Source organism: Haematobia irritans, chromosome 1 (assembly GCF_050003625.1).
Source record: "Haematobia irritans isolate KBUSLIRL chromosome 1, ASM5000362v1, whole genome shotgun sequence".
Taxonomy (NCBI): Eukaryota; Metazoa; Arthropoda; class Insecta; order Diptera; family Muscidae; genus Haematobia; species Haematobia irritans.
The window spans coordinates 218,152,811-218,213,758 of record NC_134397.1 but is presented as its reverse complement, the minus strand read 5'-3'; the positions used below and the strand labels follow the sequence as shown (position 1 = coordinate 218,213,758).

At 32.9% G+C, this 60,948-nt stretch overlaps 6 protein-coding genes across 7 annotated transcripts; 4 read left to right on the top strand and 2 right to left on the bottom strand.

The window, feature by feature from the left end:
* The first annotated feature begins 1,251 nt into the window (after positions 1-1,251).
* Positions 1,252-1,965, top strand: mRpL12 (mitochondrial ribosomal protein L12). Its single transcript, XM_075292805.1, has one exon. It carries the CDS (start codon positions 1,394-1,396, stop codon positions 1,940-1,942), a length of 549 nt encoding a protein of 182 aa, XP_075148920.1. The 5' UTR covers positions 1,252-1,393; the 3' UTR covers positions 1,943-1,965.
* Positions 1,966-5,442: 3,477 nt separating this feature from the next.
* LOC142222590 (putative nuclear transport factor 2) lies at positions 5,443-6,217 on the bottom strand. The gene has a single exon (XM_075292804.1). It carries the CDS (start codon positions 6,056-6,058, stop codon positions 5,666-5,668), a length of 393 nt encoding a protein of 130 aa, XP_075148919.1. The 5' UTR covers positions 6,059-6,217; the 3' UTR covers positions 5,443-5,665.
* A 529-nt stretch (positions 6,218-6,746) lies between these two features.
* Positions 6,747-12,130, top strand: Vha55 (V-type proton ATPase subunit Vha55). The gene is made up of 5 exons (XM_075292803.1): positions 6,747-6,898; positions 7,001-7,188; positions 9,117-9,622; positions 9,685-10,440; positions 11,110-12,130. Exons 2-5 carry the CDS (start codon positions 7,110-7,112, stop codon positions 11,245-11,247), a joined length of 1,479 nt encoding a protein of 492 aa, XP_075148918.1. The 5' UTR covers positions 6,747-6,898; positions 7,001-7,109; the 3' UTR covers positions 11,248-12,130.
* A 5,200-nt stretch (positions 12,131-17,330) lies between these two features.
* LOC142222588 (uncharacterized) lies at positions 17,331-19,801 on the top strand. Its single transcript, XM_075292802.1, has 3 exons — positions 17,331-17,528; positions 17,605-18,083; positions 19,290-19,801. The coding sequence occupies exons 1-3, from the start codon at positions 17,453-17,455 to the stop codon at positions 19,704-19,706; spliced, it is 972 nt and encodes a 323-aa protein (XP_075148917.1). The 5' UTR covers positions 17,331-17,452; the 3' UTR covers positions 19,707-19,801.
* A 3,113-nt stretch (positions 19,802-22,914) lies between these two features.
* On the bottom strand, positions 22,915-42,643 carry LOC142222587 (uncharacterized). Of its 2 annotated transcripts, none has more exons than XM_075292799.1 (5): positions 42,497-42,643; positions 34,203-34,336; positions 33,981-34,116; positions 29,206-29,349; positions 22,915-23,617 (listed from the first exon to the last, which is right to left on the bottom strand). In XM_075292799.1, the coding sequence occupies exons 1-5, from the start codon at positions 42,567-42,569 to the stop codon at positions 23,076-23,078; spliced, it is 1,029 nt and encodes a 342-aa protein (XP_075148914.1). In that variant the 5' UTR covers positions 42,570-42,643; the 3' UTR covers positions 22,915-23,075. The 2 variants fall into 2 exon arrangements, with proteins under 2 accessions (XP_075148914.1, XP_075148916.1); XM_075292801.1 differs by lacking the exon at positions 42,497-42,643 and adding an exon at positions 34,426-34,571.
* On the top strand, positions 35,661-39,028 carry LOC142222586 (uncharacterized). The gene is made up of 3 exons (XM_075292798.1): positions 35,661-35,950; positions 37,813-38,067; positions 38,132-39,028. The coding sequence occupies exons 1-3, from the start codon at positions 35,719-35,721 to the stop codon at positions 38,839-38,841; spliced, it is 1,197 nt and encodes a 398-aa protein (XP_075148913.1). The 5' UTR covers positions 35,661-35,718; the 3' UTR covers positions 38,842-39,028.
* Positions 42,644-60,948: the final 18,305 nt, after the last annotated feature.

The window sequence follows — 60,948 nt, the reverse complement described above, 5'->3', positions numbered from 1 at the left end:
TTGGCAGCAAACATTTCATTTATTACAATCATTGCGTGCGTAAAAGTTTTAAAAGGTCTGTAAATAATAAACAATTTATTTGAGGAATATTTGGAACATATATAAACAATTTTTAAAAGCGATTAGCTGGTTTAAATTTTGTGTACACAGCCCTGTTTTTTTGTTGTAGACTTAAATAAATTTTTGCTACCGAAAATTTCTCTAGAGGTGCATACCGGCCTTTTGGCATGGCTGAACAAGAAGGTTAAATCATGGGCCCATATGATTACAATTTATTTATTTCGACAAAATTTTAAGATGTCAAATCATATCTTTATGGTGATTGCAGCTCTCCAAATGACACTGCTTATGCGCTTTACAGACTATCAGTTATTCCGGACGACAGTGCTCGTGTCGAACATATCCCATATATTGTGCACATTATAAGTTAAGTCCGAAGGCATAATCGATACTGCTGCATGTTTATGGGATCGATAACACATTTACCGATTATTTAGTCATCGCCGACAAGTCGTATCGATCCGACACATTGAAAGATTCTTTATAAACACCGACATTCCGTCCGGAATAACTGATAGTCTGTAAAGCGCATTAGCAAATGCATCTCAAACAATTGTTCAAAGATGACCTGAGTATTTTGATAACATATTCCAGACCCAAAATACCACGTACATCAGTTTTTAAACTGCATCATAAACTGTTTTTGTTAATAGATGGCGAAGATCCATTTGACTGACTTCCATTCTTAACTTTGGTGGGTCTTATTTGTCTCATATCGGCGTTCCTCGGATGAATTATCCACTTCACAATCACTCATAGGTGACGCAATTAAATTTGAACCTTTATTTTTCTCTGGATTTGACTTATTTTTTCAGGACAATTGAAAGAATAAATAATTGCCACTTTTATAAAAGTGGCAATTATTTATTATATTGGTATACCAATGCCATACGATTCTTTTATCAGCTGATTTTGACTTCTTAAAATTGTAAACAACACATTGAAATTTGTTGTTTTTGTTATCGTGATTCAACCTCCTTATTCAGCCATGAACTTTTGCTAAAGTAGATTTGTTCCGCGGTTGATTCAAATCTAATGAAATTAATCGAGATTTCAAATCTTTTGTATACTTCTGTTCACCCTGTTAACCGACACTGTCTTTTCGTTACAGCGTCACGATACGTAGCTCATTAAATCCCTTTGTCTTGTCTTCTTCTTATTTTCCGAAACATGTTTTCTAATTGGAGCAGTCGAACAACCGTTGTTCTTCTATTTTGGAGGGGTACTGTTGACAGAACTGTCATCTGTTAAAGGAAACTTTGTTGATAATTTTTACATAACCGCAACCAGTACACGAGATTTTCTTGAATTAAAACTCCATAATACCATCAAAATGTTATCCTCCCGCTTGTTACTGAGACAATTATCTTCTGGCTATGCTCGCCGCATGTTTGCTGCAGAAGCAGCAGCTGCCGCTACCGAAGGAGCAAAGAATCTTACTCCACCACCTCCAGAAGGTGTAGCTAAACCGGTTAACCCAAAAATTGAGAATATTGCCAATAGTATAGCTGCCTTAAATCTCTTAGAAGTTTCCGAGTTGAGTTCCTTGTTGAAAAGTAAACTGAATTTACCGGAAACAGCATTTGTTCCACAAATGGCAGCTGGTCCAACTCGCCCAGTCGCTGGTACCGAAGAGGAGGAAGAGGCTGCACCCAAAAAAGTACAAACCTCTTTCAAAGTCAAATTGGTGAAATTCGATGAGAAACAAAAGGTGGCGTTGATTAAAGAAGTAAAAAATTTATTAGAGGGCATGAATTTGGTACAGGCCAAGAAATTCGTCGAAAGTGCTCCCACTGTTGTTAAGGATGATATTCCCAAAGATGAAGCCGAAAAGCTGAAGGAAGCTTTAACGAAAGCTGGCGCTGTTATTGAAATCGAATAAAGAAATTGTTTAATCGTTTCAAATTTTTAGATTGTCTTTATTTTATGAATTATGTACGACAAAGTTTCGCGATGGAAAAGATCAACCGGGGTATTTCTTTAACTCAGGATTTTTATTGGAATGGCTATGAAAAACATGTTCTACAGAATATATTACTTCATCAAGATAAAATTTTATACATTTTAATCTAAGGACTTGGTTCAAATTGAACTCATCCTTATCCTAGTCACACACTGTGGTATAGTGGATTCAAGAGATCTTTCCCGAAAAGCGGTAAATATCATTATACTTTAGCTGTGGTTCAGCTTCTCAGTATAGTAGGCGACATATCTGAATATTTAAATTTAGAAGTAACGCTATATAAGTATTCTAGCGTTTTTTGCTTATTATAATTAAGCTATCTCATAAAAACTTGATTTTACTTATAAATGTTCAATTATAAGGAATCTATATATTGTGGCAGAGTGCCTTTTAGGCTATACCCAAACAGCTCCTCAGTTTCATCTCTGTATTCCAAATGAATATACGCTCAAGCCGATATCTTTATTATTAATGCTTAAAAGTGATGAGCAGACAGACGTTACTAGACAATGTCGGATTTTGTGCAAATGAATTATTTGAATTTCAAAGCTATGTTAAAATGTCTACACTTTCCTCAAGAGGAATGCTGTATAAGTTCCATTTCAACGTAATACATCGAAAACTTATTTTCCGATAGTATCGCTGCCTAAATCTGTACAAAGCTGAATTACAAGTAACCTCCGTTTAATAGACGAGTGCTAACGGGAGTTATAATATGTATAGACCTATTTATAGAAGCTTTAAAAATTCATAAATGTTACCAGCATTTCTGAAAAGAAATAACCCACTGCTGAAAAACTTTTGTGTTCGTCCGAAACTGGACTTGAAATCATTATCCTTTGTTGCATACAAGGGCGGACAAGCTAAACATCTATATTACAGTACCACAGTGACACTTTAATCTAGATGAATGTTTTTGTATATAGAGGATCTCAACATATGTTAATCAATCTTACACCTATTGTCGTTGTTGTAACAATTTTTATGTGATTTCATCTATTTTTGTTTTACGCTTTGGTACATCAGATCGTATCCAGATCAAGGACCTCTGCGAAAACGATGGGATGTGCCCAAAGTGATCTGATTGTGAGTCGGGTAGAGCTGGGCAAGCGAAAAGGTGACAAGTGTCATGTGGCTCTTGGTTATGGATGTCAATTAAGCTCTTAGTAGTATCCTGCCCTGCATGTTATGTTGCCTGATTTAGAGGCTATATTTTGTAACACTGGACTGACCTGATGGTTCACATCACACATTGGCCAGCAGCTGCCATATCAGTAAACATGTTATTTCGTCCTATTGTCATCTTTGCCACTAATTTGGTATTCCTATGCAAAGACGTCTTCAGAAATAAAGGTGGGTATTAAGTTCAAGTTTTTTCACTAAAGTGAAAACTAAATCAGTAAAAACAGGCATAAAATTATACATATTTGTTGCATATTTTATTATAACTTGATGGGGAATAGCCCAAAGCAAGTTTTCACAAAGTTTGTATTCCTTAAAAAGTATTATTAAAGAAAAGTAATCGTGAAAAAATGGCGATTTTAGCGGCTAAACTCGAACTTAATACCCACCTTTATCCGCTAAAATCGCTAAAGTGAAAACTAAATCAGTAAGAAAAATGCATGAAATTATACATATTTGTTGCAAATTTTATTATAACTTGATGGGGAAAAGCCCAAAGCAAATTTTCACAAAGTTTGTATTCCTTAAAATGGATTATTAAAGAAAAGTAATCGTGAAAAAATGACGTTTTTAGCGGCTAAAGGTGAGTATTAAGTTCGAGTTTAGCCGCTAAAATCGTCATTTTTTCACGATTACTTTTCTTTAATAATACTTTTTAAGGAATACAAACTTTGTGAAAACTTGCTTTGGGCTATTCCCCATCAAGTTATAGTAAAATCTGCAACAAATATGTATAATTTTATTCCTTTTTGTATTGATTTAGTTTTCACTTTAGTGAAAAAACTCGAACTTAATACCCACCTTAAAGGTGGGTATTAAGTTCGAGTTTAGCCGCTGAAAACGTAATTTTTTCACGATTACTTTTCTTTAATAATCCATTTTAAGGAATACCAACTTTGTGAAAATTTGCTTTGGGCTTTTCCCCATCAAGTTATAATAAAATTTGCAACAGATATGTATAATTTCATGCATTTTTCTTACTGATTTAGTTTTCACTTTAGCGATTTTAGCGGCTAAACTCGAACTTAGTACCCACCTTTAGTGTGAATATTTTCATTTAAGCCGATCACCCGATTTAAATACTTATATATCTACAAACCAAGATATCATGAAATACACTCAAAATAAAGTTTATACATAACAACTAAAAAGTTAGTCGTTTAATTTTTGTTTGCTGGAAAGCTACTTCTGTTCTTTCAGCTAAATAATATTTTATTTGCAAAATTCAAAATATGCCTCAATTAAGTGGAAGTAAATCTGTGGAGTTCGATTCCTTTTTATAATATGTTCAATGATATGGCTACTTTGAGATGGTGATAAACATTTTTTTAATATTTTCCCAAAAAGAAGATAAGATTGAATAATATCCGAAGTAATTCAATACAACTTGAAGCAAATTTTGCTGACACTCATACCCAATTGTTATTAAGTAGTTAAATACATTAAATAACCTTTTAATGATTTTATTAAAATAAAATGAAATGTCCACACTATCAGCAATTTTACAAACTTTTCAACAGCAAGTCTGCTTACGCACATTTCCGATGTGTTTCTGTTACAGTAATTCGTCTGTTGATAACCCGCATGCTATGTTGTTGTTAGCATTTTCCAGCAGCTTTTCCTAGAAACTTTACTACTATTATATTTTTTAATTCTCAGTCCAGCAAATAATAATTCGTAGGATTTTTTGATTTTATAAAATAATTTCTAATAACAATTACTTGAAATTTTAAAACTAATTCTATCTCAATATTAGTCAATTTGCTTAAATCTGATATTCACATGGAAGAGAAAAAACAGAGCATATTGCTCCAAAATGCAATATGACTACACTAAATGTTGATCAACGTTTTATTTTCCATGATTTTAAAAATAAGTTCAGTTAAGTAAAATTTATCATAAATATTGAAAATAGTTGTGAACTTGTGTTGAAAATTCCGCATAAATATATTATTTTGTATCACTTTATGATCTAACTACCATTTTTAATCTATTTCTGAATTTTTTCTGGTTGACATGATATTTTTCTCTCTGTGTACAATTGAAAATGCCTCTCACCAACGATTTAGGTTAGAATTACAATAAGGGACTCATTAGGAACTTGTTGCGAAAACACTTCTAGGCCGTATTTTCTCCAGACCTTAATCGAAATTGGCATCCCTATTTCAAAGCTATATCTCTTCTGATGCGTCATACTATTGCCCAGTGCCAAAAAGTAATATAAATAGACAAAAAGATGCATGAAAACAAATCATTTATTTATTCAGACTTACAATACAAGTGTGTTAGTTTATAATTTCGTATTTATAGGTCTACGGGATAAGCCGGGTGATAATACAAAATGTTAGGCTAGCTACCGCCACAACACAGCACTTCCTCTTCACAAGCGAGTTTCAAACTCACGACCCCACCCACCGAGATAGGTAAAACAGGATAGTAAAATTACGATTTTTAGTAGAATTATGCAGTGTTGTGAATATTCAAGCGGAAAATGTCATGAGCACAGAAGAACGTGCCTCCCAAGGGTTTCAAAACGAACGTCTGGCAGAATGCATGTGGGGGATCTTCGTCACACTGTAAGCGGCCAAGGACATTGATGAGTACACCGCCATCGAACATAGGCTGCGAGTCTACTGTAGTGATGACACGGGAAATTTTCTGAAACGTGAGGCTAGTTATTTTTTCCATAATTTTTGGGGCCCCCTGCATTTGCAATCCTTCGAATGACATAAACGAATCGGTGGCGCTGTAGAAGTTAACCACATTTGGTCGTTGTGCCGGGTCATCGAACATGGCGTAGTATTGCTGGACAAATCCTTTGCCAATATCATCGTATAGTGGATTGAGGGCCATGGTATATAATTACACTTGGGCGACAAACACAATTGGTTTTTAAATAAATAAATAAATGTTAACAATCGTTTGATGAGTGATGCTGGGGTATGCAAAAAAACTAAAAAATTCCGACAGACACGTTTTGCGAGATTCTTTCTCTGTTGCAATTTTTTGTTGACATATGTGCAAATACAACTCTGTGATGGGGTACAGTTTAATCGAATTTAGAGACAGCTATTGTGGATCTTAAAGGTATTTTTAAAATTTCCAAATCTCTTATGAAAAGTTAAAGGGAAAAATGGATGCAACGGGAAGAGAAAATTATATTGGGGATATTTCACAAAGTGCTACATAAAGTTTTTTGAGTACTTTCAGTATTAAGGTGATAGTAAAGCGTAAAAATATATGCCGCTTAAAATTTCAGCTCTGTGGAATGACGTTTCAGATAGGCCTAAATAGTTGTTTATAGTGACGGCGTTTATTAAACAAACAATTTATAGAAGATAATCAAACACAAATATTTATAAATCTTTTACAAAATTATTAAAAACTAGTCTAGAAGACTACATTGTTTGTTATTGAAAGCATTTTGATTTTATTATTGCATTTTATTATTATCTTTGACAATACATGCAGTCTAAAGACTTCATTTAGGGTGACTATATGCTTTTGTCAGTTGACAGCTGTCACAAATGGCTTCCACAAAGTATATGGATTTTATTGATCACATGACAGCACGTGAGATGTCATTGTGAATTTGCTAGTTCAGAGTGAATTTTTCTTCGTACTCCATCAACGTCGCAACGCAGCTGACTGGACTCTCCTTGGATTTTTTTCGAAAAAAAACATTGAAAAATTGTGTGTATATAACTATTGAGTTTAAAAATTAGATAGAAAATAATTGTGTTTTTATTTCTGTTTTCCTTTATTGTGCTTTGGGTAACGTTAATTATTCTGTAGATATAATTTTTCTAACTGGGCCGAGAAGTGTGTGAAGAAGAAATTCATTCCAATTGGAGGAATCTTGAGAAAAACAAGTGAAAGCAAATTTCTATAAACCCCTGCAAAAATGGCCATGTCTGCAGCTCAAGCTCATAAGGAGCATGTCCTAGCTGTTTCTAGAGATTTCATCTCACAGCCCCGTTTGAGTAAGTATTAAATTTTGGCTTAAAAATGTCATAAAATTTCAACAAATTCAAGGAATTTTATAGTGAAAAAGTGCAATTTAGAAAGAATACAAGTCAGTGGTCGCCATATTAGATTTTTTATCGTATACAAAGAGAACAAAATCGTTACGTCTTATGAATACAGTGTGAAATGGAAGAGAGGACAAAATAAGAAAAATCTATAGAAATCAGTTTTTTTTGCCAATAAATTGTTGTTTTTCTTCCTCATATTCCCTAGGTTTTTGCTAAGTGGGTGAATGGTAGAAAATGCATTTGCACCCAACCATTTTCCAAGGAGTTTTCGTTTATACATACTTTTTTCCTATTGAATTGTGGGGAGTTTTTCTTCTCATTTCTACTGTCATTTTACGCGTAGTAACTTTACTGTACGTCATGTGACTTGTTTTTGCTTATGAACAGTAGGGCTGCCGTAGCTATGCAAATTGCTAATCTTGAGTGTAGATTTTGGGTTGTTTTTCAATATTTGATGTAGATGTAGCTTTTAAAAAAATATCAATTATTTGGTATATAAATATCGAATTTAAGCTCAGCTTATTTCTTTCTGTTCAATTCGTGTTATTTACTTAGCGCTTTTATTATATATATAGCTTTAAAAAAAGCTATAGTGATTACCAAATTTCGGCTTTCAGTGATATTTTTTACTGTCATTTGCTGTATTTTTAAAGGAAAATCATAGTTCAACCTTCACAATATTACCTTTCTGAAAATCACAACCAGTTGCATTGACAAAATTAATATTCCAGGATGTTTATTTATAATGATAGTTGGACTAATGAGAGTTGCCCGATTCTATATTAAGCTCAATGAGTCCGCACGGTGTGTCACACTAAGTGGGGCACCACGCTGAGAGCAGTTTTATAGTTGATAATTTCAAAAAAGTGGCACAAAAAGTGTTATTTGCAATAAAATGTGTCATAGGAATAATGAATACAATTTTAATGGTTTCCTTTGGAATTGCGTTTTTGATTCCTTTCAAAATATATTTAAATCAGACTAATGATTTTTTGATCTTGTTTTCATGGAAAATCTGTTTTGAATATTGTCATTTCAAGGGAATAAAACGGTTTATCTACTACATATTTACACATTTAATGTTTCCACCTGAAAATTTATTTCTAAAAAATATATCCCAGTTTGCAGAAAACTTAACATTTCTTGATTGGTTATTACATTTGTCTGTGCAATAAATAGTATCCCTAAAAATGTATGTTGCTATTATCAGGATCCTACTTTTACATAGTTTCTATGCTATTTTTATCGTATCTGTAGTTTATAGAATGTCTTTAAATAACAATTAGCATATTATATTTACATCGTGTTTTTCATTAGTTAGCTTTTCCGGGAGTTATTAAAAATAAAATTTTACACGGAAACTAATAACTTCAATAGTATTGAAAAAAGAGAAACATTTTATTTCATTACAGTTTTATTGTTTTTACAATAACGGTTTCCCAAACTGGTTTAAATAAATAAATTTGGCTTGGCAACACTATTTGCTTGTATGAGGATATTTAACCCCATTTCCTCCCACAATCCCCTTTGTTAACTACTCTTCTACCATTCTCTCTATCAAAACTCAGTCTCATCTCTACCCTCATTGAAGCTCTCTGAAATGACCATATTCCCCCAATATTAAGTCAGCTGACTTACACTCTTCTTCGCCATTATTGAAGTGTGTGAAGTTATTCGTCTCTGGTCACACAAACCAACAATTTATCATCGTCACTTAATTACGTTAATTTCTTATCTAAATCTAAAAAGACATAAACCAATGCAATGGCAAAAACAATAACAACATAACACAATTTTTTTGTGGCTGATTTGTATTCTTTTGTTTACTTTACTTGTGTGTTGTACTCCATCCTAATATATATATTTTTTACTTTTAGCCTACAAAACTGTATCCGGTGTAAATGGTCCATTGGTCATTTTGGATGAAGTGAAATTCCCTAAATTTGCTGAAATTGTCCAATTGCGTTTGGCTGATGGTACTGTACGCTCTGGTCAGGTTTTGGAAGTCAGCGGCTCCAAAGCTGTCGTCCAAGTGTTCGAAGGCACATCAGGCATTGATGCTAAGAACACTTTGTGTGAATTTACTGGTGATATTTTGCGTACCCCCGTATCAGAAGATATGTTGGGTCGTGTCTTCAACGGTTCCGGCAAACCCATCGACAAAGGTCCCCCAATTTTGGCTGAAGATTTCTTAGATATCCAAGGTCAACCTATTAATCCCTGGTCTCGTATCTATCCCGAAGAAATGATCCAAACTGGTATCTCTGCCATTGATGTAATGAATTCCATTGCTCGTGGTCAAAAGATTCCTATTTTCTCAGCTGCCGGTTTACCTCACAATGAAATTGCTGCTCAAATTTGTCGTCAAGCTGGTTTGGTTAAGGTATTTAGGATTGGAAAGCAACAAAAAAATATTGCAAACTAATTATATACTTTATTTTCTAGGCTCCAGGCAAATCTGTTTTGGACGATCATGAGGACAACTTTGCCATCGTATTCGCTGCTATGGGTGTTAACATGGAAACTGCCCGTTTCTTCAAACAAGATTTCGAAGAAAATGGCTCTATGGAAAATGTGTGCTTGTTCTTGAATTTGGCCAACGATCCCACCATTGAACGTATTATTACACCACGTTTGGCTCTGACAGCCGCTGAATTCTTGGCCTACCAATGCGAGAAACACGTATTGGTCATCTTAACCGATATGTCCTCTTATGCTGAAGCTTTGCGTGAGGTCTCTGCCGCTCGTGAAGAAGTACCCGGTCGTCGTGGTTTCCCCGGTTATATGTACACCGATTTGGCTACCATCTATGAACGTGCTGGTCGTGTTGAAGGTCGTAATGGTTCCATCACACAAATTCCTATTCTTACTATGCCTAACGATGATATTACCCATCCAATTCCTGATTTGACTGGTTATATTACTGAAGGACAAATTTACGTTGATCGTCAACTGCACAACAGACAAATTTATCCTCCAGTTAACGTATTGCCCTCATTGTCACGTTTGATGAAATCTGCCATTGGTGAAGGTATGACACGTAAGGATCACTCCGATGTCTCCAATCAGTTGTATGCTTGTTATGCCATCGGTAAGGATGTACAAGCCATGAAGGCTGTCGTCGGTGAAGAAGCTTTGACACCCGATGATTTGTTGTATTTGGAATTCTTGACCAAATTCGAAAAGAACTTCATTTCACAGGTGAGTACAATTATTTTTTTCGACCTATTACACTATCGGAAAAATAGCAGATACTTTCGACTCGTCTATAAGACGTAGTTTTTTTTTATCAGTAAATAAAAATATATCGGACAGCATTCGTGGATAAGTGTGTTTATAGCAGCAGACAGCAAACTTACCAACAACATTTTTGGTTCTACTTTGTTAGTGTGTAGAATTATAATTTTTTTCCTGACTTAAGACTTACAAGTTTAGCAAAAGTCTCAAATAGTATTAATCAGAGACATTAGGTTAGGTTAAAATAGACTTCTTAGGTTGTAATAAACTTCAGGCTCACTTAGATCTCGATTTTATCCCTTACCCAATGGTAAGGGATATATCTTTTTTTGCTCATTATCCATAAGAAAATATGTAGTAGGGGTAGAGTAAAAATCACCATTAATTTCGTATACTTATTTTTGTAAATTCATTTCTAAATTTTTGTATTGGTATAAAAATTCAAATTCTTCTTTCCCACTTTCCCATTTTATTTCTGAACAGAATGGGTTGCAATTGAATTCTGTTTTAAATTATACCCCTGAATGAATCTAAAAACCAAATACCTCACTACCTATTTTACAACCATTTTTCTCTTTTACTAAACCATTTTACGTCTTTACTAATAATTTGTAATTCTTCGTCTCATTCTAGGGTAACTACGAAAATCGTACCGTCTTCGAATCATTGGACATTGGCTGGCAATTGTTGCGTATCTTCCCCAAGGAAATGTTGAAACGTATTCCAGCTTCCATCTTGGCTGAATTCTATCCCAGAGATTCGCGTCATTAAATTTTTGTTTTTGTCGTCGTCGTCGTCATGGTCGTTTAAATTGTTTATTTTTATGTTGTTTTATTAAATTTTTTAGTCTAAACAAAAGCAGAAAGAAGCTTTGAAAGCTTTACTACTTGATTGTTGTTTCAAGAACGTGAAAAATAATGCAATAATTACAAAATAGAGAAGTTAGCACCAAGTATATATATTATTCTGCCACCTTTTAAACACAAAAGTATGTTAAATATGTATTATTAAAATTTTATTATCAGTGGTGTGTCAACGAAAAATGTTAATGGGCCATTCTTTAAATGACCCCAAACCCCTCCAGCAAATACACAAAAATTCAACAGCAACAACAAAAATCATTACTTAATTGTAAATAAGTGCGAAAAATGTAAAAAAAAACACAAATTCTGTTTTAAAACAATACAAATACCAACACAAGTCGCCGCCCGCCATAAATTGTTTTAAAATAAGAATAGTACGTTTTTTTCTCTATTGAAGAATCGAGAAAAGTCCATCACACATACTTTTCTTTAGGATTTAGTAGTCAATACTATTATTGCAATAGCAAATTGTTTTTATTTATAAAAAAAATCGTTTGCGATAACACAATAAACTATTATTTGTTTCTTTGTTAGTTTTTAAGTTGAACAAACAAACTGGAAAAAAGAAGATAATGTATTAAATGTTTTATCTAGTTTCTTTTCTTTAAATTTATCAAATACAATCCTTGTGTCGTTGATTAAAATCTAGCATAGACATTGGGTATAAATAACAATAATAATAATAGGAAAGCAAATTACAAAACACCTCTCTCTTGTTTAAGAAGACAAAAGTTAGAAACTATCGTTCATATATACAGCATTCCAAAATAAAACCTAAAATTCTTACATCATCTTTTGTTTTCTTTATTTTGCTTGGATGTATTTCTATTTTCATGTTTTTTTATTTTCATATTTTCCCATATGAAGACAAGAAAAAAAGTATTATCCATAATCCCATCCATACCCATTTGGAAGATACTTAAATGTAAACAAAAATTAACGATTCATTAACACTCAAAATATTTTGCATGTTTTATTTTTTTTTTTGTTTCCCAAAACTTTAAATCATTTTTGGCTCATAGTTGTTCCTGTATCGAAGTTTTTTTTTTTTGTCTTAATTCGATATTATATAATGTTGTAAATTTCAAATACTTTATACATACATATTAGTCAGAATTCATAATTGAACAATAATAACTAACTATACCTACCATAAAGATATATGCATATTGTATAAATATAACTAAAACGTTCTAACAAATTCTATCAATGATAATAAACTAAAAGACAAAGTGTTAATGGTCATTACGAAACAATTTTTGAGCAAATATCATTTGGGATGTGGGATTGTTTTTTTGCGTTTTTTTTATTTTCTAAAATCTTGTAAACTCCAAGAACTTGCGGTCGAAATCAGGACGGTTCTTGTAGGCAAACAGTAAAAATAAAAAAAATGATGATAAGGATGGGGGCTACAAAAGTCGATTTTGTGACCAATCGACTTTTTATCAATTTTTATCAAAATTTCTTTGCTGTAGGAAATTTTATACAAATTTCGTTGCTTTTGGAAATTTTATAAAAATTTCTTCGTTTTAGAAAATTTTATCAAAATTTCTTTGCTGTAGGAAATTTTCTCAAAATTTCATTTCTATCAGAAATTTTGTCAAAAATTTTTTGCTATAGGAAATGTTCTCAAAATTTCTTTGCTATAGGAAATTTTCTCAAAATTTCATTTCTATATGAAATTTTGTCAAATTTTATTTCTATAGGAAATTTTCTCGAAATTTCATTTCTATAGGAACTTTTCTCAAAATTTCATTTCTATAGGAAATTTTCTCAGAATTTCCTATTCTATAGGAAATTTTCTCAGAATTTCCTATTCTATAGGAAATTTTCTCAGAATTTCCTATTCTATAGGAAATTTTGTCAAAATTTCATTTCTATAGGATTTTTGTCAAAATCTAATTTTGCCAAAAAGTTTTTCAGCGGTGGATTATCCCACCTCAGTAATGTTGGTGACATTTCTGAGGGTTTCAAAGCTTCTCTTAGTGGTCTCACTGCAATGTGGAACACCGTTCGGACTCGGCTATAATAGGACTGAATAGTCTAAGTGAGCCTGATACATCGGGCTGTCATCTAACCTAACCTAACCTATTCCTATAAGAAATTTTCTGAAAATTTCATTTTTATAGGAAATTTTCTCAAAATTTCTTTGTTGTAGGAAATTTACTCAATATTTCATTTCTAAAGGAAATTTTCTCAAAATTTCATTGCTATAGGAATTTTTCTCAAAATGTCATTTCTATAGGAAACTTTGTCAAAAATTTTTTGCTATAGGAATTTTCTCAGAATTTCCTATTCTATAGGAAATTTTGTCAAAATTACATTTCTATAGGAAATTTTGTCAAAATTTCATTTCTATAGGAAATTTTCTCGAAATTTCTTTGCTGTAGGAAATTTTGTCAAAATTTCTTTGCTATAGGAAATTTTTATTATACAATTATTTTTCGAGCTTTTTTTTCGAAATTTCTTTGCTGTAGGAACTTTTGTCAAAATTTCTTTGGTGTAGGAACTTTTGTCAAAATTTCTTTGGTGTAAGAAATTTTCTCAAAATTGCATTTCTATAACAAATTTTGTCAAAATTTCATTTCTATCGGAAATTTAGTCAAACTTTCATTTCTATAGGAAATTTTGTCAAATTTTATTTCTATAGAAAATTTTGTCAAAATTTCATATCGATGGGAAATTTTGTCAAAATTTCATATCGATGGGAAATTTTCTCAAAATTTCATTTCTAAAGGAAATTTTCTCAGAATTTCCTATTCTATAGGAAATTTTGTCAAAATTGCATTTCTATAACAAATTTTGTCAAAATTTCATTTCTATAGGAAATTTTGTCAAATTTTCTCGAAATTTCTTTGCTGTAGGAAATTTTGTCAAAATTTCTTTGCTATAGGAAATTTTCTCAAAATTTAATTTCTATAGGAAATTTTCTAGAAATTTCTTTGCTGTAGGAAATTTTCTCAAAATTTAATTTCTATAGGAAATTTTCTAGAAATTTCTTTCTGTAGGAACTTTTGTCAAAATTTCTTTGCTGTAAGAAATTTTCTCAAAATTTCATTTCCAAAGGAAATTTTGTCAAAATTGCATTTCTATAACAAATTTTGTCAAAATTTCATTTCTATAGGAAATTTTGTCAAATTTTATTTTTATAGGAAATTTTTTCAAAATTTCATATCGATGGGATATTTTCTCAAAATTTCATTTCAATAGGAAATTTTCTCAAAATTTCATTTCTAAAGGAAATTTTCTCAGAATTTCCTATTCTATAGGAAATTTTGTCGAAATTGCATTTCTATAACAAATTTTGTCAAAATTTCATTTCTATAGGAAATTTTGTCAAAATTTCATATCGATGGGAAATTTTCTCAAAATTGCATTTCTATAAGAAATTCTGTCAAATTTTATTTCTATAGGAAATTTTGTCAAAATTTCATTTCTATGGGAAATTTTCTCGAAATTTCTTTGCTGTAGGAAATTTTGTCAAAATTTCTTTGCTGTAGGAAATTTTGTCAAAATTTAATTTCTATAGGAAATTTTATAGAAATTTCTTTGCTGTAGGAACTTTTGTCAAAATTTCTTTGCTGTAAGAAATTTTCTCAAAATTTCATTTCTATAGGAAATTTTCTCAAAATTTCTTTGCTGTAAGAAATTTTCTCAATATTTCATTTCTATAGGAAATTTTCTCAAAATTTCATTTCTAGAGGAAATTTAGTCAAAATTACATTTCTATAACAAATTATGTCAAAATTTTAATTTCTATCGGAAATTTTATCAAAATTTCATTTCTATAGGAAATTTTGTCAAAATTTCATATCGATGGGAAATTTTGTCAAAATTGCATTTCTATAACAAATTTTGTCAAAATTTCATTTCTATAGGAAATTTTGTCAAATTTTATTTCTATAGGAAATTTTGTCAAATTTTATTTCTATAGGAAATTTTGTAAAATTTCATATCGATGAGAAATTTTCTCAAAATTTCATTTCTATAGGAAATTTTCTCAAAATTTCATTTCTAAAGGAAATTTTCTCAGAATTTCCTATTCTATACGAAATTTTGTCAAAATTGCATTTCTATAACAAATTTTGTCAAAATTTCATTTCTATAGGAAATTTTGTCAAATTTTCTCGAAATTTCTTTGCTGTAGGCAATTTTGTCAAAATTTCTTTGCTATAGGAAATTTTTTCAAAATTTAATTTCTAAGGAAATTTTCTAGAAATTTCTTTGCTGTAGGAACTTTTGTCAAAATTTCTTTGCTGTAGGAACTTTTGTCAAAATTTCTTTGCTGTAAGAAATTTTCTCAAAATTTCATTTCTAAAGGACATTTTGTCAAAATTGCATTTCTATAACAAATTTTGTTAAAATTTAATTTCTATAGGAAATTTTGTCAAAATTTCATTTCTATAGGAAATTTTGTCAAATTTTATTTCTATAGGAAATTTTGTCAAAATTTCATATCGATGGGAAATTTTCTCAAAATTTTATTTCTATAGGAAATTTTGTCAAATTTTATTTTTATAGGAAATTTTGTCAAAATTTCATATCGATGGGAAATTTTCTCAAAATGTCATTTCTATAGGAAATTTTGTCAAATTTTATTTCTATAGGAAATTTTGTCAAAATTTCATATCGATGGGAAATTTTCTCAAAATTTCATTTCAATAGGAAATTTTCTCAAAATTTCATTTCTAAAGGAAATTTTGTCAAAATTTCATATCTATAGGAAATTTTGTCAAATTTTCATATCGATGGGAAATTTTCTCAAAATTTCATTTCTAAAGGAAATTTTCTCAGAATTTCCTATTCTATAGGAAATTTTGTCAAAATTGAATTTCTATAACAAATTTTGTCAAAATTTCATTTCTAAAGGAAATTTTGTTAAATTTTATTGCTATAGGAAATTTTCTCGAAATTTCTTTGCTGTAGGAAATTTTGTCAAAATTTCTTTGCTATAGGAAATTTTGTCAAAATTTCATATCGATGGGAAAATTTCTCAAAATTTAATTTCTATAGGAAATTTTCTCAAAATTTCATTTCTAAAGAAAATTATCTGAGAATTTCCTATTCTATAGGAAATTTTGTCAAAATTGCATTTCTATAGGATATTTTGTCAAATTTTATTTCTATCGGAAATTTTGTCAAAATTTCATTTCTATGGAAAATTTTCTCGAAATTTCTTTGCTGTAGGAAATTTTGCCAAAATTTCTTTGCTTTGGAAATTTTCTCAAAATTTCATTTCTATGGGAAATTTTCTCGAAATTTCTTTAAGAACTTTTGTTAAAATTTCTTTGCTGTAAGAAATTTTCTCAAAATTTCATTTCTATAGGAAATTTTCTCAAAATTTCCTTTTCTATAGGAAATTTTATCAAAATTGCATTTCAATAACAAATTTTGTCAAAATTTCATTTCTATAGGAAATTTTCTCAAAATTTCCTATTCTATAGGAAATTTTGTCAAAATTGTATTTCTATAACAAATTTTGTCAAAATTTCATTTCTTTCGGAAATTTTGTCAATTTTTATTTCTATAGGAAATTTTGTCAAAATTTCATTTCTAAGGGAAATTTTCTCGAAATGTCTTTGCTGTAGGAAATTTTGTCAAAATTTCTTTGCTATAGGAAATTTTCTCAAAATTTCATTTCTAAAAGAAATTTTCTCGAAATTTCTTTCTTGTAGGAAATTTTCTCGAAATTTCTTTGCTGTAGGAAATTTTATCAAAATGTCATTTTTGTACGAAATTTTGTCAACCATACATTATCTTATGGTTTTGACTTAATTTTTCTTGGTGTATTTCATTTATTTAACTCTCATCTTAGTGAAATATACCTTAGTGAAATACATATGTGATTGAAGAGAGATAGTGAGTGTGAGAGAGAGAGAGAGAGTTCTATTTTATGTAATGTTGGCCATTACCCCTTTAACAAAACATATAATTTTGTACTATTATTCCGTTATTTCGAAATTTGGTTTCTTCATGTTACATACTTTGGATATTCAAGTTTAGTTGGCTTGTGATCGTTTGGTGATTGTACTCGTGCGATTAATTATTTGTTAAACCATATTTTGTTTTAATTTATTTATTTTTGTTTTTACTTTGTACTGTTGTTCTAAAACATGAGATTAATAAATGAGCGTTATGATGCCGTAAGTGAAGATGAGGAGGAAATGGACGACGAACTGGAACCTGAAGGTATATTTGCCAATAATTAATGGGACTATTCCACGTGAACGATGACTTCTTGTTAAACTCCTACTGTTGTATCTAGATGGTGCAGAGGATTCTCAAGATAACGAAGAGGAGGATGAGGAGGAAGATGAGTTGGACGATGATGAAGATGAACCACCAGAGTCATCTGCTGCTAATAAATCTTTAGGTGGTGGAAATAAAAAGATAACATTAACAAAACCAGCTTCTACGGTTGCCGGTGGCAATGGTGCGGTTAAAAAAACAAAACCTAAAATTTCAAATCTCGTTGAAGCAGCGATCAAACATCTTAAGGAACGATCCGGTTCCTCGGTGGTAGCTATAGCTCGTGTAATTCTTTCCGATCATCCGGACATGGAACCGAAGCGTTTAAGAATTCACATCAAACGCTACGTGAAACATTGTCTAGAGAATGGAACTATGGAGCAAATAAAGAGATCATTTAAGTACACTAAGAAACACGAACAACACAAAAAGAATTTAGAGAAAGAACGTTTGAAAGCACGCCAAGAAAAGCTTAAAGAAAAGGAGAAGGAAAAGGTATAAATGCGATATCCTATAGAATTTTTTATATAATTTTTTTCAAATTTTTATTTTCTATATACTATAGAAAATTCTATAGGAAATTTTTTCATTTCATTTTTTTAGGAAATATTTTCAAAATTTAATTTTGTAAAAAAATATTTTCGATAGGAAATTGTCTAAACTTCCCATTTCATTAAGAAATTTTATCAAAATGTAACTTCTTAAAATTTGGTCAAAGTTCAAAGGAATTTTGACAAAATTTAATTTCTTTAAAGAATTTTGTTAAAATTTATTTTTTTTTTAAATTTTGTCGAAATTTATTTTTTTTAATTTTGTTAAATTTAAGTTTTTTAAATTTTTTGTAAATATTCAAAATTCAATTTCTATTGAAAAAAATATTTCAAAATTTATTTTCTTTAAGAAAATTTGATCAAATTTCATAAAGAATTTTCTCAAAATTTGATTTCTTTGCGAAAATGTCTATAGGAAATATTCTCATTTCTATATAAACTTTTCTCAAAATATCATTTCTATGGTATAAGAATTTTTCTCTAAATTTCTTTTCTACAGTAGATGTTCTAAAAATTTCGTTTCTAGAGGAAATTTTCTCACAATTTCATTTCTATAAGAAATTTTCACAAAATTTCATTTCTATAGGGAATTTTGGTTAAGCTATTATTTCTATAAATTTTTTTTAAAAATTTCATTTATGTTGGAAATTTTGGCAAAATTAAATTCCTTTAATGAACTTTGTTAAAATTAAATTGTATTGATAAATTTTGTGAAAATTTCTTTAAGAAATTTGGCCAAAATTTAATTTCTTTAAAAAATTTGGTAAAAATTTAATTTCTTTGATAATTTGTTAAAATTAATAAAAAATTGTCTGTAATTTTTTTGTTTCATTTCTATACGAAATAATCTCAAAGTTTCATTCCTATATAAAATATTCTTAAAATTTTACTTCTATAAAGAAATTTCATTTCTATAGGAAATTTTCTAAAACTTTGATTTCTATATGAAATTTTGTCAAAATTTGAATTTTCTCAAATTCGTTTTTTTAACTAAATTTTCTTTTGATTTTTTTTTTTTATAAACTTCACAATTACAAAATTTTCTGTCCTATTTTTTGTTTAAATTTCACATATATATGATTTTTATTTAAAATTTTCATTTCATAACATTTTTACAAATTTTAATTTATTTTTCACTTTTTTTGTCCAGAAAAAAGCAATGAAAGAAGCCAAAAAAGAAAAAACTAAGGCGAAAAAACTTAAAGAGACAAAATCGTCAGAATCGAAGAAAAAACGTCCCAATAGTAAAGAGACGAAAGGTGATAAACCTGCTAAAAAGATGAAAGTCGATAAGTCCTCCAATAGTAAGGGTAGAGAAAAGGCAAGCAGCAAATCAGATAAAAGTTCCGCAAAGACAAAGGCGATGGCTGAAAAAGTTAAATCGAAAATGAAGGCACGTAAATCGATTAATTTAGTTGTAAAACCAACGCCCCCTCGCCCGAAAACATTGAAAAGTGCATCAGGTGCAGCATCACTCAAAAAGAAAAAGGAGGCTACTGCTGCAGCTATGGCTGTGGCGACTACAACCGGTGCTGCTGGTGGCTCTGGAAAAGGCAAACGCAAATAGTTTATGTGATGTTATCTATGTTATTGTCATGACCTCATCACTATGTCTTTTTACTTAAAAAAAAATATTTCAATAAATATATATTTTTATTTTTACGTTTAAGTATTATTTGTATTGTACAGTAAGTGTATATAGTAAGTATTAACTTCGTCAATGACCGAGGGCCACAAAAAATTATTTTTGTATTCCACCATATGTATGAGCGACTGCTGCCCATATGCAAAACAATTTGGTATGGGGGCACGGTTACCACTGGAACCAAAAATAATCTACCAAAATTTGGAGAAAATTTCACCAAAAAACTATCATACAAAAAAAATTTAGTTTGTTAACATTTTAATTTTATAGATTTTTTTTTGAAAATTTTATTTCTTAGAACATATTTCTTTTTATAGAAAATTTTGTCAAAATTTTATTTCTATAGAAAATTTTGTCAAAATTGTATTTCTATAGAAAATTTTGTCAAAATTGTATTTCTATAGAAAATTTTGTCAAAACTTTATTTCTATAGAAAATTTTGTCAAAAATTTATTTCTATAGAAAATGTTGTCAACAATTTATTTCTATAGAAAATTTTGTCAAAATTTTATTTCTATAGAAAATTTTGTCAAAATTTTATTTCTATAGAAAATTTTGTCAAAATTTTATTTCTATAGAAAATTTTGTCAAAACTTTATTTCTATAGAAAATTTTGTCAAAATTTCATTTCTATAGAAAATTTTGTCAAAAATGTATTTCTGTAGAAAATTTTGTCAAAATGATATTTCTATAGGAAATATTGTCAAAATTTTATTTTTATAGAGAATTTTGTTAAAATTTTATTTCTATAGAAAATTTTGTCAAAGTTTTATTTCTATAGAAAATTTTGTCAAAATTTTATTTCTATAGAAAATTTTGTCAAAATTTTATTTCTATAGAAAATTTTGTCAAAATTTTATTTCTATAGAAAATTTTGTCAAAATTTTATTTCTATAGAAAATTTTGTCAAAATTTTATTTCTATAGAAAATTTTGTCAACATTTTATTTCTATAGAAAATGTTGTCAACAATTTATTTCTATAGAAAATTTTGTCAAAATTTTATTTCTATAGAAAATTTTGTCAAAATTTTATTTCTATAGAAAATTTTGTCAAAATTTTATTTCTATAGAAAATTTTGTCAAAACTTTATTTCTATAGAAAATTTTGTCAAAATTTCATTTCTATAGAAAATTTTGTCAAAAATGTATTTCTGTAGAAAATTTTGTCAAAATGATATTTCTATAGGAAATATTGTCAAAATTTTATTTTTATAGAGAATTTTGTTAAAATTTTATTTCTATAGAAAATTTTGTTAAAGTTTTATTTCTATAGAAAATTTTGTCAAAATTTTATTTCTATAGAAAATTTTGTCAAAATTTTATTTCTATAGAAAATTTTGTCAAAATTTTATTTCTATAGAAAATTTTGTCAAAATTTTATTTCTATAGAAAATTTTGTCAAAATTTTATTTCTATAGAAAATTTTGTCAACATTTTATTTCTATAGAAAATTTTGTCAACATTTTATTTCTATAGAAAATTTTGTCAAAATGTTATTTCTATAGGAAATATTGTCAAAATTTTATTTCTATAGAAAATTTTGTCAAAATTTTATTTCTATAGAAAATTTTGTCAAAATTTTATTTCTATAGAAAATTTTGTCAAAATTTTATTTCTATAGAAAATTTTGTCAAAATTTTATTTCTATAGAAAATTTTGTCAAAATTTTATTTCTATAGAAACTTTGTCAAAATTTTATTTCTATAGAAAATTTTGTCAAAATTTTATTTCTGTAGAAAATTTTGTCAAAATTTTATTTCTGTAGAAAATTTTGTCAAAATGTTATTTCTATAGGAAATTTTGTCAAAATGTTATTTCTATAGGAAATATTGTCAAAATTTTATTTTTATAGAGAATTTTGTCAAAATTTTATTTCTATAGAAAATTTTGTCAAAATTTTATTTCTATAGAAAATTTAGTCAAAATTTTATTTCTATAGAAAATTTTGTCAAAATTTCATTTCTATAGAAAATTTTGTCAAAAATGTATTTCTGTAGAAAATTTTGTCAAAAATGTATTTCTATAGAAAATTTTGTCAAAATTTTATTTTTATAAATTTTTTTCCAAAATTTTATTTCTATAGAATATTTTGTCAAAATTTTATTTCTATAGAAAATTTTGTCAAAAATGTATTTCTATAGAAAATTTTGTAAAAAATGTATTTCTATAGAAAATTTTTGTCAAAATTTTATTTCTATAGAAAATTTTGACAAAAATTTATTTATATTTTTGGGTTTTGTCCAGCTCAAGGTCATTAATGAAAAAACTCCAGATGTTTTTTATTTGAGTTTTACTTTATTGAAGCCAATATTTCGATTTGACATCGTCAATCTTCATCAGGGCCAGGTACTAAACAAATATTTAAAAAAAAATATCACATTTTTATTTTAACATTACAAACATTTAAAATAAAAATGTGATATTTTTGTTATATATTTGTTTAGTACCTGGCCCTGATGAAGATTGACGATGTCAAATCGAAATATTGGCTTCAATAAAGTAAAACTCAAATAAAAAACATCTGGAGTTTTTTCATTAATGACCTTGAGCTGGACAAAAACCAAAAATATAGTTAAACACATGTCAACAATCCAAATAAATAAAATTTTATTTCTATAGAAAATCTTGTCAAAATTTTATTTCTATAGAAAATTTTATTCCTATAGAAAATTATATATAACAAAATTTTATTTTATTTTTATAGAAAATTTTGACAAGATTTTATTTCTATAGAAAATCTTGTCAAAATTTTATTTCTATAGAAAATTTTGACAAAATTTTATTTCTGTAGAAAATCTTGTCAACATTTTATTTCTATAGAAAAGTTTAAAGTAAAAGTATGCTTGTCAAATTTATTTGGGCAAAGCCCTATAGACTGCAAGATGGTTGGATGGACAGCTGTTTCGGAATTACCACATTCCTCATCAGCATCCTCTACTTACAGCAAAACTATCTAGTCCTGGGTGTTAAGATAATTTGATTATCTCAAAACCCATAAAAGTAGTTTTATTTGATAAAAAAATTAGTATGACAAACAAGCCATTTTTTCTCATCATAGTAAATTGATACCTCAAACGTAGTACGGGGTTTAATGAAATATAAATCAACTAATAGAAATTAAAACAATACTTATTTGATTACCAATTCAAAATAATCGCAATAATTTTTATTTCATCTTGATATATGAATAACTATCAACTTCTACTTACAAATTTTTACTTCATAGAACTCAGTTTACCCACCTAGATGAGAATTCAAAATTCTTCTTAAAGACTATTTTAGAAATTCATTTAAATGCAGGAAAAACGAAACTTAAAAATAACAATAGCTAATGCTAATAAAACTACTGTAATCCATAGTGGTAAAGATTTTGTAGAGCCACCTCCATACGTACATTGGCCATCATTGTATACTACAAATCCTATTTTACAATTACATTCGCCATACATACAATCCATGGATTGGTCAGTTTCATTGCTTAACTGGCGTTGATAACAATCTTCCGAGAAGCGACAATATTGTCCACGTTCTACAATAGGCGAACAGATAGTTTTTAAAGTTCCATTTATCGATGTTTTATGTTGTTCTGGAAAATATTTATCATCACATTGACAAGTTTTCTCTTTACATTTGGCTCCAGGACCCATAGTACTGATGCATTGTCTATCTGTTGTACAATTATCTAAGTATTCTGCAACATCTTGACAATGAGAATTATCCAAGGATGCAACATAGTCACTAGAACATATACATTCGGTATTATCGTGACATTTCGTATTGTTGCCAAATTTTGTGGTGCACTGGGTTTCATTGAAGCAAACGAATTTTGGATCTAAAAAAAATTGAAAAAAAAAAATAATAATAAATTATATTCCAACTTTTGTAACAACATAAAGTAGCAAAACATGAAGCTAGTATGAGGTACTAATATTCCCCCATATTCCGATATTCGGAATCGCAAGAATTTGTTTTCCTTTTAACGAAAAAATAGAGATACTTTCGGACTCCAATACAATTTTTATTTGAACTTCCCATTAAAGAGAACTATATTACCAAGATTTTAGTCTATAATTTAAGAATTAGGAAATTATGGCCAAAGAAAATTTTGCGATTTGCGATTCCGAGTTTCGGAACATGGGGGATTTTATGGAGTAAAACAATCCTTTGGAAGTTAGCGTGAATTCAACAGACGGATCAGGATACATATATTTTATGGGATTTGAGACCAATATTTCGATGTGTTACAAAGGATTTTCTTATTTCCAATATTTAAAAGTTTTATTCGCTGGATCCGAATATCAAGCCATCTCTTCGTTAAACATGTAAGGAAAGTCTGAAGTCGGACGAGGCCGACTATTATAACCTGCACCACTTTATAGATCTACGTTTTTGATAACGTCACAAATTCTTTAAATTTCTTGGATGCTATATATAAAGATTTATGCTGTCATATACATACATTTAAATCTAAAGCGTTTGGAAAAAATATTTTTAGACTCCTATGAAATCTCTGACTCAAATTTTAAGTCGGCTAATGCCCTGGGGCAGAGCACAATGTTAGTAAACAAGTAAGGAAAGTCTAAAGTCGGGCGGGGCCGACTATATTATAACCAGCACCACTTTGTAGATCTACATTTTCGATACCATATCAAATCCGTCAAATGTGTTGGGTGCTATATATAAAGGTTTGTTTCAAATACACACATTTAAATCTGACTCGATCTGGACAAAATTTGTTAGACTTCTACAAATCTATACACTTAAAATTTAATTCGGCTAATGCCCTGGGGTGAAACACAATGTTAGTAAAACATATGGGAAACATTTAATTTTGAAGCAATTTTTAGGCAACTTCGCAAAAGTGTATTTTTGATTTATCGATCGATAGATATGTATTATAAGTATATGAAAATTTAAGTCATTCCTAGAAGTTTTCGACTTAGCAGTGGCGATTTTACAAGGAAAATTTTGGTATTTTGGCCATTTTTGCCGAAATCAGAAAAACCTATATATGAGAGCTATATCTAAATCTGAAGCGATTTCAACCAATTTTGGCACACATAGCAACAATATCGGAGTAAAAATTGACCTCTGTGGTCATATGAGTGTAAATCTGGTTAAAAATATATATTGGAGCTATATCTAATTCTGAACCGATTTCAATCAAATTTAGCACACTTGACCATACTACTTGTGCAAAATTTCAAGTAAATCAGGGTAAAACTCTGGCTTCTGGGGTCATATAAGTCCATATCTAAATCTGAACAGAGTTCAATAAAATTTGAGACACTAGACTATACTACTAATTGTACCTTCTTGTACAAAATTTCAAGTAAATCGGGGTAAAACTCAGACTTCTGGCGTCATATAATGAATATCGGGCGAAGGATATATAAAGGGTGATACGGTCAAAATTTGGTCAAGGAAAAACGCGTGTAAATCGGTGAAATCGTTTATTTAAAAAATCAAATTAAATTTCTTTTTCAAGTTCAATTAGTATAAAATTCAGGAAAAGTATTCAGTTAGGCTTTCGTTTTTCCAAATCCGAATTGCCGGGCCTCACGCTTGACACCTGCCATCAGATTTTGTACAGCCACCTTGTCCACCTTCTTTGCCGCAGAAAGCCAGTTTGCCTTGAACTGCTGCTCGTCCTTAGCAGTTTTTTTGGTCTTCTTTAGGTTCCGCTTGACAATAGCCCAGTATTTCTCAATTGGGCGGAGCTCTGGCGTGTTGGGAGGGTTCTTGTCCTTGGGAACCACCTGCACGTTGTTGGCGGCGTACCACTCCATGGCCTTTTTACCGTAATGGCAAGATGCCAAATCCGGCCAAAACAGTACGGTACAACCGTGTTTCTTCAGGAAAGGTAGCAGACGTTTATTCAAACACTCTTTCACATAAATTTCTTTGTTGACAGTCCCGGAAGCTATGAAAATGCTGCTTTCGAAGCCACAGGTACAGATGGCTTGCCAAACCAGATATTTTTTTGCGAACTTTGACAGTTTTATGTGCTTGAAAATATCTGCTACCTTTCCCCTTCCTTTTGCCGTATAAAACCTGTCCCGGAAGCTGCTTGTAGTCGGCTTTGACGTAGGTTTCGTCGTCCATTACCACGCAGTCAAACTTCGTCAGCATCGTCGTGTACAGCCTCCGGGATCGCGCTTTGGCCGTCGTATTTTGTTTATCATCTTGTAAGTCGATAGTCTGGCTCGATGCGGCTTCCGGTTTTCGATTTCCCCCCGATCCAGACTTCCTGGCTGTCGACAAACGTTCCCCAAACACTTTAATTACATTTGTAACGGTTGATTTGGCAACTTTTGGCGATTTTGCCAGCTTTGCGTGCGAGTAGCTCGGATTTTCGCGATGCGCGAGCAAAATTTTGATACGCTGCTCTTCTTGCTTGGACGGCATTTTGACAACTGAAGAGTGAATTCCAAAATCAAAATAGGAGCAACATTCTACACACACACACCTTCAAAATGAGGGGTGTTCAGGTTTTTTAAATGCAAAATTGAAAGAAATACGTCAAGTTTATATTGACCAAATTTTGACCGTATCACCGTTTATGTGAGCTATATCTAAATCTGAACCGATTTTAACCAAATTCGGCTCACGTGTCGTAAAATGTGTACTCCTTGTGCTAAATTTAAAACAAATCATATTAAAGTTGTGGCTTCCCATAATACTTGTGCCAAATTTGAAGTCGATTGGACTTAAATTGCGACATAGACTTTGATTACAAAAATGTTTTCACAGACAGACGGACGTACAGATATGGCCTCTTCTGAGCAATATTGCCAAAGACACCATGTGTCTATCTCGTCACCTTCTAGGTGTTGCAAACATATGCACTAACTTATAATACCCTAGGTCCACAGTATGGCGCAGGATATAGTAGCAATAAGTTTTTCTTTTTAATATATCAGTTTAATCTATCCATTGCTGTTTAGTAGTTGTTCTCACTTTTTTTTCTAAATCACTAAAATAGTTTTTTTAGCTTTTGTTTTTGGTATGTTTTTTAATGGACTTTAAAATGCGAACAAAACAAGTATTGAATTATTCCATTATTTCCATCCAACGTTTCGCTGGGACTATTTCCAGCCTCATCAGGGATGATTTATTTATTGGATCTGGCAACAACTTATGGAATTACATTAGATCTTAGCCTACATTCTATTGTTTTCTATAAAAGTTTAACTTACATTCAATTTTCGTCAATTACTTTTGCAAAAAAATACGTCTAACACGTTGGCTGATAAGTCCCCGGTCTAACAAAGAAAAACACATTTTTTTTGTCAAAATTCGTTTTTATTATTCAACATAGTTCCCTTTAAGAGCGAGACAACGATTATAACGACCTTCCAATTGTTTGATACCATTTTTGTAGTACTCCTTCGGGTTTGCCTCAAAATAGGCCTCAGTATCGGCGATCACCTCTTCATTGCAGCCAAATTATTTCCCTGCGAGCATCCTTTTGAGGTCTGAGAACAAGAAAAAGTCGCTGGGGGCCAGATCTGGAGAATACGGTGGGTGGGGAAGCAATTCGAAGCCCAGTTCATGAATGAATGAATGAATTTTGCCATCTTCTCAATGACTTGTGGCACGGTGCGTTGTCTTGGTGGAACAGCACAATTTTCTTCTTCATATGGGACCGTTTTGCCGCGATTTCGACCTTCAAACGCTCCAATAACGCCATATAATAGTCACTGTTGATAGTTTTTCCCTTCTCAAGATAATCGATAAAAATTATTCCATGCGCATCCCAAAAAAAACAGAGGCCATTACTTTTCCAGCGGACTTTTGAGTTTTTCCACGCTTCGGAGACGGTTCACCGGTCGCTGTCCACTCAGCCGACTGTCGATTGGACTCAGGAGTGTAGTAATGGAGCCATGTTTCATCTATTGCCACATATCGACGGAAAAACTCGGGTTTATTGCGAGTTAACAGCTGCAAACACCGCTCAGAATCATCAATACGTTGTTGTTTTTGGTCAAATGTGAGCTCGCGCGGCACCCATTTTGCACAGATGTTCCGCATATCCAAATATTGATGAATGATATGACCAACACGTTCCTTTGATATCTTTAAGGCCTCTGCTATCTCGATCAACTTCATTTTACTGTCATTCAAAATCATTTTGTGAATTTTTTTGATGTTTTCGTCGGTAACCACCTCTTTCGGGCGTCCACTGCGTTCACCGTCCTCCGTGCATACCAATCAATTATTGTTGATTTCCCTGGGACAGAATCCGGAAACTCATTATCAAGCCAAGTTTTTGCTTCCACCGTATTTTTCCCTTCAGAAAACAGAATTTTAGCAAAACACGAAATTCCTTTTTTTCATTTTTTCCACAATAACAAAGGTTGCTTCACAAAAGACGCACTATCTCACAAACTAATAGCTTGATGGCCTCAGTTGTCAATGCTTTTTATATCTTTATACTAATATTATATTTACTATAAATTTAGTATCAACTATAAAAAAATAAATAAATAATTGACTTACAAACGTAATTTTGACACGAATCATTTGAAGGTTGGTACTATATAAAAATAATATGCATTTAATACTACCGACGCCATCTATGTGTCAGACCGGGGACTTGTCAGCCAACCTGTTATGTGAGCATTTTACGACACTATCAACTGTAATCCTTGTGAAAAATTTAAAGCAAATCATATTAAAGTTCCCAGGCTTGTGCCAAATTTTAAGTCGATTGGACTTAAATTGCGACCTAGATTTTGATTACAAAAATGTTTTCACTGATAGACGGACGGACAGACATGGCTATATCGACTCAGGGACCGCTCCCGACCAATATAGCCAAAGACACCATGTGTCTATCTCGCCTCCTTATAGGTGTTGCAAACATATGCACTCACTTATAATACTCTGTTCCACAGTGTGGCGCAGGGATGGTCGGAGAGACGAACGTGGCTAGGTGACCTAGGTCCACAGTATGGCGCAGGATATAGTAGCAATAAGTTTTTCTTTTTAATATATCAGTTTAATCTATCCAGTGTTTTTTAGTAGTTGTTCACACTTTTTTTCTAAATCACTAAAATAGTTTTTTTTTTCTCATTTTTAAAAATATGTATCTTTACTTATTCTTTGTTTTTCTCGATTAGAATTTATTATTGCTAGTTTTTTTTTAATTTTTATTTTGGTTAAATATTTATATATGTAAAGATATTTTTGTAGTATTTTTTTTAACAATTTTCTATTGGCCTATATATATAATAAATATAAAATAAGTAAAAAAAGCCCATTTTCCAAAAGTTATTTTCTTTGTAAGCATACATATCGCACCACCTTTATATATAAACGTGACTGCATCCATATGTATTTCAAAACAATTTTTAAACATGACTCTCGCAACACAATTTTAAATATACATTGAAATTAAATTGTTTGCGTACTTACCAACAACAGAAAGACATTTTCCCGTTTCATTAACGAATAAATCCATGCACATGCACACCTTCAAATCTTTATGACAAATTGCATTATAATCGCTTTTTTGACATTGGATGTCCAGTTCACAATGTTCCCCTAGTTCTGTTTTCTCTGTAATAAAAAAAAGGACAATAGTCAACAAAATTCCATTGTCATATTATTAATTGCGTATTATGTATAATTGTGTGACATTTAATTAATTTGCGGGAGAATGAACGGAATTTTATTATATACATACATATGTACATATAATGAGCGAGATGACAATTTAGAAAATTAAATAAAGCAAGGAAAGTCCAGTCGTTATACTACCCTACAATACAATCCTCATTATGAAAATAATCAGAATTAAAATTTAAATGAAAATTAAATGAATTATGATTTCTTCTGTTATATTTTTGTACTTCAGGATCAACAACAAGTTGTAAAATCTTTAGGTTCTAATATTTTACCCAAAACATATTTACGAACCAAAAATAGTTTGTTTTTGTATATTCGAGACATCTAATATTCTTATAATCTTCTAAATGCGATCATTTGTTTGCTGTTATACCTTAATTTGATAGCAGTAATAAATATTTTTTATTGTGTTACTATAACCCTCTGCTAAAAACAGCAGTCGAATTTTGCTGTTATATTTTTTTTTACTTTGCGGCCTAGCGGACTACAACCAGACAAACTTAACCAAAATATTTTTTTTTTGTTTGTAATCGTTATTAAAAGTAGCAGACAATGTTTGCCATTTCAGCTAACAATGACTGCCTACCCTTTTTCAGCAGACTTTTGTTCTGTGTGTACGGGTACATGACCCGTCGCACGGTTCATTGAATGATCTCGCTCAATGGAAGATTATAACCAGATGTCAACGATATAAATAATTCGTTGACTCAATTTATAATTTTTATATATGTATTATGACTCATACCATACATATATTATTTATGAGTATTACAAGATTTATTTTTACTTATGTATTTATGAATAGAATATCGTTTTAATATTGCAAACAATTCTATAAACAAAATGTCAATCGAATCGAAAATTCCAATAAGCTGGTCAGTAAACGAATCCACACCAATGAAGCATAAAGATTTACTAAATTTGTGTCTCCGACAAAATAGTTCAGAAATTCTTAAAATTTGTAAATTTTACCAATATTGCGCCCATCTTTACATTCGTCTAGCATTAAAGAAATTTTTGGAATTTTTTACTCCAATTTTTTCCTTCAAACTACGAAATTTTCTTTAACAAGTGAAAAAAAAAAACAAGTATAAACGGACGTAAGTTCGGCCAGGCCGAATCTTATGTACCCTCCACCATGGATTGCGTAGAAACTTCTACGAAAGACTGTCATCCACAATCGAATTACTTGGGTTGTGGTATCTTAAATCGTTTTCTAAATTGTGAGTTACTCCATACGTGGTATACATTAGACAAAAAAAGTATGTGTAGGTAAGTCTACAAATAGTTACGAATTGATATGGACTTTTGCACGGTATATGGGGCAATATACAATTATTGATATGGACCAATTTTTGTGTGATTGGGGATCGATTTATCTGAGGATGAAATTTGCTCCTCCAAGAGGCTCCAAAACCAAATCTCGGGATCGGTTTATATGGGGACTATATATGATTATGGACCACTTTTGGCATGGTTGTTAAATATCATATACTACCACCACGTACAAAATTTCAACCAGATCGGATGAATTTTGCTTCTCCAAAAGGCTCCGGAGGTCAAATCTGGCTATATATAATTATGGACCGATTTCGACCAATTTTTGCATGGGAGTTTGAGGCAATATATTAACACCACGTACCAAATTTCAACTGAATCAGATGAATTTTGGTCTTCCAAGAGGCCCCGGAGGTCAAATCTGGTGATCGGTTTATATGGGGGCTATATATAATTATGGACCGATGTGGACCAATTTTTGCATGGTTGTTAGAGACCATATACTAACACCATGTACCAAATTTCAGCCGGATCGGATGAAATTTGCTTCTCTTAGAGGCCTCGCAAGCCAAATCGGGGGATCGGTTTATATGGGGGCTATATATAATTATGGACCGATGTGGACCAATTTTTGCATGGTTGTTAGAGACACCATGTACCAAATTTCAGCCGGATCGGATGAAATTTGCTTCCCTTAGAGGCCTCGAAAGCCAAATCGGGGGATCGGTTTATATGGGGGCTATATATAATTATGGACCGATGTGGACCAATTTTCGTATGGTTGTTAGAGACCATATACTAACACCATGTACCAAATTTCAGCCGGATCGGATGAAATTTACTTCCCTTAGAGGCCTCGAAAGCCAAATTTGGGGGTCCGTTTATATAGGGGCTATACGTAAAAGTGGACCGATATGGCCCATTTGCAATACCATCCGACTTACATCAATAACAAGTACTTGTGCCAAGTTTCAAGTCGATAGCTTGTTTCGTTCGGAAGTTAGCGTGATTTCAACAGACGGACGGACGGACATGCTCAGATCGACTCAGAATTTCACCACGACCCAGAATATATATACTTTATGGGGTCTTAGAGCAATATTTCGATGTGTTACAAACTGAATGACAAAGTTAATATACCCCCCATCCTATGGTGGAGGGTATAAAAATAATAATTATGTCTAATTAATTTTCTTGAATTTATCGAAAAATATTTACTTATTTTTGTGACATCCGCATGACATCTTCATTTGTTATACAGTTTAGTAAAATTTTCTAAAATTAGCCAAAATGTTCCTTTCTGGCCGGTTCAGGATTCTTTGAGTGTAGAATGTTCATAGGAAATTTCATATATTACTATATATACAATATATATTACTATATATTTTTATTTTTTATTTATCTTGGTATTCATTTTAAAATGTTGCTATATTCGTAATCTGCTAAAAAAATATTCCTCATTTGGGTACAATATTATCTATATTTTAGTGATTTAAAATTGTCATGACGATTTACTGTTTTGGGGGGTAAGAGTGTATTTTAAAGAAAAAATGTTAAGTAAAAATTTTTCGAAAAAGGGATATCGGTCACTAGTTTCTAGATATCGATCCCTGCAAATAGTTCTTTTTTAATTTTTCGAACCCTGAGCAATTTATGTGGAGGGTGGGTGTTTGGACGCGATTTGAAATTTTCTCTAATGGGCAGAATTCAAAATGCGCTAACCCGAACCCAAAGTAATACGCGTGGCCGGCTTTCGATCGAAGTTTGAGACTTTCTTAGAAAGAGTGCAAAGTTGGCTACGCCTGGATTTTTCAACTTTTTATGAGTCTTTCGTTCGTTTTTAATTTTTTTTTTATCGATTTCGTAATGTACTGGAAATAAGCTTTAATATGTGTACCATATTGCTTATAAGGAAGGTGTCAAAATGTCGAAGGGCATGGATCTCTTCACCTCTTGGTTGGATACCATATACCCACCAAAACAAAAAACTAGCGTTGGCAAAAATGTAGTGAAATTTTTCTTTTTCAATCCGGAAGTGGTGCAAAATTGGCGCAGAAGCGATTAATTTAATATGGGCTTGTCATAGGACGGATGACCACCATTTCAGTTGCACTGAAATCACATCACTTTTTCAGGTGTGATTCGAATTCAGTCCTTTGGATGCGAATTAAAATAACATAACATTTTGCCAAATAAGTAGTTTTTATGATTTTTAGTCTTGTCTGAAACGTTTGACCTGAAATATTCCCAAAAAATTGTAAATTTTCTAGATTGGATTTAAAATTTTAATAATTTGTACCATTTTATTAATTCTTACTCTGTTTTTAGCCCGTTTGAAACAAAAAATGTTTAAATTACCCATTAAAAATATGAAAGAAGCGAGTTATAAGAAATTGTATTAAAAGAACTTCATGTGTTGTTAAAATAAAGAACATCATATTTTTGGAAGTGCTTTGAAAGTTTTGCCTTTGGAACAATTATTTTTGGGTAGATTTTATACGATGGATACAGAATTCAATATTAACGGTAATGAAAACTTCCGGAGTACTTAAATCCAAAACTAGGACTTTCCGAAATAATGGTATATTAATTTTTGAGTTCCAAAAATGCTATGTCCTGTCCCAAAACAAAAAAGAGCCAATAGGACAAATTGTTAACTAGCTGTAGCCTTAGGTTAGGTTAGGAGGCAGCCCGATGTAACTGGCTCACTTAGACTATTCAATCCATTGTGATAACACATCGGTGAACTACTCTCTTATCACTGAGTGCTGGCAGATTCCATGTTAAGCTCAATGATAAGGGACCTCCTTTCTATAGCCGAGTCCGAACGGCGTTCCACATTGCAATGAAACAACTTAGAGAAGCTTTGAAACCCTCAGAAATGTCATCAGCATTAAGGTAGAATTACATACCATGCGTTCAATGCGTCCGATGATTGAAGAGTTGAAATTTCTCTTTGAAATCAAAAGCTCGAATAATCTGTCGCAAACAGAAAAAAATCAACCCTTCCATCAACGCACGGATTGACGCATGGTGTGTAATTTAACCTTTACTGAGGTGGGATAATCCACCGCTGAAAAACTTTTTGGTCTGCGGTCGAAGCAGGAATCGAACGCACGACTTTGTGTATGCAAGGCGGGCATGCTAACCATAGCACCACGGTGACTCCCAGCATTTTCTAACTGCATGAGCAGTACACCATATAGAGATTTCAAATCATTTGAAATACAGCCATGTTAACATATTCGTTTCCTTTCGCGATTTTAATAACACAATTTACTTACTCTTAATGCATCGCCTTCTGTCTGTGCTTGGTATATAATCTCGTGAACAATAGCACACATCTTGTTTATTATCACATTCCGAATTAGGAATTTGACAAGGACAGGGACTTCCAACAATATTTCCCAATTTGTGACTCTTCAAAGTTAGAATAAAAAACAACAGTATGAATACATTAATTATGGCAAAAAAATTCGCAAATTATTTTTTACAAAAAATCTTACCACTGGTTTACATTTGATATGTTCTCCGGAGGTGCTACTGCAATGACATAGGTCATATATGCAATCTGCCTTAATGCCGGTATGTTCGAATTGTATGCACTGAGATTGATTTAAACAACTCAATTCAAGCAAATCTACAGGGGTATGTGTGGGCACGTGTTAATTACATTGTTTTATTGTTATCTGGAAAATTTGTACATAAGCAAAAGGGGAAATCACCTACCTTCACTTTGTGCCTGGTTTAAATTGTTTATTGCAAAAATTAAACACAATAATAACTGGCGCCTTTTCATTTTTTAGCGCTCACACTCGTTCTTTACAATGTGAGATGTTGACAGCTGCAGATCCAATTGTTGAATGAGGGAAATGAGAAATGAGACGTTGTTGTTATTCAATTCAAATATGAAATATGTTCGATAGGAAATGAGCCCTTTTTATGTGAGTTAGATGACGATGATGATCGTAATATAGCACCGGCCAGGGTTTTTCGAAAATATTTGTTTTCCTTAGAAATTCCAATTCCACTTGGAACATCACCCAATGTTTGAATTATTATATTATTATGCCACTCTTCTTGGTCTAGCTTTCCCATATTTGCCATGAATTCCTTGTTTAAGATCTCTGTAAAGAAATTAATCTGTTACATTTACATTACATTACATTACATTACATACGTAATATGATTCGATAGAATAATTCCATTCTTAAGGCCGGTACTATGTTCATTCTTGCGAAAAATTTTTATAGAAACCATTATTTCGCACATAGAAAGCGGTGTTTATTTAGGTAACTTGGAGCGCTATTTTACAGGGAGCGATATTGAATTAAGTTGGTGGTTGCTGTTTGTTATTACAAAATTAACATTTTATTTTCCTTGGGCAATTGATCTGCTGCTCCTTTGATCCTTTGTATAGTTTCGGAACAAAAATATAATCCGTGTTTGTGTCATAAACCCACACAAATAGTTTTAATAAATAAATTATTTCTTAATTCACATTGCAAATGGCGCCATGCTATAAACGTCAGTTTTTCAACTCGAAAAAAAACAAAGTACCACAAATGGAAAAATTTCGCTAGTTTTTCGCATTTCTTAATTTTGTATGGAGTTTCAACGCGAAAACCGAACAGAGTACCGGCCTTTAAGGTGGGTACTATGTTCGGTGTTCGAGTTGAAAACCACTTTATTTTCGCGATTACTTTTCTTTAAATAACCAAAATTATAATTGATAACAAACTTATTCCTGTAACGTCTTGTCGAAATCTAGAGGAACAAGAAACTGCGCATCAATTGAGTCAATTTATCTGCTTCGTATTGAGCTGTTTTAATAAAGTAACCACGAAAATTTCAACGCGAAAAGCGAACATAGTACTTACCTTTACCTCAGTTTGAAGTTTACAAAGTCAAATTTTGTTGTTGTTGTTTGGATGTAAAAGAAGAATAAGAAGAATAAGATATAAGTGTATACGCCCGCGCGGTTACTTAAGAGTGAAAATAAAATTTTAATAAATTTCAAAAATGCCTCGCTGTTGCATCCCAAACTGCCCCTCACTATATAGTGTGGATGGTGTGGATTTTCGGCTCCATAAGTTCGGTGTTTATCGTAAAGAGTGGGTTGAGGCCCTTAAAGATATATTGCCGAACTTGGAGCAGCAAATCAATACAAATACAAGGATTTGTTCCATGCATTTTGATGGGGTGCCTAGCATTTACAATCCCATAGTACCCACATTAAGATTATTTAATTTTGGTGAGTATATAGTTAATAATAATAATGGAGCACCTACCTACAACAGAATTTTTGGTTAGTGGGGACAGCACAATAACAAATGTCCAAAGGGACAGCAGTCGCTGTTTTGGGTATTTCCAGAAAAAGGTCAACCATGACGAAAAAATTAAAATTTTTGTCATTTATATTGTTAAAGAACTATTCGAATTGAAGGACTATAATGCGTTTACAGCATATTTTTGTTTTTGTTGTAAAAAATTTACACAAAAACTTACAATATTTTATTTTTCTTTTATTTGTGACTCATTCCTCTGGTTTTGCTTTTCGTTTTTATTCATTATATATATGTTTTATTATTGAAATCTTGTTTCAAAATGACCAATGCACGAAATATAGCCCCTGATCATCGGACTTCAAATGACGACACAGCACAGTTTCGAGGGGTCGTAGAGTTCCAGGGATATGGAAAATACATCATGTATTTTCCAAAATTGTTATTTCTTAATCTGTTTTAGATTATTGTAGATGTATACTTAATTTTTATTATTTATACATTTAGAACATTAGAATTACTATTTGTTGATTTTCCAAATAAAATTTGATGAGAAAAATTCTATATGGAAATTGTGTCACGTTACCGATGTCACGTTACGAATCACTAAAAAACATTATAAATATATGAAGCAATAGTTTTAGATAAAAATAACTCTTATGATTGGAAAACTACATTTCTTTATTATACTTTAAGAGTATTTATTTACAAATTAATGGCCACATTTCGCAGAATTTTGATTTTTTCAATATCAAGTCACAAATTACTTCCATTTTTTGTCACGTTAACTATAACGATAACGACAATTTGCCGATGCTTGTCTTTTGTAACAAAAATAGTGTTGATGAAATGCTGTATTCACGTAAAAAACATTTGTGGAAATATTGATTTTTACCTTGGTTTTTTTTTACATTTAAAGGCGTACGAATGTCACGTTATCGATCCTGGAAATACCCATATGTCTACGTAGGGATATAGTGATCAAAAAACCGTTTTTTTCCAAACGTACCAAAAAAACTTAATGAAGGAAAAAATACTTTAATGTTTTATTGTAAAAATTAAATTCCTTGGTTGAAATTGCGATAGCAATACCGAATATAAACATAAAAATGTTAAATTTTTTATTGTATTTATATAGACAAAAAAGGTTAAAAACAATTCAAAAAAAAAAAAACAATTCAACAAATTCAAAGTTTAAAAGGAATCAAAATTCAAAACAAAAAAAAAATGGAAAAAATCAAGTTACAAAATTGAAATAAAACACACAAAAGATGACAGAATAAGTAAAAATGTAAAATCAAATATGTAAAAGAAAAAGCATACTTCACATATACATTATTAAAATAAGGAAAAAATTAAAGCAAAATAAATATTCAAATTCAGAATAAATAAATAAATGAAAATTAAATATGTAAAAGAGTTCTTCACATATACATTATTAAAATAAGGAAAAAATTAAAGCAAAATAAATATTCAAATTCAGAATAAATAAATAAATGAAAATTAAATATGTAAAAGAGTTCTTCACATATACATTATTAAAATAAGGAAAAAATTAAAGCAAAATAAATATTCAAATTCAGAATTAATAAATCAAATTCCTTCAAATAAAGCAGGCCTGTAATGTAAATAAAAATTTGGTTTTAGAAAGATAGCAAGATATTAAGCTTTCACAGTGTTTAGGGTACGTTAGCATGGACAGTAGGGCGTTAATTTCTATGCGAAATTACAATACAACTAAATAACTTCACTACTACAGTTATATTTTTGACTTCAATTCATATATGAATGTTTATATATATTATATTTTATTTTTTGCTGGATCTTGTAGATGAAATTTCCGACAATGAGCAGAGGCGAACAATTTCCTCTCAACAATCAGAAATGGAAATTGTGGAGGAACCAATGCCGCCAGAAGTTGTGATGGGAGAAGAAGAGGAAGAAGTGGTGCTGGACTTTCCTTCACCTATCATGGAAATTGAGCGACAGCCAATGATGGGAGGAGAAGAAGAGGAAATGGATATGGGAGGAGAAGAAGAGGAAATGGATACTTCACAAAACCAGGCACAACAACAAAACATTGACGGTAAATGTAAACAAAGAACAACTAACAACACTTACTAATATTTTCATTGTAATTATTAATATAGACGAGGAGAAGTCAATTAAAGCTTACTATTTCCTGAACCACCACTATCCTTGTTCGGATATATTCAATTTAAATATCGTTCTTCCTAAAGAAGAAATTTTGAATAGGAGGACATACAAGTTTGCCACCGAGGGTATCTGCGAGAGCTACGTGGATGCATTGAAAACAAACACTCTCAACATGACGGAAGCAGAAAAAGAAATCTGCCTAAGTTTCGATGAACTAAATATTACCGTCGGCCATAACACTGAGAAGGCTGTAGTTTTCCATATGCATGGCATTGTGAGTGGATGGCAGATTTTACTCTGTTTTTACAAAACCAAAAAGGGTTTAAGAACACGTACCCTAACAAAGTTATTAAAAAGGTCAATTACAACTGCAGAAGCAATTGGATTTTATGTTCAATGTATAACATGCGACCAATACAAAGCAAATACTTCATTTGAAAAATATTGTTGCCTTTGTGACGAAAATGGGGCATCGTATTTGAGAGCAGAAATTTTTAACGGCCATAGAGTGTACATGGTATATGATATGTGTCACTTAATTGATAATTTGCGAAAATATCTACTTAACAATCATTTAAATCCAGAGATGGAATACACAGAAGAAATACAGTGTAGATTATTTGGAGTGGAAGATATTCGCTCTGAATGTTTCGAAAAAAAGAGATATTTTTACGACAAATTTTCTAATGGACTAAAATTTTAACAAAAATAAAATGTTGACAAAATAGAAGTAGAAGTTTCTATTGAAATAAAAGCGTGACAAATTTTCTATAGAAATAAAAATTTGACAACATTTTCTAATGTAATAAAATAAATCTAATGAATAAAATAATTGATTTAAACAACTCAATTCAAGCAAATCTACACGGGTATGTGTGGGCACGTGTTAATTACATTGTTTTATTGTTATCTGGAAAATTTGTACATAAGCAAAAGGGTACATAAGCAAAGGATCTAGCAATCCCGTGGGGGATTGCTAGATCCTCTATCGGGACCCTCCCATTGGCGAATTGGGGAAGCTCACTTTGCCTAACAGCAAAGCGGGTACCGAGGAAATAAAATACTCGGGGGTGACCAAAAACTAGCCTAAGGGACGGCAGCTGGTCCCTTAGTACCACTGGTGGGCAGAAGCTGAGGCAGCTGGTATGGCAACCAATGGAAATCGGTCGGCGCTCCGATGGCCACCAATGGAAACGGCTTCCGAACAGCGGAAAGCGGACGTCGGTCTTGGAGCAAGCGGTTCGCTATATAAATGTGTACTTTTGTTAGATGGGATGGCGTCTACAAGCTGGCAGCCCCAGCACCATCATAGGTTACAGTAGGCCAATCACCCACTTAGCCGAAATTAAACCTGATTAATGAAACATCTACAGGAAATGAAAGAAACAATCCCCACACGGTGACGACTATTGGCACACGAAACCGGATTAGAATTGGACAATGGAATGTAAGAACACTCAGGGAGACATCGCGCCTGGCACAACTCGAATCGCAACTTCAAAAGTTTAAAATAGCAATACTGGGCATTAGTGAGATGAGATGGTGTAAAAGTGACAAAATAACATCTGCGGAGGGTAACATCATTTTATATAGCGGCAAGGTGAATCGAGCGGAAAGCGGGGTTGGATTCTTAATATCTAGAAAGGTTGCAAAAACTCTCAAATCATGGACACCCGTTTCTGATCGTATTATAACAGCACGCTTCCACACAACAATAAAAAAATGTATCACAATAATACAATGCTACGCACCAACCGAAGACGCTGACACTGCAGTGAAAGATGACTTCTACAACCAACTGATGGCAACAATACATAGCACTCCGAAGAGGGACATACCTATCCTTATGGGGGATCTAAACGCGAAAGTAGGAAACAACAATACAGGACTACAACACATAATGGGAAAACATGCAATTGGTACAAAAAACAATAATGGAGATCGTTTTATAGAGTTATGCCAAACTTTTGATCTGGTTATCGGTGGTTCACTGTTCCCCCATAAAGACATACACAAATACACATGGACATCGCCCAACGGCACAACGAAAAATCAAATTGACCATATATGCATCGGTCGTAAATGGAGAGGTTCGCTCCAAGACGTTCGATCAAAACGAGGGGCTGACATAGACAGCGACCACGAGCTAGTAGTCGCTTCAATAAAAATCAAACTAAAAAACATTATCGCCAGAAACAAGGGAAGGCTACACAAACTCCTAGACGTATCGAAACTGAGAAACGTAGAACTAAAAGAGGAGGTAGGAAACTCTCTACGGAGTTGCTTACCGGGAAATGACGACACGTGGGAACATACGTGCAACATGCTAAGAGAAATAGGAAAAAATAAAATAGGACACAAGCAACCCGAGAGAAGGAAAAGATGGATATCGGAAACAACGTGGGGACTTATACAGGAAAGAAACCGACTAAAAAGGCACCAGTCGGATAACTTGAACCTCAGAGCCCAATACCACGAAATCGCAAAGGCAGTTAAGAAATCAGCGCGAAATGATAAAAGGAATTACCTCCAGAATTTGGCAAACGAAGCAGAGGCGGCAGCAGGAGCCAATAATATGAGGGAACTACACAAAATAATTGGTCAAATATCAAACCAGTACAGAAACCACAATCAGCTAATCAAGGACGAACAAGGTAGACTCCTAACCACAACTGAGGAACAAACACGTAGATGGAAACAACATTTTGAATCGATTAGCAACGATAATGGAGTTTACGAAGACAACGGGTATAGCGAACACAACGAATCGGAAGCGAATATCAGTAGCATAAACGTGGACATGCCAGACATTAATGAAATAGCCAATGCCATCCTCAAATTAAAATCTAACAAATCTCCAGGAGAAGACGGTATCCCACCTGAACTCCTAAAAACAAACCCTCAGGTATCAGCGGAAATACTAACCCCACATATACAAAAAGCATGGCTAACGGAACAACTGCCAGAAGAGTGGACAAAAGGAACAGTAATAAAACTACCAAAGAAAAACGATCTCACGGACTGCAATAATTGGAGAGGCATTACCCTGCTGAACACGATTTACAAAATACTAGCGATAATTCTCAATAATAGAATGCAATGTGTAGAGCAAGCGTTAAGCGAAGAGCAGGCAGGATTCAGACCGCACAGAAGTTGTTTAGATCAAACAAACACACTCCGTATAGTTATAGAACAATCTATCGAATGGCGTACACCGTTGTATATGGTATTCATAGATTTTAAAAAAGCGTTTGATTCAATAAAGAGAAGATCGATATGGGAAGCTTTGGTACGCAAAGAGGTCCCGAAGAAAATAATAAATATCATCAAAGCTATGTACACAAACTTCACGCTACAAGTACGTCACAATGGTACGATCAGTGACCCATTTTACACAAATGCTGGTGTTAAACAAGGCTGCCCACTTTCGCCACTTCTGTTTGCAGTAGTGCTAGAAGACATCATGCTAAAGTTGTCTCAACAAAAAAGAGGGATAGTATGGAACATGCACAGGCACCTTGAATACCTAGCGTACGCAGACGACATCTGCCTATTATCCCATAAACACTCTGACATGCAAAATAAGCTTAACGACCTCGTCGCCATGTCAAAACAAGTAGGTTTGGAAGTGAATATTAGCAAAACTTTCGCAATGCGTATTAACCAATCTACCGATAGCAACTTCACCATCTCCAATCAGCCTATCTCTTTTGTTCAGAACTTTTGCTATTTGGGTAGTATGATGTCTAGTGACAACGGGATAGAAGAGGACGTTGACAATCGGCTGAAAAAAGCCAGATCAGCATTTGGCCGACTGAAGAAAATATGGAGGGCAAGACAAATATCTCAGAACACAAAAATAAAGATTTTCAATTCGTGCGTGAAGTCAATACTTTTATATGGAAGCGAAACCTGGCTCATGTCTAAAAACATAGCACAAAGAATTCAAACTTTTATCAACAAGTGCCTCCGCATAGTATGTGGTATATTCTGGCCCAATACAATAACAAATGGAGAACTGTATACAAAAGTAAATGAAGAACCAATAACAAGACAAATTGCTAGACGAAAATGGAGATGGATTGGGCATACATTACGGAAACCGACAAACAGCATCTCTAGAATGGCCATGGAGTGGAACCCCCAAGGATCGAGAAGACCAGGGCGACCCAAAAATACATGGCGCAGAACTGTACAAACTGAATTATTAAGAATAAACAAGACACTAAACGATATTAAAATTATATGTATCGATAAAAGTAGATATAAAATTCTTGTAGAAGCCCTATGCTCCCAAGAGGAACAATAAAGGAAAAAAAAAAAAAAAAAAAAAAAAAAAAAAAAAAAAAATCACCTACCTTCACTTTGTGCCTGGTTTAAATTGTTTATTGCAAAAATTAACAAACACAACAATAACTGGCGCCTTTTCATTTTTAGCGCTCACGCTTGTTCTTTGCAATGTGAGATGTTGACAGCTACAGATCCAATTGGTGAATGAGGGAAATGAGAAATGAAACGTTGTCGTTATTCAATTCAAAACAAAGACGATCGTCGAAACGATCCTTCTCATGAAATGGGAGCAACAAGAGAACAAAAGAAAATAGAAAATATATCTACCTATCAGTGTGGCCAGATCTAGAAAAGAGTTGCAGCTAAATTAGTATTAAAATAATGCTAAATCAAAAAAAGAGTTTTTACTCCAAAAACCATTCCGATTTTTGTCTCGAAAATGACGATATTAGCTCCGATCTTTACACTCAGTTTAGGGACTTAAACTTTTTAAATTTTGTATAATTTTTTTAAAATATTGAAATAAATTCGAAAAGTTTTGAGAAAGAATGTTCGGAAATAAAACGTGGAGTACTTTGGCTGCTGCAAATGTGGAAATTTTTAATTAGAAGCTAGCTGGAGAATAATTCATTGAGAGGAATACTTTATTCAAAAGTTGACCATAAAACTCATGTTATTTTAATACCAAAAATTTGCTATGAGTTATTCAGAGAGTATTTACTAATTATGGCAAAATTCTAGTACTGTCATTAGCGTAGCTAGACAATTTTCCTAGGGGGGGCTATAGCCCCCCTAGCTAAAAATTTATATAGGTTCAATTATTATTTTATTTCATAAAAAATAATACAAAAATAGACATCAAAATAATATATAATAAAGCAACTAAAAGTAGTTCCACACTTTTCCCAGCAAAAAAATTGGGATTTGTTTTAAAGGCACAACTTTAAAAGCACTTCCAAAAATGTCCTCACAAAGAAGTTAATTGTATTAACTACACAGGAAGTTTTTTACTTCAGTTTTTTCATATTTTAATGCGTAATTTTTGTTTTCTTTTTTCAAATAGTTTAAAAAAGAGTAAGAATAAATAAAATGGTAAAAATTATTCAAATTTTGCCACAAAAATGCTAAATCCATTATAGAAAAATCGATAACTTTTGAAAATATTCAAACAAGCGTTAGAATGCATTAAAAATCATAAAAAAATATAAAAATTATTATAAATTAGTGTTTCTTGAAGCTCGAGGTCTTTATAAATATTTATATAATTCTAACAAAAGTTCGACCAAAAATCAAATAAAAACCGAATAAATAAAAATTATTTATTTGGGAAAATATCACACAACGATATGGATCACACCCTAAGAAGAGATGCAAATTTATTGCAACGGCTGTTGAAACGGTGGACATTCGTTCTATGACGAGTTCCTATTACATTCATTTTTTCTCCGCCAATTTTGCACCACTTTCGGACCCAAAAATAACATTTTCACTTCTTTTTTGGCGACGCTTTTTTGCAGCATTATTAAGATATTAATTTATGAAAGAATAGTTTTAATACCAATTACTATTTTTTAATTAAGATGACTAAACCAGACTGAACAATATAATAAAGGAGATTTACAGCCTGTTTATGTATGTCGAATGAGCTCTGTGGATCGACTAAAATGGAAACAAACAGCTGAATTTATAACCAAAAAACAGCTGTTTCTATGCATTTCAGTCGATCGATTGAACTCGATCGACAGGCTGTTAGTTATTCAACTAAACCATAAGCTCAATCACAGCTCTATTTCATAAATATCAGACTTCAAATATTGCCATCGGCAACTGCTACCACAAGCCAAGTAATTCGATTGTGCATGAAAGTCTTTAGCGGAACTTTGTGCGGTTCTATATACTTGTTTATTTTTTATAAAAATGTAAAATCGTAAATAGGTTTTCAAATTCTGGGGGGGCTAAATTTTTTCTGGGGGGTCTAAGCCCCCTCCCCAGAGGCCTTCCTACGCTTATGAGTTCTGTACAAGACAATAACACATATAGGCGTATCTACCTGATAAACCATCAAAAAAAATTAATAAATAAATAAATAAATAAAAAATGTTACTGAACTAAAAACAATATTTTAATAAAGTATTATTTTATCTTTTTCAGAATTTGTATCTTTTAAATAAAAAATGTTACCGAACTAAAAACAATATTTTAGTAAAATATTATTTTTATACAAACATTTATTTTATTTTATTTTTGTTTAACCACAAAATTCTTTTTATTTTAATGATATTTTTATGCAAAATTGACATCGTTATGTTTTTTTTATTGAAATGCATAGTTGTGCATATTAATTTTCTGTTTTGTATATGAAATAAATACTCTCGTTTTTTCCCAAAAAAATATGTTTTATTTTAATATTATTTACATTGCCGATTTTTAAATGCAAATGACGATTTTTGTCAAAAAAAAAAAGATTTTTCTTGAAATTTTATTGGCAGCCCTGGAATACATACAAAGTTATACAGCGACTGAATTACGTGTCGATAGCTTTTTTCATTTAGAAGTTAGTGTGATTTCTATTAGAGGTGTGCACGTGAGTAATAGTTTACTCGCGCTCACGCACCCTCACGACTGAAAAATCATACTCACGCACGATATTTTTTGGTAGGACTCACGCTCACGCACACTCACGAAAAGAAAATTTGTACTCACGCACGAAAACGTCGTGGCTCACGAAAAATACCGTGACTCACGAATAATCTTATGATTAATTTACCTTACCGAAGTGTCTGAAAACATGAGCATTATTAAAATCGAGTGTTATTAAACTCTTAACTCAGCCCAATAAACACAAGCATTGGGGAAATGCTTATATTCAATACGCTTTCAAACATTTTTTCAAAGAATTAGATTAGAATTTAATTTGAGAAATTGTTGAGAAAATCGCGTTTTCAACAAAAAACAGACATTACCCTCAACAGTAGAATTCAACAATTTCTCAACATATTAGCAACAACTTTTCAAACTAAATTTCATTTTAATGCTTCAAATCTATTGGAAAATTTGTTGAAAGCAAGCAATTTGCAAGGCCATTTTAATTAATGTTGAAGATGGGATTCACTATCAAATTGATACGGCGTTACCTATGAAAAATGCATCCTTGTGTTTGTTGGGAGGTGTCACTAAAATTGTAATTGAATTTAACTCTTAAGCGTTTTATGTTGGTGAGCAGGAATATTTTCGTGAGTGTAATTCGTTACTCACGCACACTCACGAAAATATTATTCTCGTGACTCACGCTCACGCACGACATTTTGGTTTGTTAATCACGCTCACGCACACTCACGCTGTTGTCATTAGCGTGACTCACACACGAATCACGAAAATTTTCGTGAGTCACGACAATTTCGTGTCACGTGCACTCCTTTAATTTCTATAGGCGAACGGACACCACTAAAATGACTCAGAATTTCACCACGACCCAGAAGATATATACATTATGCACAGAAAGAAATGTCACGAAAAATTCTCCAATTAAAGTCTTAATTGAGTTTTAAAAATATTCAATTAAAAATTTAATTGCTTCAACAAATTATTTAATTGAAACAAAATTCAAACACAAAAATTAATAGTATCAATTAATTTTTTAATTGAATTTCAATTAATTTTTTATTGATACTATCATTTCTGTGATTGAAGGCATTCCAATTAAAAATTAATTGGATCAATTGTGATTGTGGATTAATTGTGATTGAAGACAAAACATATTGTGTATGGAGTCTGAGACCAATATTTTGAAGTAGTACAAACGGAATGAGAAAGTTAGTATGCCCCCTATCCTATGGTGTAGGATATAAAAATAGCTTTGTTTTCTATATCAGTGACTATTCATCAGGCCTTTTGCTGTTTTAGCAGACTTCCCCGCCAAATATCTTTCGGTGTACAATTTTGTAGAAAAAAAGCTGCTAATAGGAAATTGTAGTACAATATTTATAAAATATTTAGATTTTCAAGAACCAAAAGAATATTTTCAGACCCCTAATCTAAAAACTTTAAACCAAAGACGCTAAATCTTCAAAATAAGTCTTAGCCTATATTTGAAGCGTTTTTATCTTAAATCTAAAGATTCAATATTTCAGTTAATTTAAGGACAATTTCTTTAAATCAAAAATGTGTTTCTTTACTTTAAGGAAAATTAGCATTAGTTCAAAGACATGGGACTTTAACGGAGGGACGCAAATTTAAAAAATTTGTGTCCTAAATTTAATGAAACAAAATTTGAAGCGAAGATTATAAATTTTATTTTATTTAAAATTTCATTATTTTAAAGAAATTTTCCTTAATATTTTGTCAATTTCGCATCCTAAAATGTAGGTTGCACAATCTTTAATATCATGTAAATATTTTTTTCAAATTTTCAAAAGAGAATTGTGTCATAAAGGTATCTATCTATCTATATGCAAAGTATGTTTGTTTATTTATTTGTTTGCATGTTCCGGGTAGGCTCGGAAACGACTGAACCGATTTACTTGAAACTTTCAGAGATCGAAAGAAGCGCTCATGTGGTGAAAATAGGGAACCTCATTTTTCGGCACCTGGTCGCGGAGGGGGACCACCCCTTTGTCGGACTTTTTGAAAATTGGACCAAAGTTGACCGATTTGCTTGAAATTGTCATTGAAGGTTGGGGTTGGCATCTCGACAAAGATCCCCTACTTTATATTTCGATATTTGGTGGCGAAGGGGGGCCTCTCCTTTATTCGACTTTTTTTTAAAGTACAGTGAAAAAACTAGAATTCTCTAAATTATCTAAGATTTACAGAGAACATGCGGCGAGGTTATGAAATTAATATGGGGTACCTGATGGGTTCATATGTGGACGGGGAGGGGGACCTCCTCCTTGCCCTACTTATTGAAACTTGGAACCAAATTATGCGATTTGCTAGAAATTTTCATTAAAGGTTTGGGGTTGGCATCTAGACAAACATCCGCTACATTATTTTTCGATACACAAAATTAAACTCCCCCGACTGAAATTTTACGGAAAAAATGGGTGAGGTTATGAAATTTATATCAAGTTCCTGATTTTTTAATATTTGGTCGGGGGAAAATAAAAGGGCATAGGGAGACATCCGTTTCTCTTAAGTACATACAGAGAAACAATTAAACTTTACCAAGTTACTTGAAATTTACAGAGGACTGGGGAGAGATTACGATATTAATATCCCAGCAAAAAAAGAGCTTCCAAAAAAGTAGTTTGGATCCCCAATCTGTGACCCGGAAGTAGTGCAAACTTGGATCATCTCCAATGAATTTTGCATGGGCTTGTCATAGGACGGAAGTACTCCCTTTTTGGATCCTTTGCATTACTTTAGAAGTTGTGCCCTGGAAGTTAATTTGAATGAAGAAATTTAAAAAGGGGAAAAAATTTTCAAGCAATTTCACTTTTTTTTCATCCATATGTTTTTTATTAACACTATTATTTTCGTATTATCTAATTTTTACAATTTGAAAAACTTTTTCGCTCCGAGCAGGGGTTGAACCTGGGTTTGCATGCACCATAACAGAACGCCTTAGCACACTCAGCCACAAACGCCATTGAACATAAAGCGTTACGATCATATCACAAACATTCAAATGTTTGTGATATGATCGTAATACGACACCAAGGAATAACATTCTAATTGCATCTCAAGAGGTTCTTTATTAGTGTGAACGAAAAAAATAAGAAACGCAGTTTCAAATCTCACCAGAGTCAATTTTTTATCAAATATTTTTCTAAAAAAATTATTTTTCTATGTTAAGCATCGTTTTTATATTTTATTTTCGGCATATATTTTCGTATAAATATATTTCTTCCATTAAAAATCAAAAAAAAAAATTTAAATTTTCGTAATTTGCAAAACCTTCTGAAAAGAACTTCCATGGAAGCGAAAAAGTCAAACGGCACAGGTTCAAATCCCAGCGGAAATGAAATTTATTTATTTTTTTTATTATTATTTTTTTACTTTTTTATTAATTTTCTATATTTTTCTGCATCAGAAGTGGAAAAAAATTATTGGGAGTTCCCACGATGCGCTTAAAAGAAATGTTTGTGGACTTGTCCAAAAGGACTGCATCGGAAGTTAAAAAAACTCGATGGCGGATTCTAGGATGGGCTTTAAAAGAAATGTTTGTGGAACAACTTCCAATTTTTTTTGCTGGGATTTGATACCTGATTTTGTGATATTTGGACGGAAGAGGGGCCGCCCGTTGCCCTGCTTTTTGAAATTTGGGCTTATAAATTGCTTGACATTTTCTGGGACGTTTACAAAAGATACGCTACATCACTTTTCGATATTTGGTCGGGGAGGAGGACCTCCTCTAAAACTGAAAAAAAAACAAATATTCCTTCAACCATCCTTGCCCCGCACTTGAAGGAAAGTTTCAAGAATTTTCAGGGAAGGTTAAGGGTGCTATTTACTTCGGTGTTTGACGATATTGTATCGGGGAAAGTGACGTCACTTTAAAACAATAGAGCAAAATTTAAACATCTCCGATCTACTTGAAATTTACAGGGAACGTGGGAGGAGGTGGTTAAATTAATACATGATTTCCAAATTAGTATATGATTTTTCGATATGTGGTTGGGGAAGGGGAAAAGTGAAATAACATAAACTTTGTCGATTTACTTCGACAGAATTTATGCACGGATGAAAAAGACTGTTTTTCATATGTTTGGCTATAAACATTATATGTTTGGAACACAAATTTTTAAACACAATATTTTTAAGTGCAAGCATATAATTTTCATAAACTAGCATAACATGTTTGGGACATATATGTTAATATGTTAGAACATATTATGTTTGGGACATAAAATGTTTGTAAATATAATATGCTTGGATGCAAACATATATTAATTTAGAAATAGCCTATAAACATATATGTGTTTAGTAGCTTGGAGCGCTATTTAACAGGGAGCGATATTGAATTAAGTTGGTGGTTGTTGCTTGTTATTACAAAATTAACATTTTATTTTTCCTTGGGCAATTGATCAGCTACTTCTTTGATCCTTACAAACTGTGTGGTCCGCTGTTCGAATCCCCGTCCGGCAAAAGGTAAAATTAAAATAAAAAAATCATAAAATTGAATAATTTCTTCTACAATGTTTGTATTACAGAAAAAGGTGCTAAGATCTAAAAAATCCCGTGGAAGTGAGAAAGATGTCGGGGAATATACAATTGGGCAGAAACAAAATTTTGAGCATTCAGGTCGAAAACCTATGTTGTTAGCACCTATATTACCTGTTTATTTTCATAATTCATTATGATTGTAAATATATAAATAAATAAATAAAATTTTGAGCACAATATTGTTTGCGAGAATTTTTTTTATGCATATAATATTTTTGGGTGCAAAATGCTTCCAAACATATTATATGTTCACATAATAACATATTGTTTTTTGGAAGACAACTTTATTGAATTTGGATGCAAAAATACAAAATGTTTGGAACTTAGACTACCCAAACATATATTGTTTAGACCAATATGCTTTCAAACATATTATATATTAGAAGAGATCAAACATATAAATGTTTGGGCAAAACCCAAAAATATATATGCTTGAAGCAAAATATGTTTGGGAGTATATGTTACAGAAGCGATTTTTTGTGAGCGTGTGGGGACCATTGAGTAGTTTGTGAAATTAATACAGGGTACGTGATAGTCCGATATCACGTCGGAGGGGAGCGAAGGTAGGGAGAGGGTTCCCTTTTGTACGTTTTTTTTTCTTAAATTGAAAGTGGATGGTTGTCCGTAAATGGGAAGTCGGTACATAATTTTAATAATTTTCCACAGGATTCTGCCAGACTTCTTTTTAGTAAAGAACTTAAATTTACATGAAATTTGCAGCCAACGTAGAGGGTGCATCATTTTAATAAATGTTAGTGTGGTATTTTTTTTTGCCTTTTCCGATTTATTGGATGGGAAACAGTATGTTATTATTTGTATGTTATTATAATATAGTGCTTAATTTTCAGGTATGTTGAGGAGAAGGATACCTTTCCTTGACAAACCACACTTAAAATTCACAAGAAATATAGAAGATTGTCCTACTACTTGAATACAGAACATTATTTAAAAAATTTGGTGGAAAGGGTACACCCTCTCTTCGACATTTTTTAAGACGAACCGTGCATATCCGCCGTATTTGTACCTACAAACGAAAAAGCAAGTAGTCCTATTTGTTTGAAAGAATTCAAATCTTTTCGAATTTGTTTTCAGCACGAAGGATATGGTTGACTAAGTTAACACAAAATATTCCCACAAATACGCTTCGGAAGGCGCAGCGAAGCGGGCCGGATTACGCTAGTACTTACATAAATTGTCCGTTTCTTTGGCTCAGAATCAATAGCAAAATCATTAGTGTAAAGGCAAAATCTTTCTACTTTAAAAAAAATGAAAAGATGACTTGCGATGGTTGCCACTGTTATATATATATATATATATATATATATATATATATATATATATATATATATATATATATATATATATATATATATATATATATATATATATATATATATATATATATATATATATATATATATATATATATATATATATATATATATATATATATATATATTGTCGTTATTATACCCTTCACCACTGCTGTGGTACAGGGTATAATAAGTTTGTACATTTGTATGTAACGCCAGGAAGGAGTAATCATAGACCAACCTTTTAGTATACGGATCGGCTTAGAATTAAATTCTGAGTCGATTTAGCGATGTCCGTCTGTCTGTCTGTCTGTCTGTCCGTCTGTCTGTTGATGTATTTTTGTGTGCAAAGTACAGCTCGCAGTTTTAGTCCGATTGTCCTACAATTTGGTACAGGGTCCTGTTTCGGCTCAAAGACGATCCCTATTGATTTTGGAAAAAATCGGTTCAGATTTAGATATAGCTGACATATATATTTTTCACCGATCTGGTCATAATTGGCGTGTATATCCACCGATCTTCCTCAAATTCCGTACATCCGAATATTTTATGAGTCTCGAAAAACTTGCAAAATATCAGCCAAATCGGTTCAGATTTAGATATAGCTCCCATATATAGCTTTCGCCCGATTTACACTCATTTGCCCACAGAGGTCAAGTTTTTGCTCCGATTTAGTTGAAATTTTGCACAGGGAGTAGAATTAGCATTATAGCTATCCGTGCCAATTTTGGTTGAAATCGGTACAGATTTAGATATAGCTCCCATATATAGCTTTCGCCCGATTTACACTCAAATGACCACAGAGGTCAATTTTCTGCTCCGATTTAGTTGAAATTTTGCACAGGGAGTATAATTAGCATTGTAGCTATACGTGCCAAATTTGGTTGAAATCGGTTCAGATTTAGATATAGCTCCCATATATAGCTTTCGCCCGATTTACACTCAAATGACCACAGAGGCCAATTTTCTGCTCCGATTTAGTTGAAAATTTGCACAGGGAGTAGAATTAGCATTGTAGCTATACGTGCCAAATTTGGTTGAAATCGGTTCAGATTTAGATATATCTCCCATATATAGCTTTCGCCCGATTTACACTCATATGACCACAGAGGCCAATTTTTAACTCCGCTTTAGTTGAAATTTTGCACTGGGAGTAGAGTTAGCATTGTAGCTATGCGTGCCAAATTTGGTTGACATCGGTTCAGATTTAGATTTAGCTCCCATATATATGTTTTTCTGATTTCGACCAACATTTTCCTTGTAAAATCGCCACTGCTTAGTCGAAAAGTTGTAAAAATGACTCTAATTTTCCTAAACTTCTAATACATATATATCGAGCGATAAATCATAAATAAACTTTTGCGAAGTTTCCTTAAAATTGCTTCAGATTTAAATGTTTCCCATATTTTTTTACTAACATTGTGTTCCACCCTAGTGCATTAGACGACTTAAATTTTGAGTCTATAGATTTTGTAGAAGTCTATCAAATTCTGTCCAAATCGAGTGATATTTAAATGTATGTATTTGGGACAAACCTTTATATATAGCCCCGAACACATTTGACGGATATGATATGGTATCGAAAATTTTGATCTACAAAGTGGTGCAGGGTATAATATAGTCGTCTCCGCCCGACTTTAGACTTTGCATACTTGTTTTTTACTAACAATGTGTTACACCCTAGTGCATTAGCCGACTTAAATTTTGAGTCTATAGATTTTGTAAAAGTCTATCTAATTCGGTCCAGATCGAGTGATATTAAAATGTATGTATTTGGGACTAACCTTTATATAAAGCCCCCAACACATTTGACGGATGTGATATGGTATCGAAAATTTAGATCTACAAAGTGGTGCAGGGTATAATATAGTCGGCCCCGCCCGACTTTAGACTTTCCTTACTTGTATATATTTGTCGCTTAGACCAGCGTGACTCCATAAATTGAAGCCAATGCCAGCCCAGAAAATTTCAATTTCCATCATTAAGAAAATGGTAATTTTTTTTATTAAAAACAAAAAAAAAAACACGCACAAGAAAGGGCTTTAGGCAATCCAATGACCCTTTGATGAAATTCCTGCTACTGATAAGCACTATCCCAGAATAGAAAACAAAAGGAAAGGAAATGTACCTCGGAAAATAAAGAACAAATCTCGTAACAAGCTACCTAAAGCTGAATTCAAATTATTTTATTTTGTTGTTCTTGACTTTGTTGTAGTCATTGTTATTTGTTTACGACCCAACCCAAATGGGTTAAAAATGGTCGAAAAAGGTGTTAGAGTGGTTTTAACTGATGATCCCTCTCAGTTGGTCATTTGATTTGGACTTACATTCAACATGCAATCACGGTGTGAATTTTGAACAAAGGACTAACGAACAAATCTCTAGTCTATACACAAACACCCACACACACATTCCTATTATGAAAAAACAACCAAAAAATCCTTTGGACCTATGCATCCCACAGCTCATGTTGATCCTGTAATGGCTTAATATTGAAAGAATTTAATGAAATTGCTCAAGATGAACGAACAATAAAGGAGCAACAAGATTTGGCATGTTGTTAAAAATTTAAGTGAACCATCGGTTAAACTTTCAGTGGAGGAGTAATAAAGGGTGGTTGATATGTAATATAACAAGGTAAAAGCTTTTAATTTTATTGTTCAAAAGCAAAACCAAATTTTAGCATCATCATTGATTTTTTCGAATTGGTCACCTTTGGCACGAGTTATGGCCTTCAAACCACCGATATTTTGACAGACTCGCCGTCTTGAGATGACCGACACTTTGGTATTTCTAGTGCCAACTTTAGTCTACAAAATACTTCAGGTGCAAAAGTTTATCGGATTGAGAACAGGAGATGTTGGAGGCCATTGTTTGGTATAATTTAAGCGAGGAACCTCATTTTTAAGGCATTCTTGGTTGTCTTAGTGCTGAGATCTGTTGGAATATTCATAGTCTGAGGACGAACTTTGTGTCTGCCCAGAGATTCAATACTCCATTCAAAACATTTTCCCGATAATATTTGGCATTTATTTCGAGATCGAGGAATGTGAGGGTGGAGCGACCCCAGGGCATTCGGTTAAGGTAGTTGCATTGTAGAGGTGTGCACGTGAGTAATATTTTCCTCACGCACCTTGGTTGTCTTAGTGCTGAGATCTGTTGGAATATTCATAGTCTGAGGACGAACTTTGTGTCTGCCCAGAGATTCAATACTCCCTTCAAAAAATTTTCCCGATAATATTTGGCATTTATTTCGAGATCGAGGAATGTGAGGGTGGAGCGACCCCAGGGCATTCGGTTAAGGTAGTTGCATTGTAGAGGTGTGCACGTGAGTAATATTTTCCTCACGCACACACACGATGGAAAAATTTTACTCACGCACACACACGAAAAGAAACAACCTATGCGTTTTATGTTCGTGGGCGTGATTATTGTTTTGAGCGATTTTTTCCGTAAATCGTTACTCACACACACTCACAAAGATATTATTTTCGCCTTTGTCATCAGCGTGTCTCAGGGCTCACGCGTAAGTTACGAAAATTTCGTGATACGCTGGCCGATTTTATGTTAAGCTCATTGACAAGGGATCTCCTTCTTATAGCCGAGTCCGAACAGCACTTCTCATTACGTTGAAACCACTTAGAGCCCCTTGGCATTGATACGCTCAGATATTTCACCCGCATTCTTTAGAGGGGATAATCAAATTTTCGGTGCTGGATCGAAACTGGGGTTAGGTTAAAGTGGCAGCCCGATTTAGTTTCAGGCCCACTTAGACTATTCAGTCCACTGTGATACCACATTAACTAAAAGTACCTATTACATATGGGCACATCTAGTTTTAACCGCTGAACCTTCTCGATTAGTTTTTTTTTTGTTGAATCAACCTGATTAAAGTTAAAAAAATGCAGATTGCTTAAGTTGACATTTCCAGGTCCCCTGGAATATGTAAGGTTGTACCTAGCCTTGCTAACTCATCCGCTGTGAAGTTCCCCGGTATGTTCCTTTGGCCAGGCACCCATATTAGGTGAATATTGCAGTGCTCAGCCACCACGTTGAGAGATTTGCGGCAGTCGATGGCAGTTTTCGAGTACGAGTAAAGGAATACAGAGTCCAAGACATTTATTAGAACATTACTTCTCTGCCAATTCGCCACCTCTCTTATTGATAATATTTCAGCCTGAAAAACACTACAGTTATTAGGTAATCTTTTCGCTATTCGAAGTTCCAGGTCTTTAGAATATACTCCAAAACCCACTTGTCCCTCAAATTTGGAGCCAGCAGTGTAGAAATCTATACAACGTTTATTCCCTGGGCGTGCACCATGCCTCATTGTTGGGAATTAGAGTTTCAAACTTTTTTTGTCGAAAAGTGGTTTCGCCAGAGTGTAATCCACTACGTTTGGCACATCTGGCATTATTTTGAGGATCGAACTGTGACCGTGCGTTTTTTCGACCACAGCGATAGCTCACGCAACCGTACAGCCGTTGTTGTAGCTGACTGTATGGCCAAAAGTAATAGTCCAAAGGTAATAGATGACATTAAAGGCATGACAATAAAGGCATCTGTTCCTGGCTTACTGAACGCGCCTGAGATACACGAGAACACCATTGAACTTTATCTAAACTTGTCGCCTGCTGAAGTGTTGGCCACCAGACCACAACACCATATAGTATTATAGGTCTAACCACTGTAGTCAATGCACAATTTTCGGTTTTAGTCCCCACTTTTTTCCCATTGACTTTTTGTACGAGTACAAGGCTTCCGTGCCTTTTCTCGCCCTTTCTTCAATATTAAGCTTAAAATTCAACTTCCTGTCCAATATAACGTCAAGGCATTTTGCACACTCACCAAAGGGAATTTCAGTACCCCCTAAGAATATGGGCTTAACCGTGGGAAATTTGCGATCTTTACATTACATGACTAGTTCTGTCTTTGCAGGATTTACCCCAAGACCATTCTCTTTCGCCCATTTCCCAGTCATCCGGAGGGCTCTTTGTATAATATTACTAATTGTGGATGGGAATTTTCCCCTGACTGCTAGAGCTACATCGTCTGCGTATGCCACCACATTTACCCTTTCTTTTTCTAGGGAAACCAGAAGGTTCTTTATAGCAAGCAAGAAGAGGTGATAGAACCCCTCCTTGGAGAGTGTCTCAGTTCACATACCTTTGCTTGTTCTAGTGTGGCTGAAATACATTGCTTCGTTAGAAGTTAGACCAACAGCCTCAGTATTGATAGGTCAACATTCAGAGTTGTCAATCCATTTAATATCGTGATCGGAAGGAAGTTGTTGAATGCCTCTTCGATGTCTAGAAAAGTCACAATTGTGGATTCATCTACAGATAGTGAGCTTTCAATAAAACTGACTAGTTCATGCAATGGGATCTCAGTAGACCTGCCCTTCGAGTAAGCTTGTTGTCGTTTCGAGATCAATCTTGAATCGATGTTAGTTCTAAGATAAATATGTATCATCCTCTCCAGAGTCGTAAGAAGGAATGGGGATAAGCTGATTTGTCGAAAATCCTTGTGCGATGGTTAGCATGGTCGCATTGAGGGTCGTGGGTTCAATCGCTGCTTCAACTGAACACCAAAAAGTTTTTCAGCGGTGGCTTATCCCCTCTCAGTAATGCTGGTGACATTTTTGAGTGTTTCAAAGCTTTTCTAAGTGGCTTCACTGCAATGTGGAATGCCGTTCGGACTCGGCTATAAAAAGGAAGTGACTTGGCATTGAGCTAAACATGGTTAGGTTAGGTTATAGAGGGTGACACCAAATCTTTAGAAAGGAAAAAATGATGTCTACTTAGACCATCTTGGTCCATTGTGATTCCTCATAGGTGTTTCTTTCCTCTTCGTCATCTATCTTCCACTGCCAGGATCAGTCACATTTGCGTTCTTGGAAAAGAAAACGGTTCTATAGGTCTTCCATACAGAAGCCTTGATAAAGGCGAGTATATCCTTCAGATTACATTCCCGTACCTCAGCAATATCCTGAAAGGAACCCAGTATCTTGTTTCTTTTAAAACATAATGCCGTTCACTGGCACTGAAAATAATTAGTCTTCTTCATATATCATCGGTCATTAAGTCAATTCTTACCATGTGTTGCCAAGTGTGATGTGTCCTGTTATGATGCCTATTAAAGGTTTCAAATCCTCTCTATGCGTTGCCATTAGAAATCCTGAGTTTCTAACACTCTTATCGTTGCATATCAGTTTAGTCTGCTCGCAACCCACAGAGGAAGTCCATCGTTCCTTCCACAAATCATTGTGTTTGATGTTGACCCTGTAAGTATATAAAGATAGCGTGGGAAAACGTCCGTGACGATGTTATCAATGCCGCGTGCACCTTCCTTAGCCAGCACATCTGCCTCCTCAGGGGCAAGTTCCATAATGGACTGAATAGTCTAAGAGAGCCTGAAATACTGGACTGCCAATATACCAAACCTAAGCTAACACTGCAAGTATTCCAGTAACGGGCAATGCTACGAGAAACTTAAAATGTATTCACATTTAGATGATGGAGGGCGCTAATGATGTAACGATTGCCAATGACAGACTAGTGCTTTAGAAAGATAGCAACCTCATGTTGGTTGCAATACATATCAGCAACTCTGTAAGGAAAGTCAGCCGGACGGGGATAGTAAATTATTTGCAGTTTTTGCTTTTGCTCCTTTGTTGTTAACGAGGGCCAAAGAAGTAAAGAAAAAATCGCATAAACCAACTTTCCAGTTACTTTATACTGTATATTCACCCAATCCATCCCACAAGCCATCACTTTGGAATAGTTGGCTGTAGAGGCGATAACGAAAGTTATAAAATTAGTTGCCTTAGCGGAGATATCTAATGGAATTGCTTTGTATTAGCCAGATTAGTCGAATTGTGGTGTTTCGTTTCATTGTGGGTATGGATCGAAGGTAGGATTGATGTTGACAAAAAGCCAAATGTCATTTATGACAGCACAACATGTGAACATGCGTTGGTTACATTGGTATACCCTGCGTCACACTGTGGAACAGGGTATTATAAGTTAGTGAATAACAGGTTGGCTGAGAAGTCCCCGGTCTAACAAAGAAAAACTAATTTTTTGTCAAAATTCGTTTTTATTATTCAACATAGTTCCCTTCAAGAGCGATACAACGATTATAACGACCTTCCAATTTTTTTATACCATTTTGGTAGTACTCCTTCGGCCTCAAAATAGGCCTCAGTTTCGGTGATCACCTCTTTATTGCAGCCAAATTTTTTCCCTGCGAGCCACCTTTTGAGGTCTGAGAACAAGAAAAAGTCGCTGGGGGCCAGATCTGGAGAATACGGTGGGTGGGGAAGCAATTCGAAGCCCAATTCATGAATTTTTGCCATCGTTCGCAATGACTTGTGGCACGGTGCGTTGTCTTGGTGGAACAACACTTTTTTCTTCTTCATATGGGGCCGTTTTGCCGCGATTTCGACTTTCAAACGCTCCAATAACTCCATATAATAGTCACTGTTGATGGTTTTTCCCTTCTCAAGATAATCGATAAAAATTATTCCATGTGCATCCCAAAAAACAGAGGCCATTACTTTGCCAGCGGACTTTTGAGTCTTTCCACGCTTCGGAGACGGTTCACCGGTCGTTGTCCACTCAGCCGACTGTCGATTGGACTCAGGAGGGTAGTGATGGAGCCATGTTTCATCCATTGTCACATATCGACGGAAAAACTCGGGTGTATTACGAGTTAACAGCTGCAAACACTGCTCAGAATCATCAACACGTTGTTGTTTTTGGTCAAATGTGAGCTCGCGCGGCACCCATTTTGCACAGAACTTCCGCATATCCAAATATTGATGAATGATATGACCAACACGTTCTTTTAATATCTCTAAGGCCTCTGCTATCTCGATCAACTTCATTTTACGGTCATTCAATATCATTTTGTGGATTTTTTTTTGATGTTTTCGTCGATAACCACCTCTTTCGGGCGCCCACTGCGTTCACCGTCCACCGTGCTCATTTCACCACGCTTGAATTTTGCATACCAATCAATTATTGTTGATTTCCCTGGGGCAGAGTCCGGAAACTCATTATCAAGCCAAGGTTTTGTTTCCACCGTATTTTTCCCTTCAGAAAACAGTATTTTATCAAAACACGAAATTCCTTTTTTCCATTTTTTTCACAATAATAAAAGTTGCTTCACAAAAGACGCTCTATCTTACAAACTAATGGACTTACAGACGTCAAATTTTGACACGAATCATTTGAAGGTTGGTACTATATAAAAATAATATGCATTAATACTAGCGACGCCATCTATGTGTCAGACCGGGGACTTATCAGCCAACCTGTTATGTTTGCAAAACCCAGAAGGAGACATATGCTGTTTTTGGCAATATTGCTCAGGGTCGGCACCTGAGTCGATTTTGGTGGAAATCGGTTCAAAGGTAGATATAGCTCCCATATATATCTTTCGTCCACATGTCAAATTTGTAATCCGATAGCTATGCATGCCAAATTGGGTTGCAATCGGTTCAGATTTAGATATGGCTCCCATATATATCTTTCGTGCGATTTACACTCATATGACCCCAGAAGCCAGAATTTAAGTCCGTTTTGCTTTAAATTTTGCACGAAGAAAGCAATTGATAGTGTTGTAAAGTTTGCCTAATTTCGTTGAAATCGGTTTAGATTTAGATATAGATCCCATATATATCTTTCGCCCGATATACACTTATATGGCCTCAAAAGCATATAAATGTATATCGGTTTGCTTTAAATTTTGTACAGGGAGTAGAATTAACGTTCTCGATTTACGTGCCAATTTTGGTGGAAATAGGTTCAAATATAGATGTAGCTCCCACAGATATATTTCGTCCGATTTACGCTCATACGACCACAGAAATAAAATTTGTAATCCGATTTAAGTGAAGGTTGTAGAATTCTCATTGTAGCTATGCATGCCAAATTTTGTTGAAATCGGTTCAGATTTAGATATGGCTCCCATTTATATGTTTTTCTGATTTCGGTAAAAATGGTCAAAACACCACATATGGCTTGTAAAATCGTCACTGCTTTGTCGAAAACTTGCAAAAAATGGATCCATTATTCCTATACTTGGAATACATATCTATCAACCGATAAATCATAAATCCCTCAAAATTGGTCCGGATTTAAAATTTTTTTTTAGTAACATTGTGTTCCACCGCAGTACATTGGCATTTTAAGTCAATAGATTTTGTAGAAGTCTAACAAATTTTATCCAGATCGAGTCAGATTTTAATATATGTATATGGAACAAAATCTTTATATATAGCACCGAACACATTCGACGGATTTGATATGGTATCGAAAATGTGGATCTACCAAGTGGTGCATGGTATAATATAGTCGGTCCCGTCCGACTTTAGACTTTTCTTACTTGTTTTTATTTAATCTAAGTCATAATGGCAAAGCTATAATTTTAGCCGATCCGAAATCTGTACACGCAGAGAAGGAATATGATAACCGCATAATGTATAAAGATCTCTCGAGTGAGAAAAATTATACTTTCATACATTCAACCAGATTTTGTATATAATTGTTATAATTCCACTAATGCTGCACGCGTTATCATAGTGCACACATATTTGCCGAAACTGTTCGATATTGACATCTGGCCTCCAAATTTTCCAATGACAAATAAGTATCTCCATAAAATTGTCGATTGGATTCAATGTGGAATTCAAATGTTTTAATCTTTTTACGAGTATTTTGTCTTTGTTTATTTGATTTTCTTTTTATTATGAACTTCCCCCATCCTCTCTCATAACGAAAGAGCGAGCGAGTCATTGAAGATGTGACATTTGTTTTGTAGAAATTTTATGCTCGCCTACGGTTTGCCTTCCAAAAGGTTTTTACTTCACAGTTAGGATTACTTTGTCGAAAGGAACATTTTATTGTGAGAGATGTTTGGCTGTTCGAAGTGAAAGAGAAAGTGGAAACAAACTTTACTTGTCATTCCCAATGATAAGAGTGATAATAATCACAAGAAAAACAACAATAACGACAATTTCTTTTGGTCTACAACAATAA

Coding starts and splice junctions, on each gene's coding strand:
- Vha55 (XM_075292803.1), top strand. CDS start 7,110: ATGGCCATGTCTGCAGCTCAAGCTCATAAGGAGCATGTCCTAGCTGTT. Junction 7,189..9,116: donor CATCTCACAGCCCCGTTTGA/GTAAGTATTAAA, acceptor TTTTACTTTTAG/CCTACAAAACTGTATCCGGT. Junction 9,623..9,684: donor GTCAAGCTGGTTTGGTTAAG/GTATTTAGGATT, acceptor TTTATTTTCTAG/GCTCCAGGCAAATCTGTTTT.
- LOC142222586 (XM_075292798.1), top strand. CDS start 35,719: ATGCCTCGCTGTTGCATCCCAAACTGCCCCTCACTATATAGTGTGGAT. Junction 35,951..37,812: donor ATTAAGATTATTTAATTTTG/GTGAGTATATAG, acceptor TGGATCTTGTAG/ATGAAATTTCCGACAATGAG. Junction 38,068..38,131: donor ACAACAACAAAACATTGACG/GTAAATGTAAAC, acceptor TTATTAATATAG/ACGAGGAGAAGTCAATTAAA.
- LOC142222590 (XM_075292804.1), bottom strand. CDS start 6,058: ATGGCCCTCAATCCACTATACGATGATATTGGCAAAGGATTTGTCCAG.
- mRpL12 (XM_075292805.1), top strand. CDS start 1,394: ATGTTATCCTCCCGCTTGTTACTGAGACAATTATCTTCTGGCTATGCT.
- LOC142222588 (XM_075292802.1), top strand. CDS start 17,453: ATGAGATTAATAAATGAGCGTTATGATGCCGTAAGTGAAGATGAGGAG. Junction 17,529..17,604: donor CGACGAACTGGAACCTGAAG/GTATATTTGCCA, acceptor TGTTGTATCTAG/ATGGTGCAGAGGATTCTCAA. Junction 18,084..19,289: donor AAGAAAAGGAGAAGGAAAAG/GTATAAATGCGA, acceptor TTTTTTGTCCAG/AAAAAAGCAATGAAAGAAGC.
- LOC142222587 (XM_075292799.1), bottom strand. CDS start 42,569: ATGAAAAGGCGCCAGTTATTGTTGTGTTTGTTAATTTTTGCAATAAAC. Junction 34,337..42,496: donor AAACCAGGCACAAAGTGAAG/GTAGGTGATTTT, acceptor ATACCCCTGTAG/ATTTGCTTGAATTGAGTTGT. Junction 29,350..33,980: donor CAGAAGGCGATGCATTAAGA/GTAAGTAAATTG, acceptor TTTTTATTACAG/AGAAAACAGAACTAGGGGAA.